The sequence below is a fragment of the Rhinolophus ferrumequinum genome, chromosome 2, assembly GCF_004115265.2.
Source record: "Rhinolophus ferrumequinum isolate MPI-CBG mRhiFer1 chromosome 2, mRhiFer1_v1.p, whole genome shotgun sequence".
NCBI classification, from domain to species: Eukaryota; Metazoa; Chordata; class Mammalia; order Chiroptera; family Rhinolophidae; genus Rhinolophus; species Rhinolophus ferrumequinum.
Window position 1 is genome coordinate 105,874,561 of NC_046285.1, and position 70,173 is coordinate 105,944,733.

The window sequence follows — 70,173 nt, forward strand, 5'->3', positions numbered from 1 at the left end:
ATCTTAGGACTTTTCCAGTAATCATGCTGTGGTTGTTATTATTTGGAGACTGGTATGTGTTGAGGGATAAAGCAAATGTGATATTCAGCTTCTGTCATTTACCTGTCTCATGAGGAATGGAGAGTTTTGCTGTGAAAGAACGGAAGTTAAGGTGCGCTGAACTTGACAGAGAAATACCAGCACAGAATAATCAGCAAAATTAATAAAAATGGAGAATGCAAACATGCTCTAAACGGAGCTCATCATCTCTCACAATGTAAGTACATATTTCAGGGGACTGTTCTCTTTTCGTCCTCTGCACCTCCTGCCTATTAATTTTGTGTAAACACAAAAGTCCCTTTTCTACAAAAGTGAGATGCATTGTTTAATGCAGTGAAACTTTAGGCTATTCTAAGAACAAAAGGTGAAATAGATTCTTTAACATTTACTTACAGTTTCTTAAAATGCCAACCCTCTCCCCAGCTGATCAGTTACGTCTGTCCATAAACTGATGAGATTAGCACAATTTCTTGGTTTTTATTATTAATTTTAAAGGTCAGCAAAACATATATTCACTTTTCTATAATCATATATCATGTTAAAGTTATGAAACATTAGGTCCAAGCTATACATGGAATTAATAAAGTCAGTTCTGCAGCAATCGGGGTTTTCACGCTCTAAGCAACGGTCACCGAGTCCTGTTCGGACACCCGGTCTGGAGGTCTGGAAGGTGTGTGCTGTCAAGTCACTGCCACCCGGTCCCAGCTGATGGGTCAGGTGACCTTCCCGTGGGCTTACTTCTGGAGTACGCGCAGTTCGAAACCTGGAGGGAACTCAGATGAAAGTGCCTTTAATTAACGTGATCTTTAAATTATTTTCAAACACACCTCTGCTTTACGACGACTCATTTCGTTTGCAATTTAAAGCTTAAACAAATGATGCATTAAACAAATGCTAATTTCTAATTTGTTGAGGGAAAAGTCAATATTTATCGTTAAAGAATATGGCTCAAATATAAGATCTGCCTAGTGGGAAACATCAAAGGTATGACTGTAGAATAACGAAAACAAGAATTCATTTTTATGCACTCTGATCCTCAGAGCTCCTTTCTCTCCTGAGGCTGACGACGTGCTTTTCTTTGCCCTGTGTGTGCATGTGATGCCCGTGACACTGAACCTGACACTGCTCACTCAGCAGCACCTGACCCCCTTCCAGAACGCTGTCAGCAGGATGTACCCCCACAGCCACCTCCCACCACCCAGAAGACCCGCGCCTTCTACATTCTGGCATGTGGGAGCCTCTGGGGGCGTGACCGGTGAAGCTCACGGGTCCACCAGCCCTACCCATCACTCGAGGGTCAAAACTAAAAGTTTTAAAAAGCCAAGGACATCTTCCACAGATGACAATAAAAGGCAAAGAGATAAGAAATTGAAGGAAAAAGTAAAGTAGTTCAACAAAGAGACCCAACATCCAACTAGCAGGAACTCCAAAAAGAAGGAAGAGGAAAGGGTGGGATTTACCAAAGAAAGAATACAGGGAGTTCCCAGGCTGACTGAGGACGAGCCTTCTAGTACCTATGGCAGGTGTGTTACATGATGATGAAAGTGGAAATTATTAAGAGAAAGAAAACAGGAAGGCAGGCAGGATAGCACCCTCATCTCCCACTGCCCTCTTCTCCTACCCCTGTGAGTGCACCCGCCTTGAGGCACCCCAATGTGATTTCATTTCACACGTACATACATATATACACATGTATACACACATACATAAATACATATGCACACACAAGTATACATATATGCACACATACATTTACATGTATACACCCATATACACAAATACATATGTACACATATATACACATACATACATATATACATACTTGTACATTGATTTTGTTAAGACAATTATTATATATACATATTTTACATATAGATATATAAATAATAAATATTTTATATATACATATATAAATAATATATATAACATATAAAATAATTGTATTTTAACAAAATTAATAGACTTTATTTTTTAGAGCGTTTGTAGATGTCCAGAAAAATCACACAGAATGTGCAGAATTCCCACGGGACCCCTCACTCCTGCTCTCTTACCCTCCCATACTTTTCCTTAGTACTAACATTATTACCGGTGTGGTACTTGTTACAATTAATGAACCAACAGTGATAAATTATTATTACCTAATAATTTTAAATTAACATTTAAATTAAGTAAACTAATGCTAACATTTAAATTAAGTAAACATCTAAAATGTGAATGGCTTTTTTAAAAGAAAGTTTCCCATTTTTTCCACAATTTTAGATCCATTTTTAAAGACTTTCATTTTCTGTGGAACTAATTTTTCTACAACTAGCTGGCGTCCGTGTGCAATCCCCAAGCATGCAGGAAAGGCAGGGGCTCGTGCGTGAGAAGGGAGCGGAGCATACTTTCACTGGGCAAATATGGACAGGGCCGTGCCTGGAGGCCATGTGGGTGCCAGCTGCCTAACAGCGCGTTGTGCCCAGGTGCAGAGTTCAAGGAGGCATGCCGCCTCTTGTGCCAGAGGATTCTGGTCGCTCTGCCTGTGTATATTTTCCAGGCTTCCCACCAATGTTCCCTGATTCACAGCCAACCTCGACTGCTTTTGTCTAACTGTCTTCTGATCTGTCTGGCTCTTACCTGTGGTCACAGGAACCACAATGGAAGAGCCATTCATCGCAGAGACGAGACGTTTACACAAACCCTGGTGCGTTGTGGATGGCTCCTAGGGCTAACTAAAAATAAAGCAGTACAAACATTCAACCAATACGTATTTTTTTTAATTCGAGATTTTAACTCTTCAATTTGCAAAACAAAATAAAAGCCTCTGCAAGCGACCACAATGATGTTTGTATTATTTATTAAAGCATAATGTAGTATCAAAGATTTTTAAAGTAATGTCAACTGTCTTGAGTAAACATATATACATCCTGTTGCCAACAAACCCTAACTACTTGCATGGTACTTAGGGCATGTTTTAAAGCAGTTTAAAATATTTTCACCTGCAGCCCCAATGGGCCCCTATTTCCAGGATGGCCTCTTCACTGGTACACGGGGGTCTCGTGCCCCTCCGTGCTGGTTCCTGCTCCCTTCCCTGACAGACAAGAGAAGGACGGACAGGACGGGTATATGAGCTGGCAGGGGCTCTCTCTAGCAACTCGAGGGCACAGGGAGAGCGGAGTGACCCCCAATGCGGCTGGGAACAAGCAGTGGCAAACGGCCAGAGGTCAGAGGTAGGAATCGAGAGAGTGAAACAGTAATTGTTGTGAAAACCCTGTATTTTTCTAGGCCAAACTATTCAGCATCAAATCATGAGCCATGTGCCAATGAATGAAAACCACCATAAAAATCCTCATCGCAAGGAAATTCAGAGTATTGAATCAATTTTGTTAAAAGTTGAATTTTTCGGGGCAGCCGGTTAGTTCAGTTGGTTAGCGCGCGGTGCTCTTAACAACAAGGTTGCCGGTTCCATCCCCACATGGGCCGCTGTGAGCTGCGCCCTCCACAACTAGATTGAAACAACTACTTGACTTGGAGCTGATGGGTCCTGGAAAAACACACTTAAAAAAAAAAAAATTGAAATTTGCATCTTTTTAGGGATTCAGCTTAGTTTTTCTTTCTTTGACTATATAGACTCTAATTAACCAAATTATAAAAACTGACTTATTCTTATCCTTTTCAGAGTAGACTTCTATATAGTTATAAAGTGACATGTCTTTTTGTATTTAAGTCTAAAAATCCCCATGAAGTGATCTGTGCTTATAGGAAAAGTGTAAAGAGCTCTTACCATGCAGTCTAGCCTGGCTTTAAAGAATGCCCTCCCTGGCAAAGTATTTGCTGCAATACTGATAATAATGCTCTAAAATTAAACGTAAACTCATCAGTGAAGTGTGATCTAGTGAAAGATTCTTAAAGAATGTATTTTTTCCTGGAAATCTACATGAGATAAAAGTAAATAACAACAAGGCCCACACACAAAGCAAGGAGTTGAGCACAGATGGAAAGAATCTAAATAAAATGAAACCGCAAGAAAAACTGCAATTAAAAAATGATCAGCAAATATAAATATTTCAGAAGACATATCTGCCTATCCTCCACATGCTAAGGTTAAACACTTATTTGCAAAGACAGACTAAGTGAATATTAGAGATAAAAATGTATTCTAAAATGCTAACTGCAAATCCTGAACCTGTGTTGTGTGTGTGTGTGTGTGTGTGTGTGTTGTGTGTGTGTTTGTGTCTCTACATAGAAGAACATATTTTCTTATTTCAACTGACATTTCCTATGAGGAAAGTTTCCTGTGAATATGGCCCCAAATGTTGAAAGCAGAGCGAGGCCAGCAGCAGACTTTATTGTGGATCAGGAGAGCCCAGCCATGGATTGCCTGATCTTGAAATGTACTCCACATGCATTCTCCCCACTTAGAATGGGGAAATCAACATTCTGGCCCTTTGCAATTCAAAAGAGATATGTGGGACCAAGCAGTTTATAAGTGTATGAGGCGGAGCAGCCGGATGGTTCAGTTGGTTAGAGCGCGAGCTCTGAACAACAGGGTTGGCGTTGCTGGTTCAGTTCCCACATGGGATGGTGGGCTGCGCCACCTGCAACTAAGATTGAAAACGGCAACTGGACTTGGAGCTGAGCTGCGCCCTCCATAACTAGATTGAAGGACAACGACTTGGAGCTGATGGGCCCTGGAGAAACACACTGTTCCCCAATATTCCCCAATTAAAAAAAAAAGTTTTTTTAAAAAAAAAACGAACAATAACTATAGAAAAATATGCCATTCCCTTTAAAAAAATTCTAAACCTTTCTAAAACCTCCAATTTCGGAACTCCCGTTTCCTCCCATCTTAACAATAAGTGATGCACTTACCGAGCCTCACTTAAAAGAACTTCAAATCAAAATATAATTAATTTGAAGAAAGCCTGTGTACCAAATCACACAGTGTGTTCTCACAGTGGCAGCTGGGAGAAAGGGAGGTGACCCAAGGGCCGACGAGGGCCTCTGCCTGGATTTGGAGCCCATGTGATGTCAGCATGTAGGTCCCCAGCCTGAGAATTCACTGTGTAATGACATGATGATGTCACAGTCTTTTCAATTCGGTTCAACTCTAAAAGAAGTTATTAAGACCTACTCAACTGCAAAGATTAAGTGAGGAATTATCTGCCAATATGTCCAGAACAGTTTGTGTGCCGGACGTCCACACACTCATCCCCTAACTTCAGATCCAAAAGGAAGTACCAACTGAAAGCATGTTACTATGATTCATGTTTCCAAACGTCATACCTGTGATGTCCTAAATGAATCCGACCACAGAAGAAATCTATTGCAAGAATATTTCCTTTGTTACCAGAGAAAAATACCAATTGACTCACTGTCTTCTGGAATCTGTTGTTTCACAAAATCCAACATTCCTGGTCAAGGGCAAGCCGGAAGCGGTCGCGAGGGGGTGTCCTGTGTGCTCACTCAGTTGGCGCACGCCAGTCCTCTTGGCCTGACCCTAAGGGCCCGTCCTTGTAGGTGATGAAGAGAGTTCCTCCGATTGGGTCGTGGGATCAAAGTAACCTTACTTTTTGCAAGGCAGTCTATAAGTAAAAGAAAGATTATTAACTTAAGCAGGTCTTATAGCCTTTGTCTGTTTCCAGCAACTTGAAGAAAAACGCAGAGCATACGTGCAATGTAGTGTGATTCGAGCTACAGAGTCCTGGAAGCATCCTTTCCAGTCTGATTATGACGGGACTGTAACGAACCAGAATTGTCACTGCCAGGGCACGCTCTTCAAAAACCAGACCAGACTAAGACAAATGCGTAGCATAGGGGTGTCCAGGTCCCCAGTATGTGCAAGCCCAGTTTAATACTTAACATCTGTAAAATGCACTCAGATTTGATGTAACAACATGCTTTGGATGTTGGATATGTTAAAAAATTAAATTCCCCTGAACAACTGATCACCAAAGAAGTTCAAAGTTTAGCACATGGAGTGACACGCTGAGATAGAAACTAAAACCACAAAAATGCACGCTCACGAACTGCTTTTGTACAAGCACAAGAGACGAAGTTCAGACTGCATCTAGTGAGCCGCGGACAGTTCTGCCCTTCACTTTATCCTTGTATTATTCGGAAGCATGCAAGGACTGCGTGTTTTGGTGCAGAATCGTTCAGAGGCCAGCGTGCATTCTCCACGAGCTACTCTTTGTCCCTGTTCCTAGACCCCTGCAACCAGAACGCACTAACTCACCCAGTGTTCCTTCGTCGGGTCACAGAAAGTGGTTCAGACGCATCATTGTTTTATCTGTCCCGGGAAAGTGAGGATGTTTTCAAAGGTTATCATCTGAGTGATATTCTGTGAACTGTAAAGACAGAACAACAGTCAGTAAATTCTAGAAAGTCTCTATGTACTGAAGTCGTTTACTTGAGGGAAAATGATTTGGAGATTCTAAGTCATTATATTATACTTTAGTCCCATGCACAGCCCCTTAAGCAAAACAGGCAAAAGAAGAGTACGGGGGTTACAGCCAACTTCAGGAGCCCTTGAAGGCTTGGAGTGAGGAGGAAACGTCTGGAGAAGAGGCTGAAGGACCAGGGCCGCGAGAGAGCTAGCTCATGGGTTCAAGGGGTGAAAGGTTTTTAGACAATAAGGCTGTAATCATCGTATTGACCTTTATTTCACCACGAGCAGAACAAGAGGACATACTGTCAATTACCCGACACGAGGGTGTTTTTGCACCGGACACCTAGATGACAGTGTGGTGTTGTGACAGCTGCATTAATAATCAAATAAATCACGTCTGTGGGAGCGAGGCCATGTTTCTGTTCTTGGTTTGGAATAATGGCGCTGAATCGCAGCTCGGCGTGATAAAATTGGCGGTGGTCCCAAGTTGAGGCAAAAGACACCGGCTCAGCTGAGTCCCTGGAGCCAGGCATGAGCTGTCCCCCACGTGGAAGCTCTCACGGCGATTTGCTTGCAAACTGGAGGTGCTGGTAAGCCCTGCGAGGCGGAAATCTGACCATGGCTTTCGAATAGGCAGTTAAAATATTTATGCTTTGACACCACTTGAAGGCAGGTGTGTGTATGGGGCAGGGTGGGAAAGCCCACTTATGGGAGCCACCACTGACAGTCACTCGGGAGCCAGTAAAGCCATTTCATTTTTTGTTGTTGCCTTTTAAATTAAAAAGGAAAAAAAAAGTAGCTCTCCAGTTAAAGAACATAAAAGTCTCCATACTATTTGGTGCCACATTTAGATGCTGGTTATTTCAGGAACATTCTGACGAATCCTAGTGAGGTGCAATAAATCACTAGACTAAGAATGTCAGGTCCGTGTGGGCTGCCTATGCTGACATTGTTCTTTTCCTGAATTGTTTGGCTCAAGCAGGGGGCCAGCACAATTCCCAATTCTCCCCGAAGTACGTGCACAGTTCTAAACACAAAGAAATCCAGTTCCACCATCATGACGTTACGGAGTCACTAAGACAATGAGCCCCACATCATCTCAGTGACCAGATGACAGCCAGCTCGGGGTCGCTGGGGGGTTAGCCGGGCTAAGGTTGGTTGAGGCCCTGCAGAACTCCCTTCTTACCGTAAACTGATATGCTGCACATTTATGTACGATTTGTTCCAGTTATTTATTTTTACTGACGCTTCCCAGATGTACGTAAGAAGTGAACATCTGGTAACACACTGTGCAGCTCTCAGCTTCTATAGAACTAGAAAAATCAACGTCCAACCTCCCAAAAACGCTAACCAAACTGCAGTAGAAAGGTCTTTGCTTGGGATAGCAAGAGACTCAGAACAAGAAGCATGGGGGGTTGGATTTTGTTTTGTTTTCCCACTATGGCATTTATTGGAAATTTGCATTGTTCTGTTAGTTCATCCATCGAGAGTCTCTAACAGATTGCTACAGGAAGGATCTGAGAAAGACACGAAAGGCTGGGATGGGTGGGTGGTCACGCTTCGAAAGCAGGATTTCCAAAAGCCCCATGAAGACTTAGAAATTTCAAGTGATAATTCCAACTGGATGTAACAAATTCAGGGTTTTTTTTGTTTTTTTGTTTTTCGTGCTTCAAAGCTGTGCAGGTCAAATTAGTATGTTTCCCCCCACACTTAGGAAAAACATTTTCCCATAGGTTAAAAATAAAAGGTGGTAGGAGTCCTTCCTCTCCACCATCTACCTGAGTTGGGCAAATTCTTTTGATTTAGCAAAACCACAGTCTCAGATTTTGTTTTGCTCTTAGAATACGGCACGAATAATTGTACCACCTCTGTACCTTACGATCCTAGGTACATGGAAAACACAGCTCACACTTGAAGGGACTTAACACTGGCTGTTAGGTGGCTCTACAATTGTTCCCCAGACAAACCTGCATACTGACCTTACAATCTGCTAATAGTTCTCCTGGGCATTTCATCCCAGAGAAGTGAAAACTTACGTACACAGAGATATTTGTACACCGGTGTTCATTGCAGCTGTTATTCATAATAGCCCCCAACTGGAAACCGTCGGCAGCAGGAAAGACAGCTGTTCTCAAAATACACCAAGTGCACCATCTACTTGGAGCGGCAATTAGACAGAGGGCAGCAATTGAAAAACACAGGTCACAGCACCTTTTATTTGTTGTTATACAAACGGATGGGACACGAAATACACGCAACTTTTCCAAACAGTTTTAATGCCTGTCACAGGCCAATGGGAAGGTCACTGAAACCACCTTGAGATGGGAAGCACGAGCTGTACACCTTTGGACACCGTGGCTGGAAAAAGACATGTAAGGTCCGTGAATCTGCTTCCATGCCCAGATTCTCCTGTGGGTCACAGTGAGGTGGCCCGGAGAACACATCCAGAGGCCAGTCCCCTCCACACCATGGGGCTCCCCACTCAGGTCAAGTGGCCGTACTCAGGGATCCAGATCTACCCACAGCTATACAACATTACAAATTCACAAGCTCCAAAATAAACTCTCATAATTTATTAATTTAGAATGATGAGGATAGATTCACAGAGCGTGGTGACCACAACGGCTCAATCTAACGTCCTCCTATGGATACAGCTGTGCACCTGGGATCAGTTAAAAAAAATTAAATGTCTTCCATCAGTGAATAGTGAAGTATGCACAGAACATTCTAGTTAATGACTCTTTTGGCTGAGTAGAACTTTGTATGTTTGCTGCCCAGTTTCTTACATGCAAATTCACAGCAACTGTCTTAAGAGAACCTGAACCCAGTTTGCCTCCATAGTAACCCTATTAAGACCAAAAGCGTCTACAGGAAACTCAGGAGTAAACCCCACTTTTATTTAGAGTTTTCACTTATTATAAAAAGAAATAGTATTATGCATCTGTTATTTAAACAAACAGTGGTAGTACACCGGGGCCACACAACCTCAATTAGGTTCTTTAAAAACACCTGATGCATCCTTATGCTAGGCACAAAAACAACTTCTTTAAAAAAATAAAATTGTGATTTAAAAGGCCTTTATTTCACAGGGAAGAGGAATAAAAGATAAATAGTAGCAGACGTTTAATCATGTTTGGATTCTTTACTTGGTCATTCGCCCTTTATAGTCTGTAAATGCAAAAAGAAATTGTCAGTGATTTTAAAAAAATATCTTAGGAACCCTGGCACTTTGGATGATTCCATGGATACCTGGACCCCTTGTATTTGGAGAATGAAGACAATATTTTGGAAAATCTATCACCCCTAGCCCAAGTTCTTTTGATGAAAGTATTATGTAAAGAGCAGTTAATTATATACATAAATAACATAAAAATAATTATCATAAGTTAAAAAGTCAAACAATCTCCCACAATTAATTGAACTGAGAGGTGAGAGCTGGGAGTGAATGAATGAGCTATGAGAATGACAGAAGTCTGAAGACCCCTTTCGCATGCTGCCTGGGTGATGAATTTCCTTAGTTCGTGAAGGCCTGTATTGCACAAAACAAATTCTAGCCCTAACCTCAAATTCTTGCTATTTGGGATAAAGTGATGTGCTGAGAAAGCTGCATTTTGCGTAACAAGTCGTCCTTAGCCGCAGCGGCAACACAAGAAAACTCCAGCCTCATTTAACCCTACTGACTCAGACTCAGTACTTCTTCAAGATGGTCTCCTAAGTCAGGTAAGATCTGGGACCGAGAGTGGTGAAGGACAAAATAAGGCCAACTTATCAGTTCATTTTGGACAGCGTTACAAACTATCGGGGGGCAGCAATCAGACTTGGTTCCCCATGCCTGTTTGCCGGGCTGAGCGTCAGCAGGGCCGGCTGCCGGTGTTTCAGCCTCGCCCCCAACCTCTGAGATGGCTGCACACGTGTGACAGCACGTGTCCTGGAAACAGGGCCGGTCGTCATGCAGCACGTACACTTAGACGGGCATCAATGCTTGCAACGTCCTGTTTTCACTGCTGCCTGAAGGACATAGTGCTGTCTTTGTATTCCAGAAAAACCTATGATTTTCCAGCGTGGTAAAGAGCCAAGCTTATTAGACACTTTTCTAGAAAATTGGTCTGGAAACACATCAACCTTTGGAATTAATGTTTAAACAGAAAGAAACATGAATTCCTTCCCTTTCTTCGGTTCAGGGGGTTTTGGCTGATTCTCCCTCAGTCATAATAAATACATCTGGATGGCAGGGGATCCCAAGAGAACCCCAAAGGTGCCCGCAGCAGGGACAACACAAAGCTTCCTTGTTGCACAACTTGGTGCCCCGGTGCATTTGGGCGGTTGTGCAGTACTGGACGAGTCCTACAGTGCAAACGACGTTAGCATGTTAAAAAAGTCAAAACAACATGGCCACAACAGAGTCCTGAATACACAATATATGCTTGAAATAAAGTAAAAAAAGAAAAGAAAAATGATCCTGAAAATCAATTCACGCATTAAATGACTGAGAGGCCTTTCCGCCCGAGTCAGTGACGTCGTGGGACCCCTGGCCCGTGCTGAACACGAAGGCCAGGGGACGCCTATATGCGTCACAACCACCTTCACACACGTGGTTTCAGCCCAAAGCTGTGAAACAAATGGACTCAACTCAGATTTCAAAGAAGAGACTAAATGTCACTTTAACTCCTACCTGCTCGTTTGCGAAAAAAGGCAAGGAGAAAGCTGCATTTCATTGCAGCTTGCTGCCACGTGTGAATACCGTGTTTTTGTACAGTAACTGAGTTCTAAAGGACGAACTGAAACGAACCACTTATTGTCCTAATACCATCACTTGCCTCTTCTGATCCTGCTTCTCTTTCTGTTGCGCTTTCCGGAAACCCGCACCCCGAGTCCATGAGCCCCAGTCTGCTGGGGAAGGCTGGGGCGTGGCCACGGCCAGACTCACTGCCTGGCTAAGGCAGAGCCTGCGGCCACTCGCGGGCACAGCAGGCCCCCAGTGCTCCCTCGTCGAGTCAAGCTGACCGACCATCATGGTTGCGGGGGCAGTTGGACATAATTCTGCAAAAGCTAAGTCAACCTTACTGACATTGCAACATATGTTTTTGTTCTTTGTTTGGTATCCAGCAAACAAATCTCAAACATAAACCAGAAAGCCGGTGTGAGGTTCTCTCCGAGTCCCCCGCCACACGGCTCAGTAGCTGTACATCTGCTGCTGCTCGGCCTGCACCGGGGGCTGTGCGGGCTGTGGCTGGGGGGCCTGCGGTTGCGGCGGTGGCAGCACGTCGGCCTGGGGCACTGCCCGCCATGAGAGCGGGTGCTGGTCACTGAGTTGGTTGCCCAGGGGTGTGATGGAGTTGACCAGGGTGGTCAGGTTGATGAAGTGGGCCACAGACTGTGGGTTCGAGGCTTCCGGCTGGGGGTGCAGCTGGATGTCGTTCTGGCGGTTGTGCAACATGGCAGAGCTGCTGACGGTGTCAAAGGTCACGGTCAGGATCGAGTTGTCCAGCTGCAGTTGGCGTTCGGGGGTGGTCAGGTGCCCAACGGCCACTGGCTGGAGATTGGTAAACTGAGTCCCCGCTGCAGTGGTGATGGGCGTCACGGTGATGTTGGTCAAGCCAACCGAGCTCGAGGGAGTGGTCACGTTTGGGTCACCCAGAGTCACCACCACCTGGAAGAGTCACACAACGTAAAACGTTACAGTTTCTGCAAAATGGAGAAGGACAGAAGCTTCCTTTGCCACATCTGTGACGGAGACCAGGTTATCATGCTGGAATAGTCCTATGCCCAAAGGAAGAGAGGCAAAGCATCCTTTGGTGAAAGATTAAACCAAGGGAATTTTGTCCCGGAAGAACAACCTTAGTGAAAAAGAGAAACAAGGTATAGACATAATCAGAGACCATTAGGGAGAACTGAGAAACAAGTGATTTCACCAGCTAGAAAAAAAATAAAGTAATAACGAGAAGGACAGAAAGTATAATCTTCACTGTCCATTCACTAAAGTGCCCTGCTGTCGGTCAATGAAAATCCTAAGAATAACGCCAACAAGGCAATGAACCTATCTGCAGAGCTGACAGCTAATAAATAACAAAGAAAGCAGCATTCTTTCTCACGCACAGGGGTGAAAGGCCAAACAAAGGCAAGGGTGTCCGCCGTGAGAATGACCTTCTCAGAGATCAGGAGAGGTGCCTGGATGATATCAGACATACACTGATGAAAGATTTGCAGCCACAAACCAAAGGGATGCAGGGAGGTTCCATCAAGGAAGGAGCATTGCTGGCCGTGCTCCTCCTTCCCTTTCTCCAACCCTCTCTGGGCAGCTCCTCTGCTTTGTAGGGTCCCCTCTCCCTGCCTGGCACTGCGCCCCCCTTCCACATACTCAGGCCATTTATGATCTCCCGATTCTCAGCTGGGGGAGCCGGCTCTCCTGACACGCCCGAAAGTCAGCTGCTGTTCACAGCGACCAGTGTGGTGTGCAGGTCTACACTGGGAAATGCTGAGGTGGAAGAATGAGTGCCTCAGTGAAAACGGGATGTGGCTGATGGCACCCACAGGTACACATAGACCAGGCTCCGGGGACGGGAGGGAGCGGGCACGTGCAGGGCCCCGTGCCCAGGGCAGCTGCCACCCACAGTGACTAGGCCCCCGATGCCAACACAAGAAACAGGGTGACCTGCTGGATACTCTGCACAGCAGAGTCGGTCTCATCTCCCACGCCGCCCGTGAACGTGGGCTCCTTCTCTGAGTACTCGCTGAAGGTCGCGTCCTCAGACATGGGCGCCCCTGCGTCCTCCTCCGGCTTCTGCTTCCTCTTGTGAGTTCTCCTGGCGGCTTTCACGGGCTTCCCTTCCGCCAAATCTTCCTGCTCCAGACTCAGTTCAGGCTGAAGGAAAAGAAGTTTCAGCAACATGAGGCTCAATGGGTTATGCCCCGTGGTGGCCAGTGTGGTCCCGGCACCGTCCCTGGGCACGCTCCCAGGTCAGCAGTGAGGTTGTCAGGCCACCAGGCTGCCGCAGGAAACAGTGACCACAGCTTGCCTGCCTACTTGCAGTTCTCAGGATTAGGGCATATTCCTGATTTGTTTTTTTAGTTTAGTTTTGTTTTTTTAAGTGAAGAAAATGACATACAAGTCATACTCTTAAGAACTACATTTTGTGCTGAAGTACAAGAATCTCTTAAAACAAATTTTTTGAGCCACGGTTTCGGCCTTGGTGAGGTCAGCCTGAGGCTGAAAACGCTTCCATATCAGGCTCTCATCGCCAGGGAGAATCGATCTTGGATCAAAACAGTTTGATAAGAGCTGGACAGTCATCTCCTTCAGGGACAGCAAATAGGGCCCAGCTGTCACGGCGAACCCAGACGGGTGCCCTGCGCACTTCTCTGTGAGCTGCTGCACCAAGGCCAGTCTTCTGACCCAGAGCTGGGCTCGCTCAGAGTCACTAAGGCCACTGGGCAGGGTGGCCAGCAAGGCTCTCCACTGTGGTCACTGACCACCCTTCCCAGGCCTCTGGGGCCATTCCATGAGATTTGGTCCCACCAGTGACAAAGGAAGCCTGCTAGGGCATGACCATGGTGGGACTCGCTCGTCAGAGGTGGACGTGGGTCACTGGCCTCTGGCATTGCAGGGAGATGGGGCAGGTGGGGTACAGGCGTTCTCACGCTCGCTCAGTACAAGCCTGCACCTGAGTACTGCATTCAAAGCAGTTTCAAGAGAAAGACACATAAATGCAATTGAAAAATAACTGAGTGCATGACGTATTCTCTTTATATAAAACAAAATTTTTATAGAGGTATGAACTGAAAATGCCTTTAAAAAGTAAGTTTATCTAATACATTTAAAGTTGTTTTTATTTGTAACAGTCTAATTATACTAAGCCTTTCTGGAAACGATTTCTGATGGTTAATATTAAGTGTCAACTTGGCAGGGCCCTAGTGTCCAGTTGTGTGGTCAAACACTAGTCTAGATATCGCTGTGAAGGTAGTTTTTAGATGAGATTAACATTTACATCAATATACATTGAGTAAAGCAGATTATCCTCCATAACATGGGTGGGCCTCATCTAATCAGATGAAGGCCTTAGGAAAAAAGACTGAGATCCCTCCGTCGTCTCCCCCCCCCCCCCTAGGAAGAGGGCTGTCTGCCTCCCGTCAGCCTTCACACTCCAGCCGCAGCATCAACTCCTCCCTGGGTCTCCAGTCTGCCACCTGCCAGCAGATTTTGCACACGCCAGCCCCCACATCACCTGAGCTGAATTCTTAAAGTAAATCTGTCTCTACACACACACACACACTCATACTCACACATGCACGCTCACCCACACACATGCACACATACATGCATACTCACACATGCACACACACGTGCACGCACACACCGTATTCACTCTGTTTCCTCTGGAGAACTTTAATAGTCCATCTATTCTCTAAAATAAGATACACCAGTATTCATAAAGCTGAAGTACTAGAAATTTACAGAAACGGAAAGGCGCTTGGGGAGAACACTGACCTTAAAGACGGACAGTGAAAGGATGAGATGAGGCGGAGACTACGGGACTTTCCAAAGGTGCCCATCACCTGCCCGCGCCCTGGGTGACGCCCCGCCCCACGGTGTCTGCGCACCTAGACGTCCTGTGTGACGCCCCGTCTCGCAGTGTCTGCGCATCTAGATGTCCTATGACGCCCCGCCCCGCGGAGTCCGTGCACCTAGAGGTCCTGTGTGACGCCCCGCCCCGCGGTGTCCGTGCACTTAGATGTCCTATGGGACGCCCCTCCCCATGGTGTCTGCGCACCTAGACGTCCTGTGTGACGCCCCGCCCCGCGGTGTCCGTGCACTTAGATGTCCTATGGGACGCCCCGCCCCATAGTGTCCGCGCACCTAGACGTCCTGTGTGACGCCCCGCCCCATGGTGTCCTTGCACGTAGACGTCGTGTGACGCCCCACCCCATGGTGTCTGTGCACCTAGACGTCCTATGACGCCCCGCCCCGCGGTGTCCGTGCACCTGGATGTCCTGTGCGACGCCCCGCCCCCGGTGTCTGCGCACCTAGACGACGTGTGACGCCCCGCCCTGCGCTCACCTGCACGATTCCGATGGAGGAGGCGTCGATTGTGGTGGTCTCTGGGAGGTGGTCTAGGTCGTCAATCCTCACGGCCAGGACCTGCGGGGAGCACGGGGCAGTGAGCTGGGATGACTCGTGACTCCCTCATGGGCGTCCCCGTGTTCCCAACCAGGCTCTGCTCAGGACTGACCTTGAAACCTTGTTTCCAGAATCCTGTCAAGGCCTGTCCTCCCCTCCCCCATGTGCCCTCATCTCGTGTGTCTGCAATGCTCTTGCACATGGAGGGTGCCCCTGCAGCTGTGTGGGCATCACCTTATGCCATCCACCCCCTGCCCGTGGGGAGACACTGTATTTCCTCCCTTCTCTGCCCCACACTAATGCACTTTCAGTGAGTGAAATTTCAGTGAATCTTATTTCAAACCAAGAGTAGATGGGATAAGATACAGCGCAGTAAACCTGTCCCACAAGAAATCATCCAAAATGAGATATTTACACCTTCAACAGCTTGCTTTTTAACTTGACACGACGTGTCCAGGTACTTTTGCCCCTGCCTTTCCTCTGTGAGCCACGAGAGCCACACTGCATGGCCCCGAGTGTGCAGAGGCCATGCTGTGCCCACTCCCCGTGTGCCCACACGGCCCCCCACCAGGTCAGGGATGTCCTGCCTAATTCTCATCCACAAGACCGCTTCGGCCAGTTATCCCTGCTACTGTGATTACGTAAGTGAATTAAATCCTAAGGGAGATGAAGGACCTCACAGGCAGAGGGAATGAATACTCTGAAAAGGGATAATGAGGTGAGTTGCTAAGAAAAAGGGAATTAGCTGTGGGAAAACTATACAAGTCTATGCTCAAGGGTTCTTCATCCAAACAGCTTTGCAAGTACCTTTAAATTTTTGCTCAACTAGTGAAAATAAAAATTTAAAATTAAGGACTATAGTACATGTGGGTGTGGCTTGTTTAAGAAAGACAACAGGGAACTGTAGCTTTGGACTCACGTTCAAAGCCAAGGATTGGGCCCATCTCTGACAGGATGGCAAAGTGGCCGTGCATGTTTCAAGTTAACATAAATACTGATGGTGGCATTGAGGTCCCAGGTGTGACTGTGACGCTGCAAAACTGAGTAACAGCCAGATGCCATGGATGTGTTTTCTACCCATCTCCACCACTCTCACTGTCACCACCATCACCATCGGCAACAGTGACATTACCAGTGTCCTGTCACACAGTCTGGAAGCTGATGCCCCGGAAGAACAAGCACAGACGCATTCACTGGCTTTGCTCTTAGTAGGAGATAAGACCATAAATGAAAAGTAATTTTCTGTGTTTTAATTTTTTATAGTGAACATTCATTCAAAGCAGAAACACCACACCTTGAAGTCATCAAAGTGTCAATTCTGAAAGATCCAAATATGTGAAGTAGTTTACACCCAACAGCTAAAGTTAGTCGGCTTCCAACGACCCGGCCCTGAGCCTGTGCTCAGCATCCGTGGACAGGCTGTGGGGCTCGAGGCTCGGAGACGCGCACTCTGACCCAGCCAGGCCCTGGTGGCAGCCCGTACACCACAGCAGACGCCCTGCCCGCCCCTCCCTCTGCCACGTCCTCTGTCCAGGTCCGGCCTACATGTCATCTGCTCTCCTGTAATTATTTTACCTCTCATCTACTCCCTCCTTCCTTTGGTCCCCCACCGGAAACATTACCTCCAGTAGGGCGGGGGCACACGCTGGCCGGCTGGCTCCCCAGTGCTCATCACGAGTGGGCACGTCCCATGTGTCTGTCTGAACCAATACACAATGAGACGACAGTGAAACCACCCAAAGGGGTGGCCCAGAGAGAACAGACCAAAGGCTTGCGAGACGCAAGGGGCTGAAGAGAGGGCCAGTGACAGAGGGGCTACCCAGCATTTTCTTTACCCGTCGTCTGCCATCGTCCCCTTCCAGCAGCTAGTTCTGCCTGGGATGGGCGTGCCTGAGGAGTGGTGACGGGGAACACACACTGCCCCAGTGTGACAGGCAGGCACAAGAAGGTGACCTCGCAGCCGATCAAGGAGGAAGCAACCATTACCCCTGTAAAAGGCTCGCTGGACAAAGACGTCTGCTGAGCCGCTGTGCATTCGCCAGGCCGCTCTCCTCCTCCTACACCCAGTCTGCGTACACAGATTTGCACACTTGTCACTACACTGAACTACAGACCCAGAGTAACCGGGTGGCGCCAACTCCAGACCGGTCACGTGGCCTGGGTGACTCCACAGCACCTGCTATGGGCCCTGAGCCCTGGGTGACGTGTTTGCTGACTCTTTAGGGCCCTGCTCCCGACTTTGTTTTTCTAGGTGAAAACACTGGCTGGGGGCAGTTGGGGGAACTCCAGCTCCATGTACCAGAGTACGCAGGCCGGGCCGGGCCCCTCGGAAGACGGGAGAGCAGGTGACTCCCCGCATGCTGGAGGGGACCTGAATGGGCTGCCGAGACCAAGGCAAGTTCCAGAAGGGAAAGAGCACTTATCCTCCCCAAATTAAGGCAGATTGTGCTTTGATAATTGCAAAAGTAACTCATGTGCATTATAGGAAATTATTAAAAACAGAAAAATATGAATAAATGACTCACAACTTCACCACCAGGAGAAAACCACTGTGTAATGTTTCCTTCCTTTCTTTTCTCCCGTCTCATTTACATTATAAGGTGAGTATTGCACACACACACAAACACACACAATGTGTATGACCTATACTGTGTACACACAGCGTACACTGCTTTTTCACAGTGAGCATTTCACAACTTTATTTAGAAATCTCTGTGCACTTGTTTATAGAGTCCAGCACCTTGCTGAACTATCACTAATTTAATCCATTCCTCTTGCGGGACATTGAGGGGTCCAACGACTCATTTAGAAAACACTGGACAGACACCACCACGCTGCCTTCCAGGGGGCACCCGTGGCAGAGGGCAAGACTCATGCCAGCCGGCCAGCACGGTCATTCTGAATGTAAAACCCTCCTCCTCACTCCAAGGAGGAAGGATGTCACGTTCTACAGTGAATGTATGCGTTTCTGGGATTCAGTGAGGTTGGGTGCTTTGTTCCCGTTTTTCCTCTTTCAGGAACCGCCTCGCCATGTCCACACTGCAGTCTTCCTGCTCCTCTCACGGAATGGTTACCATCTTTAATAACAAAGTTGCTCTGTTAACGGGATAGTATCTTACACACATTTTCCAGTCTGCCCTTGGCTTTTTATTCCTTCCGATTACAGAAGTTCTAAGTGTCACGTTGCTTATGTAGTCAAATCTATGGGTGTTTCTGTTCACAACTTCTTTCATTTACACTTAGAGTCTTCCCCTCTCAGTGGCCTGAGAGCCATGGGCCTGCATTTCCTTTCGGTTTTCAGTTTGCTTCTTTCTAAAGCACCATGAATTAATGCCCCAGACCTTCCTTGAGAACAAGCTTCAGTCAGGGTCTATTTACCTCCACAGTTTCTCCCTCTGGGTCTTCAATGCCCCCCTGTGGCTGGCTCCCAATATCACCCGGAGGCTCCCCATTCTGTGCATTTTATGAGTTATTCCAAAGGAAAGAACAGGGGAGGGGGACGGGCTCTACTTCCATCTTGCTGTCATTCCAGTGACAAGTAATTTATAACCTCAGCAAAATATGTGAGGCTCTTCTATTCCACTCATTCATTCAGCACCTCCTATGTGCAGGCACAGCGCTTCAGAGAAAACGCAGACCTACGCCCTGAATTCGGGGTCGGCAAAAGGAGCGGGGTCTGTGAGCCTGCGCAGTGGGGTCTCGAGCACCAGAAGCCACGCCGCCAGGCACAGGGGCCAGGCCAGCGCGGGGTGAGGACGGGGAGGACGCTTACCTCTGGGTGCTTACGCCGCATGTGTCTGCTCATGGAGGCCCTGGTGGACACCTTGGTCCCACACAGCTGGCAGCTCTGTGCTTCCACCTTGTCGTGGGTAAGCTGCACGTGCTTCTGCAGCATGTACTCAGTGACGTATTTCTTGTCACACACGGAGCACGTCCACTGCTTGCCCACTTCACACACACACACACACACACACACGGAGGAAAAGACAAGCACAGGTCATGAGCGGGTCGTGCCAGTCCACAGAACAGGGGAGACAGGAAGTTTTGCTCTTGGCACATGCTGCCAGCTTCAGCCACCAGGCCAGGCCAGGGGAACACACAGTACAGGCCACAACAAGTAGGAGAGTGGCCCACTTCGTCTCTGAGAGTGGAGTCATGTCACTGCTCCGGTATTGGAAAATTCAAGAATGGATATTTGAAAGCTGTGATAGGCTGATTTTGGGGGGGGCAAGGGGCCACCATGAAGGCAGGACAGAACCAAACATTCTGAAACAGTCTGTATCATTGGGTCATACACTATCATTCGCATCCCTGCACTGGGGCAGCGGCATGTGGCTGGAATGTTCCATCAGGCTGCCCCCTGCTTACCTGTGTGGATGAGCTTGTGGGTCTCCATTGTGTTTCTTTCACTGAAAGTCTTTCCACACAATTCACACATGAAGTCTTTAATCCCTGCAGAAAAAGACGTGCTTCATTATACATGTTTCACAGTGCTTTAATATAACTACACACAGAGGGTGTCTTGCCCCTGACATGGTTCAGAATTTGGAGAGGCTGCGGGAAAAGGTAGATTGCCAGGAAACACCGAGTAAACATTCACTCGCACACTTATCAGAAAACTGTGGCTTGGAAACCTTGCCCGCTGTAGGTGGCTTAGCAAGCTCCTTCTGCAGAAAGGGTGGCAGGTCAGTTTCAGCCCAGGGCCCAAGGCCCAGAGTCCAAGGGGACTGCCAGACATTCTGAATTCTCAAAATCTGATTCAGTGAGTTTTACTCTGCATTAGCTCATGAAAATGGAAGGCAGAAGCCATACTTATAAAATGGATGGTTAATGTTACGGTTTCCATCAGCTTCATTGCCGTCCCAAGTGTCCCCCCAGCCACTCAGCCTGGGGCGATCATTCTGCCTGCAGCCTGGAGAGCAAGCATCAGACCATGGTCACTAGACCATGTCACTCCCCAAACTGACAAGAAGATGGACCCTGAGAATGCCTCTTAAACAAAGGTTTCCCCAAAAGGAACAGACGAGTCTGAAGGTCCCCCCAACTCAGTCCTGTGGGTATGTACCAGTCCCCTGTATGCACAGGTCCCTGGGCTCAGCATGGCTGGAGGGACAGACAGGGACAAGGCCACCCACCAATGGCTGGTACAGCAGCAGGCGGTGTGCGAGAGTGTTGCACAACCTAGAGGGTCATGACCCAGTTCCAGGGGAGCAAGAAAGCGTCCCAGAAAAGGTGAAGGGGATAACAGGTGAGCTTCTCCAAGAAGAGGACAGCATACATGTCCAAGCCCAGGGACACGGAGGCTGGCACCCCAGGGGAAGCTGGACAGTTCTGGGGCAGGGAGGGAGGTGGGCACATAGGTAAGCTGGCCCAGGCAGTGCAGGGCTCAAGGTCATTTTAGGGAGGACCGGAACCAATGCAGCAGGGACTCCCACCAGAAATATCATACGCAGACGTACTGCATCCAGGGGTAAGCTTCGTCCATTCTAACGTCCACCATAATTCTCTTACATACACACACACCCCACCTATATAAGTGTTTTATAAAAATGAGGCCGTATTTGTTGTAGAAGCTGCTTTTTCTCCTACTGTATCATGAATTTCTATGTAAAGTAACGTGCATATCTCATCCCTTTAAATAAATGCATTGTTCTTTTTTGTGGATGCACCACAAGTCAGCCCTATTGATGGACACTTGAGACATCCCAGACCACATGATGACCAGCTAGTCTCTGGGTCCCTGTCTGATGGCCTCACCCAGACGTCCCAGTGTCCAGCAGTGATCCTGCCTCCTGGGCGTGTGCCCAGTGAGGCGAGTACCACGGGGAGGGGAAGCTCGGAGGGCAGCTGCTTGGCCACGCCTCCCGGGAGGCCCTCAGAACCCCGGCTTACTGGGAGCTGAAGAAAGTGCAGGGCGGCCAGGCGCTGCTTTCTGTGTTTCACCCCAGGCCCCGCGCACTCCCCGCAAGGTGAGAGCTCAGCGGTCCCCGAACTCACCCGTGTGCCGCTTGTAGTGCTTGAGCATATTGACCTTCTGAGCGAACTTGCGGTGGCACTCCTTGCACTCGTACTCCTTGATGCCCTTGTGCAGCTTCATGTGGTGGCGCAGCGCGTGCTTGGTCTTCATGCCTGCGGGACACAAGTAGGTGGGCACCCGCCGTGCGCCACTCGCCATGAACCCCCCACAGTGCGCGCCTCCAGACCCTCCCGCAGGCACAGGTCTCCGTGACAGCGGAACAGAGGAAGGGGAAGGACCAGGCGGGAGGCTTGTTCGAAAGGACGCCCCCCAGTGGCGACGCAGGCAGTGGCCCCCGCGCCCTCACCCTCCCCCCTCCCCCTCGGAGTCCCTTGGCATTTATTGTGGATGTCTAGACAGCTCAGCTCATCAAGGGGCCCGCCCCACCCTGACGCTCAGCGCTCATACCACCGGAGCTGTAAATGTCCGAATTTTACCACTGTGACCCAATCGAGTCATCTTGGAAGAGCAGTACAAGCCTGCTGAGGTTTCCTGTTGACCTCAGTAACATAAATGTAATTACAATTAGGAATAAGACCACTGGACAGGAGACGGCCTATGGCCAAGCACAGACTTTCAACCTACCTGTAGTTTAACTTAAAGTCAATCTTCGCTGAAGGAGGTGACAGAACGCTGACCTCACTCCCAGCCCAGTGGGGATGGGCTGACCCAGTTCAGGGTGTGAATTAGGGACCCAGGGTCTTAGCCTAGGGTCACCCACTAGGTGGCATGCTGCACAGGAAGGGCCTGAATGGGGGCTGCAGGGTCTGTGGGCAGGGTGCACCCTGGAGCAGGGGGGCAGCAGCTCCCAAGCACTAGGCGGCTGCCAAGAGGCAGTGAACAGGTCACCGCTAATTCATCACCAGAAACTGGCCTGGGGCGCCGCGGCAGGCGGCGGAGTAGCTCACTACTACATCCCTCCCTCGTAACAGCAGTGGAGGACCACGCCCTCAGGGGACTGAACTTCCGCCAGCTCCTGCCCGGCCCTGAACCCAGGCCTGGGTGAGCCACGGGGCTGTGTCCCTGATCGGCCAGCAGAGGGAGCAGAAGTCCCTGAAATGCCGCTTGCCTGTCTCCTCCAGGAAGAAAGGGGTTCCTAGGTCCGGGGGGGAGAGGGGGGGGACACGCGTAGTGGCTTGGCACTGATTGTCGGATAGTGCTTTTACCCTTAAAAAATCACACACGCTCACAGTGAAAAAAACTACAGGCGATACGAGTTTGGCCCAGAGGACAGTGCTCCACTCCAGCTGCCCTGTCCTTCCAGGTCACACTCCTAGGTACATCAAGGCCACGCAGCCTGGGACCCGCCTGGATCCACTCGGACACTCCACAATCTGGTCTTTCGGCCCTACCGTTTGATATCGCGCCAATGTCAGCCCTGCCAGCACACACCTGACCATTGCTCTGCTTTTAACAGTTCATACTACTCATGGCTTGTATTTGTTCTTCACAGACCCCCCTGAGCTTCTACCACGGGCCTGGCATTGTTCCAGGTGCCAGAGGCTAAGCATGAGCCAAACAAGGTCCCCAGCTTCATGGGGGGGACAGACAAGCAAAGGCAGACTGTCATGTGAGAAGGGATGATGAGAAGCAGGATAAAGTGGTACAGGGATTTTAGGGGCCGGGATGCTGGCTCACAGTGGGTTGGGGAGACATCAAGGGTCCCCTCAGATGAATTATCTGAAAAAGTGACCTGGAAGAAGTATGGGAGGGGCTGAGAGCTCCTTGGGGGAACAGCATTCTTGGCCGAAGGAACAGCCAGTGCAGAGACTCTGGGGACACTGTTAATTAACCCCTCAGTATTTCAAGCTGTCCCATCACAAACAGTGCTGCAGTGCACACACCTTTACACAGCAGATTCTACACCGCAGATAAACAGGATATACAGGCTATATTTCTAGCTGCAGCTAACTCGGCCCAACTATACAATTTACATTCCCACCCAATGCCCGTGAGCACACCCGCCGCCTCCTCTCCCAGCACTGGCTGCTACCCCAGGCTGTCTGGCACAGTGGCATCTCGGCTTTGACCTTGGATGAGACGGTCACTTCGGTGTCAGCACCCAGTGGGTAAATGAACGGAAGGGAGCTGATCCTTACTGCCCTGCAACCCCAGTGCCTGGCTCCCACATGTACCTAAAATAAACTTATTCTAAATCATAAAGGAAACAGTAGAGGCACAGACGATAAAGTCCACCCCTAGTGTGTCCTCTCCATCCCAGCCAGGGCTGGTGACAGTCTTTCCATGTTTCTCTTTCCATTAAAAAAACAAAATCTGCAAATAGTTTTGAACTATACATGAGTGCCATACTGGACATCTGAAGGCTCCCTCTTGGGTTCTGATTCAGTCTACATCACACTCATGACTTACTTTGGGGAAAACAGATACTCTTTAAATACTTAGAATTCCCAAACCTGGAAGGGGGCCCTTTTTATACCTCTAAAGCCTGGTGATCTTCACACAGGCCACACAGAGTCACCAAGATTTGTCTCACGTGTTTCATGGTATGTGAAGGGGTTTTCTTTTTGTTTGTTTGTTTGTTTTTTTTGTTCTTTTATGTGAAGTGTTTTTGAACAAGATGTGTTCCTGTGTCTCCTCAGCTACTACTGCTCTACGTGGAAGCCCACCCTCGATGCCGGCTGACGGGATGATCATTACTTCTAACAGCCTCTTACTGGAAAGTCCTGGTCAGCTCTATCATTTCTAAGAAAAAAATGTAAAGGAATTATATGCAGTAGCATTTCCTGCAACATTATCTGTAATGATAAAAGACAGCGCCACAGTACTCCTTAATATAGAAATAGAGGGTCTGGTTACAGTATCCCCAGGATGGAAGCCTATCAAGAGTTGGAGAAAACTCAGGACAATATTTACCTGTCCTGATACGCAAAGATCTCTAAGATGGACTTGTACGTAAATAAAAGGCAAGGTATGGAAAGAACAGGTAAGCACAAGCATTGGCTTGTAGGTGCTGGTGATTATGATATGACAGCAAAATGACAGTACCAATATTTTATGATTACATGAAACAAATGTGGTAGCCCAAGTATTAATACCAGTATTTACTGGTATTCAGTACTCATGAAATAAATCATTAAACTATTAAATACATTTCAAATATAGAAATGTACCCTGCTTTCCTGAAAATAAGGACGATCAGCTCTAATGCGTCTTTTGGAGCAAAAATTAATATAAGACCCGGTATTATATTATATATTATATTATATTATATTATATTATATTATATTATATTATATTATATTATATTATATAAGACCTGGTCTTACATTACAGTAAAATAAGACCGGGTCTTATATTAATTTTTGCTCCAAAAGACATGTTAGAGCTGATTGTCTGGCTAGGTCTTATTTTTGGGGAAACACGGTATATATTATAGAACGTGGCTCTGACCTCAGCACCTGCCCTGGGCACCCCTCCCTACCCTGCCAGGACACTGAGCAGTACTTGGGAGCCCCTGGGGGATCAACTTTGGTTTCTCCCTGCCTTTTTGGGGGGGATGCTGAACCACGCCTGTCCACCTCTGACCCTTCCCACCTTTACACTGCTGTACAGTCTCCTCCAGACACAAGGGGCCAGCAAGTGGAAGAGCTCGAGCAAAGTGGGGACAGTGGTTGGAACCATGCCAGCATGGCCATCACTAAGACAGGCACAGAAACTGCTAGAAATGTTTCTACAAAATGATTAACAATGGGTCTTTTGAGTATAACTGAGGTCTGAGGAGGGAATAACAACTTTATCTCGCACACCCACCTGTGTATGGTTGGGTGACTGTTACTTTTTCAAGAAAACAATCTGCATGCTGCCCTCGTGCAGAGTTATTTTGAGAGACAGACAAGAAACTGTCATCTCTGGGGAGAGGGACTGAGGATGGGAGAGAGGGAACTTTTCACACTCTGCTTTTCTCTGAAAAGAAAATAAAAAAGAAAAACCCTTTACATGTAATCTTGTTTTATGGGTGCTAGTAGGGGTTATCCAGTGAGTGGAACTGAGGCATTTGTGTTGTCTACATACTTTTCTGTTTAATTTTACAAACCACATAAAGGAAGATGGTTTTACTGGTGAATTCTGCCAAACATTTAAAGAATTAATATTAATACTTCTCACATTCTTCCAAAAAATTGAAGAGGCTAATACTCCCAAACTCATTTTATGAGGCCAGCAATACCCTCATACCAAAGCCAGGCAAAGACACTATAAGAAAATTACAGATCAATACCCCTCATAAACACAGATGTAAAAATTCTCAACAAAATACTAGCAAACTGAATTCACCACAATCAAGTAAGATTAATCCTGGGATGCAAGGATGGTTCAATAGCCACAAATCAATAAATGTGATACACAGTAATAGAATGAAAGATAAAAATCACGTGATCATCTCAATACATGCAGAAAAAGCATCTCAAAAAATACAACATACTTTCATGATAAAAATGTTCAACAAATTGGGTACAGAATGAATGTACCTCAACATAATAAAGGATAGGCCCACAGCTAACATCATACTCAACAGTGAAAAGTTAAGCTTTTCCTCTAAGATACGGAACAGGACAAGGATACCCTCTCTCACCACTTCTTTTCAACACAGTCAGAAGTCCTAGCTAGAGTAAATAGGCAAGAAAAAGAAACAAAAGGCATCCAGATCAGAAAGAAGTAAAATTCTCTCTGTGCACAGATGACATGATCTTATATATAGAAAACCCTAACGATGCCACTAAAAAATTGTTAGAACTAATAAATGAATTCAGTAAAGTTGCAGGATACAAAGTCAACATACAGAAATCAGTTGCATTTCTATATGCTAACAATGAATTATATGAAAGAGAAATTAAGAAAATAATCTCATTTGCAACAGCATGGAAAACAATAACATACTTAGGAATCAATTCAGCCAAGGAGTGAAAGATCTGTACAACAAAAACTATAAGACACTGATGAAAGAAACTGAAGAGGACACAAATAAATGGAAAGATATCCCATGTTCATGGATTGGAAGAATCCTGTGAAAATATCCATGCTACCCAAAGCCATCTACAGATTGAATGCAATCCCTATCAAATTCCAATGACATTTTTCACAAAAATAGAAACACTATCCTAAAATTTTTTGGGAACTACAGAAGACCCCAAATAGCCAAAGCAATGCTGAGAAAGAAAAACAAAGCGGGAGGCATCACTGTACCTGATGTATTATATATTATTAATACAAAGCTATAGTCATCCAAACAATATGGTACTGGCATAAAAACAGGTACATAGATCAGTGGGACAGAATAAAGAGCACAGAAATAACCCCTCCCACATATAATCAACCACTTTTTGACAAGGGTGCCACTTTTTGACAAGGGAACACACACTGGGGAAAGGACAGTCTCTACAATAAATGGTGCTGGGAAAACTGGACAGATACATGCAAAAAAAATGAAACTATCTTATACCACTCACAAAAATTAACTTGAAATGGATGAAATATTTAAATCTAAGACCTGAAACTGTAAAACTCCTAGAAGAAAACATAGGAACAAAGATCCTTGACATTGGTTGAGGCAATGATTTCTTGGATAAGTCACTAAAAAGCACAGGCAACAAAAACTGAAATGAACATGTGAGATTACATTAAAGAGCTTCTGTACAGCAAAGGAAATAATAAATTGAAAAGACAACATATGGAATGAGAGAAAATATTCACAAACCATATATATTTACAAACCATACATCTAATAAAGGACTAATATCCGAAATATATAAAGAACTCACACAACTCAATAGCAAAAAAGAAAATAATCCAATTAAAAAATGGGCAAAGGACCCGAATTCTTCCAAAGACTTACAAATGGCCAACAGGTACATGAAAATGCGCTCAATGGCACTCATGATCAGGGAAATGAAAATCAAAACTACAATGAGGTATCACGTCATGCCAGTTAGGATGGCATTTATTAAAAAGACGAGATGATAAATGCTGGCGAGGATGTGGAGAAAAGGGAACCCTTGTGTACCGTTGGAGGGAATGTAAATTGGTGCAGCCACTATGGAAAACGGTATGGAGGTTCCTCAAGAAATTAAAAATTCAACACCTTATGATCCAGCAATCCCCCTTCTGGGTGTTTATCCCAAGAAAATGAAAACAGGATCTTGAAGAGATATCTGTGCTCCCATGTTCACTGCTGCTTTATTCACAATAAGCAAGATATGAAAATAACATAAGTGTACACCAACAGATGAATGGATAAAGATGTGATACATAGATATGTGTGTGTGTGTGTGTGTGTGTGTGTGTACACACACACACATATACGTCTACACACAGTGGAATACTATTTGGCCATGAGAAAGAAGGAAATCTTACCTTTTGTGACAACCTGGATGGACACTGAAGGCATTATGCTAAGTGAGATAAGTCAGACAGAGAAAGACAAATACTATATGATTTCACTTACATGTGGAATCTAAAAAAACTGAACTTGTTAAAAACAGAGACTACCAGTCAAAATGGCTATCATCAATAAATCAACAAACAACAAGTGCTGGCGCAGATGTGGATAAAAGGGAACGCTTGTGCACTGTTGGTGGGATTGCAGATTGGTGCAGCCACTATGGAAAACAGTATGGAGGTATCTCAAAAATCTGAAAATGGAACTACCCTATGATCCAGTAATTCCACTCCTAGGTATCTATCCGGAGAAATCCAAAACTCCAATTCAAAAATCTTTATGCAATCCTATGTTTATTGCAGCACTGTACACAATAGCCAAGACATGGAAACAACCGAAATGCCCATCGGTAGATGACTGGATTAAGAAACTGTGGTACATTTATACAATGGAGTATTACGCAGCCATAAAGAAGAAAGAAATCTTACCATTTGCAACAACATGGATGGACCTAGAGAACATTATGTTAAGTGAAATAAGTCAGACAGAGAAAGATAAGTACCAAATGATCTCACTTATATGCGGAATCTAAAGAAAAGAATAAGTGAATGAACTAATCAGAAACAGTTTTGGAGACAAAGAGGAAAAACTGAGGGTTGCTAGATGGGCGGGGGGGGTGGGGGTAAAGGGGAAGGTGAGGGGATTAGAAAACAATCAGTAACCACAAGATGGCCACGGGGTTTTGAAAATTAATCTGGGGAACGTAATCAATAATGTCGTAAAGATTTTGTAGGGTATCCGATGGACATGTGTCCCATTTCGGAGACCATCTCAGGGAAGATGTAGATGCCTGATCACTGCACTGTACACCTGAAGCTGAACAATAATGAATGCCAACTATAATATTATATATATATATATATATATATATATATATATATGTATGTATATATAGGTATGTATACATTTACAAGAGGCAGAGTACAGCATTGGGAGTGGAGATAGTGGAAATGGGATGGCTCGGTGCCATGTCAGAGAGATAGTGGATGGGGGGCGGGGGGTCCACAGTGGGAGGGATAGAAATGATAAACGTCTAAGAAAAAAAAAAAAACCTCATAGACAAGACAGACAATAGTTTAGTGGTTACCAGAGGGTAAGGGGGGTGGGGGTGGGAGATGAGGGTAAGGGGGATCAAATACATGGTGATGGAAGGAGAACTGACTCCGGGTGGTGAACACACAATGGGATTTATAGATGATGTGATACAGAATTGTACACCTGAAATCTATGTAATTTTACTAACAATTGTCACCCCAATGAATTTAAAAAAAATAAATAAAATGAAAAAACCCAAAAACAAACAAACAAACAAACAAACAAACAAAACCCAGAGACTAGAATGGTGGTTACCAGGTGCTGTGGGGGGTGAGATCGGGGAGATGTTATGGAAGGGTTCAAACTTACACCTCACATAAATCAGGCCTGGAGATTGAATGCACAACACAGTGACAGTCAACAATGTTATATTATAAAGTGTGAAGTTGCTAAGAGATGAAATCTTTCCTGTTCTCAAAAAGAAGTAAGTATGAGACATGATGGGGCTTTGAGTTAACCTTGCTGTACTAATCACATTGCTATAGATCAATGTGTCAAACCAACGTGTTGTACACTTTAAACTTGTACAATATTATGTATCAATTATGTCTCAGTAAAAAAACAAATAAAGGAAAAAGTAAAACCTCTGTGGAATATAAAATTTGGTGTGATTTGTCCTGTGTCTGAACGACGGTGGTCCTGCCGCTCGCCACTGACGACAGCTCTGGTGGCCGCTTGCAACAGCCAAAGAAAGATCCCCTGTCCAAGTCTTCTGGACAGCTTTTTGTTGTTCTTTTTAAAAAACAGAAATGGGTTAACATTTTACCATGTACTGGGATTATCTTTTTTCAAGTTTCACTTACTATATGACATTTTATTTACTGTGAGATATTTTATTAATGGGTTTATTACTGACCTAATTTCTCCTGATTAGAATAAAGGCCAGAGCGCTCCCTGGTCACAGTAAGTCACCGTCTTAGTACATAGTTGGTTCTGATCGACAGTAGTTACTAAGAACAGAGGATTCTGCACCTACGCTCAGGCCACATGGTGATTTCTCAGAATTATTTTGTGCTTTAAACAATTCTATGTTGTATGGTTTCCCTACTTTTAAAACAATTTGTTTGTGCCTTGGATTCCTCATGTCTTTGAGCCTTTTGGACTACTTGGTTTTTCTTGCAGATCCCTCATTTGCATGCTTACCTCCCATCTTTTCGTTTTTAAGTAAATGACTTGGGCCTGGGCACCTCCGACAGCATTGGTGACCCCTCAGGTTTGGCGTGCCAGTTCTTGCACACCCTTCCTGTTGGAGCTCTGCGTGGTTGGTGACACGCCTGTGGTCGGGACCTGCTGCACGTACCTTTCCCACACTCGGCACACAGGTACTCCCGGATGTTGTCGTGCACGCGCATGTGTTCTTTCAGCATGTCCTTCCTGGCAAAAGACTTCCCACACTGCTCACAGGCGTGGCTCTTCACACCTGAAAAATGAACATATGGAAATTATAAGCCTGTAAAGTCTGCAGCCCTGGTTACAGCATAAAGGCAGTAACAGGAAAGGGAGGTGGCCTCCCTACAGCTAGAAGCACGTGACCACTGAGCCACCCCTTCCCTCCACCCACTCCAGACATTCCCTTGGGCTCTTTGGCAAGAAGGTCCCAAGGACGCCCAGGGAGTGATGGAGCAGGGAGGGTCCATGCTGGGAGGGGAAGCAGTGGCTGATGGGAGAAGCCAGAGAAAGGAGAATGCACTGGGAGCGGGCGATGAATGCCGCTCGGTGCTGGAAGCCCATGGACAAGGCCCGGTGGCCCAGGTCAGCTCGGGGCCCTGCATCCCGACAGGAACACCTACCTGTGTGGATGAGTTTATGTCGCTCCAAGTTCCCGATGCTGTTGAAGATACGCCCGCAGATCTCGCATGGGTGAATGTACCTGAAACCGGACACAAGCCTCAGGGCAGTCCAGCCTTGCGGACTGTCCCAGCAGGCACACCTTCCCTAAGCATCTTTGTCAGCAAAGGTGAGGTCAGAAAGGTGCAACGTAGATGATAAAAGACACACAGATTTTCGGCTCTATATAGACTGAATTGTGTCCTTCCCACCAAATTCATGTGTTGAAGCCCTAACCACCTGGTTCCCCCACTGTGACTGTATTTGGAGTTGGGTTTTTAACAGGTGATTAAATTAAAGTGAGGTCTTTAAGGTGGGCCTGAACCCACCATGACTGGTGTCCTTATAAAAAGCGGAAATCGACAGAGACGTGTCAAGGGGGATGACGTGAAGACACAGGGAGAAGACAGCTGTGCACAAGCCCCGGAGACAGGCTGGGAGCAGGTTCTCCCACACGCCTCAGAGGGAACCAATTCTGCGACACCTTGGTTTTGGACTTTTAGCCTCCAGAACTGAGAATACTTTTCTGTTGTTTGAGCCACTCAGTCTGCCGGAGCTGGCTACTCCAGGCTCTACCCAGGGCCTTCCACTAACTCCCTCCGGCTCAGAGCACTGATTCAGGCTGCAGCCAGACAGGAGGCTGGCAATCACGGCACCTGATCACTGGGGAGAAAGGGCTCCTGGTGGCTCTGTAGGCCTGTGATGTGACCTGCGGGTGCCGAGTCCTGGCAGGAAAGTGTGCAAGCCGGGGGAAGACGGACGGAGTACGGGATGGCCGAGGCAGCGCGCTGTCCCAGGGCCCAGCAGCGCTGCCTGCTCTGCACCTCCCTCCGGCACCACCCCAGGAGCAGCCTGGGGGCCTCACTTCTGCACGTTGGGGTCCGGCAGGTTCTCGCGGTGGATGACCATGTGGGCGTGGTAGGTGGCCTTCAGGGCGAAGCGGCGGTGGCAGATGCTGCAGCCGTAGCCCTTCTCCTTGTGCACCTCCATGATGTGCTTCAGGTACTCCTTCCCGCGGCCGAAGGTGAGCTGCGGATGACACGTGGCCCACAGTGCGCATGGCCGGCCTCTGCGGCCCAGCCACTTCCCGCCCACGCGCTGGGAACCCCTGCCCCCACGAGGAAGGGACTCCCAGGGGTGGGGTCAGCGCCGGGCAAAACTGGGCAGCGGGGGCAGGTGACAAGTGCACCTCCTAGGCCTCCCCTCCAGACCAGCCAGTACCCTGAACTCGCGTCCTCTCCACCCACCCGAGCTCCCTGCCTCTCACCTACACCCCGCGGCCCTGACAGATGCACAGCCAGGTGCTGGAGTTCACGGAGATCATGCAGACCTGCACTCGACAGAGCGTGAACCGCACTTTCCCGAGCAGTGGAGCCCAAGCAGGACTACTGCTCATAGCTCGGGTTCCCTCCTGAACAAAACCACCCCCTCAAGCATGGCCCTTCCCTCCATGCATGGGCAGGCCGTGGGGAAAGGCCACGGGCCTGAGGGGAGGGCAGGAGAGGAGGAGCCCCCGCCTGGGGCCAACCTTCAGAGAGGGATCTCCACCTGGTCAGCCACACAGCCCTGCGCTGACCAGTCAGGAGACTGGACCATGTGACAGCAGTGAGACCCACATATAGCATCCCTTAGAAACGAGTGACATGGAGTGGCCTTCCAAGACACCTGTGATGTGGGTGCCTGGCCCCGGCGAAGGGGGCCATGCGCCCTGCACTTTGCAGCCAGTGGCCTGAGCTTAGGGTTTCCAGGTAGGAATTCCCACCCGTTCTCAGGAATTATTTTCACTTTCCCGTTCTCGAATCCCGAGAAAACTTGGTCGGGAAATCGAGAAGATCGGCTCCTTGAACCCAGGTGGTTGGTAGTATCAGCCGTCACTTTGTGGAAACGATTCATCGTGGAGAACAGAAAACAGTTTGTATCTCGGGATTCGGGAACGGGAAAGTGGAAAAACTTCCTGAGAACAGGCGGGAATTCCCGCCTGGACACCCTACTTGAGCTTCCTTGAAGGATGTTCCCAGAGCAGTCATTACCTGACACCTTTTGCAGCTGTACTTGTGAGGCTCCGAGTCTGCGCTCTCGTCAGAATTGTCATCGTTTTCTTCTGAGGAGATCCCAATCTTGCCAATGAACTCTTCCCTTTGGTGGTCATCCATCAGCGCGATGTCCTGGAAGAGTCACAACATCCGACTGCTCACACACTCGGTGCAGCTTTCGTCGGTTATTTATTCCACAGTAACAAAGTTATTTATTCCACATGGAGAAGGCAGGGTCCCTTTGACACGTAGGAAGTCCTACTGAGTTGCCCCTTGTGGGACAGGCCCTGGGCCACATGCAGCCCCGCTCCCCTGGGTAACCTGTGCACACCCCACTTCCCTGACGGTAAGCCCGCCAGGCCCATGTTTGCATTCAGATGATTCTGGAACGCCCAAGGCTGACGCCCTCTGAGGGGTGAGGGCGGGGGATAGCAAAGTCCCTGCCCCATGTCCCTGGGCTCGAGCCTGGTGCTGCTTGGACTCAGGAACACCTAACGTCCCGGACCTGGACGGTGGCATCTATCAACGGGATGGGGTGGGGTTAGTGGACACTAAGGCCTCTTTCCATGAGACATACATGGCTGGGATTGTCCCAAAGTTCCATTTACTTGTCTGAAAAAGACTGCAAGAACACTCCACAGTCACTGTACAGGCTAGGGACGCTCCAGGGAACACTGCAGGGTTGCGGGGCTAGAAGCTGAGGAAGCAGCGTTTCAGCCAATCAGCAGCAGCGAGCGGACCGGAGGCGGGCTCACTCTGCCTGGCGGTTGGCTCTTTCTGACGGCCACGGGCGCTGCCGTCTGCTCTCCTTGCCCATTGTCAGGCAGAGGCTGCCAGGACACATAGCAGTGCCAGCCAAGTTTAATAAGCAAAATTTAGTGTGGGGGGGATGGTAAACAGGGTTCCTTTGGAAAATTCGCTATCCTCTTTCTCTCTGCTCCCTCCGGCCAAAGCACACAGGTTTTCATGAGGCCTGCTGTTCCATTTCTTCTACCCTCGCACACCCCTATTTTCCATCAGCAAAGAAAGGGCAACACCCTTTAGAAAGAGCACAGCCACGTTGCACTCAGACCTGCCAGGCCCTTCACCTCTGTAGGATCTAATTTAACCCTCATGGAAACCCACTTTGTGGCAGGTCTCAGGTCCCGTTTTACAGGGACGTGGGCTCAGAAGGGTGGGAGGACAGCACCCACAGGTCCCAGCTGGGACGTAGCAGGGTCACAGTGAGGTCTCAGTTCCTGTCCCAGTGCTCTGTACCCCCATGGGCTCTTCCTTCCACCCCAGCCCACCACCTGCACTGGGGAGCCTCCCACACTCTCATACCTTGCCCCCCACTTTCTCTCATACTTGCCTAGTGAAATCCCTACCTGCACCCAGGGCTGGGACCTGCCCCCCACAGTCACTGAGCCGCAGGTGTCTCTAGGCAGTGTGCGTCCAGCTTCATTTGGGCCTCAGCACCACCTACCATTTCTTAGTTTTCCCTGGATGCAGCCCTTCTCCATTAATGATGACCCCAAGTCCTTGCTGCACCCCAGCTCCCACCAACTCTTGGCTTTCCTCCAAGGCAGGGAGGGAGGCAAATGCCACCATCCCATCATTTTCTTCCTCCAGGAAGCACCCAGCATGTAGAAATTTTAATGGCATCCCTGCAGCTGAGATGCATGAGACGCAGCAAGCAGCCATGAGGACTCATCTGAAGACAGGAACCGGGCCAAGCTGACAAGTGTGTCAGGACGTTGGCCCCAGGGCTGCCATGCCACCCACAACCAGTGGGCCACGCCCAGCCTGTGAGCCACGCCCTCACGTGAGCCACACCCCTGTGTGAGCCCTGCCCCCGTGTGAGCCACACCCCTGTGTGAGCCCCGCCCCCGTGTGCGCCGCGCGGCCTGACACCTTGAAGTGGACATGGATGTGGTCCCGCAGCACGTCCACGCGGAAGAACCTGCGGCCGCAGACCTCACAGGTATACTTCTTGTCACCGTGGGTCAGCAGGTGCTTGTTCATGTTGCTCCTGCAGGAGAACACCTGCGGGCAGAGAGGGGACATGTGGCAGCCGTCACCAACACTGGGCTGCACTTGGTAAACAGTAACCCCGAAACTGAGATTTCTGTTTCCTCTTGAAAACGTTAAAAAATCTGGCAATGCTTGTCCATAGACCCCAGAGATCGTCCGCGAAGAACATCACCGTTCTCCACGGCATCCTGATGTGGCCCAGTCGGCAGTGCCAGGATGGGCTCCAGCACAGTGCTAACTCAGGTCTGCAGCACCGCATGGGGCGCAGGGGCTTTGCTTCTGGACAGCGGGGGTCCAGCGGCTCTGCTAAGGACTCACCTGCCTGCCAGACCACCTTGGACACACCTAGGATAGATCTGCTCAGAAGGACGACATCGCACTCACTCGGGAGTGCCAACATCCATGAAACATGGCACAGTGGGCGCCCGTGGCCAGGGGTCATGGGCGCTGTCACCAAGAAATGCCACAGGGAGACCGACACCAATGGGCAGGATAAAGTCCCCGGACCAGTGCGCTCGCTCTGGTCTCTGCCATAAGGACACGTCTCAGAAACGCTAACGAGGAGAGCGTGACAGCGTGAGCACGGGGAGGGCGCCGGGGAAAAATCATGGCAAAAGGGAAAAAGGCTCTAACAGAAACATTCATTCCCTGGAGACCCAACTTGACAGCAAAAGAGATCAAAATGGCAAGGGCACGAATGAGTGGACACCACAGCTTAAGACAAGCCGAGCATCCATTTTCACACTAACATCTTTCCCCTGGATGCTCGGGGGGGGGGGGGGGTCTCCGAGTTTCGACATGAAGAAATGATGACCTTTGTATGTGAGGTTCCAGAACCGAGCGTGGGGCGTTACCTTGCCACACACGGGGCATCCCGAGGGCTCCTTCTTGTAGCGGACCAAGTTCTCACCGCTCGTCTCCAGGTCTTCTCTCTTCACCCGCCTGACCCCTGAAATCAACACCCGCCAAGCGAGAGAGTGACTCGTCATGGAGCATGTGTGTATCGGTCAGTCCTACTTCGGCCACGTGTCCTTTTCAGTGGATGGGAGACTTGCCCCCAGTGGGGGACAAATGAGTGGGTGGGTGGCATGCATCTTGTGTATCAGCTCTAACCGCTGTCCTATACAGGCTCCCAGGAGAGAAGGGACATCCCGCAGGGTGGGGTGACACTGTTCTTACACCTGAAACGTCTGGGCAGCACGTGCTTCCCACTTTCCAGTGTGCAACAGTTACAGTGACAAGGTGTTGTACCCAAACTAAAGGCCCTTCGTAGAGATGGCCCTTTATTAAAAAGAGGCTAATATTCACCCTTCAAATTAGGATCAGGATGCAAAGTCACAGGATAAAATCTTTATGGTTTTAAGGCATTAATTGTTCGTAATTGGGATGGAAACAGACTCTTAGAAGTTTGGCTGAAACAGGTTATCTTTGAACCAAATTAAGAGAGAAATTAACTTCCCATGGTCTCTTTCTACACAACTGGCCCATTCTGGAACATTCCTGCATAACCTGGTGTGAATCCAGTCCGACTTAAGAACGCCTGGCAAGCTGGCAGGAGACAAACACATCGTTCTCCAAGGGCCCCTCAGCACCTCAGGTTGCGGGGGGAGCTTACACTACAGTTCAGCATAAATGAAAAACCACAAAATGGCCACAGCAGCATTAATTTATTCCGGCAGAAAATGATCTATGTGCCAGTTGTAAAATAAAGTTGTAAAATGGAAACTAGGTACAGGTATCTATCTGTCAATCAGGAAACACCCGCATTCTGGGGGTGCCAGTGGTGGCCGGCACCTCGGGCCCCGCTCGGGACTTCACAAGCTGGGTCTGTTCAACCATCCACCAGCCTAGGGGGTTGGGCATGATGGTCACCCCCACCACACAGGTGAGAAACTGAGGCACAGTAGTATGCCCAAGGCCACCCCGTCCCTATGCCTGGCTCGTGAGGCCCTAAGTGCCCATCCAACGGATCACAGAGGAAAAACTGCTGGATCTCATGAGGCCACATGTAGAACAGCAGGTAGAACAGCAGAGAACACAGGAGGAGAGACTCCGGTCTGGTTTAAGACAGGCGTGACGTGCATGACACGCATACTTGTGTGGCACAGTCAGGCTTTACACACGAATTTCTTTTTCCAACAAGCACATACAGTAGGTCCTCAAATGATGTCATTTCGTTATAATGCTGAGATGCCGAAGGAACCTAACTTTCGTTTAAATCAACTAGTCTATGGTAAAACTGGTTTCATTATACATGGTTTTGCATACAGTAGTACAAACTATTAGCGATGTAAATTGGGGACTTAACTGTACCTCATTTGCAATTCTTCAGAAAATGATTCTTTTCGAGCTTTTATAAAAAGGTACTTTGCTCACTAAAGTCTGGTCAGCAAGAGAGCAGTGACTTTCAGGGTAAAAATCAGGATTACCAACACTAAAATGTTACTTTTCAAGAGGGTGTGTGAGAGCAGGCTCTTTAAGGGTTTCCCCGGGGGTTCAGGACGCACCTGCAGCCCAGGTGCTTCTCTGCTTAGTGCCCGTGCCTTCCCATTGGGGCGCTGCCTGCACAGCTCAGGGTCTGGCCCGCAGGGGACCCACACCTCACACCTGGTTGCCAGTTCTGCCACATTCCGTCATCTCACCCGTAACTGGCCCCACTGAAATCCATCTTGCTCTTGCACTTGACCTCTCATGAACCCACCACATGGACAGGCAGCCCCCTGTACGCCAAGCCTGCTACAAAAGATGCGGCCTCGGGAAACAGAGGGTAGGGGGAGTGAGGGAAAATCATCATGGCCCCCCACCCACAGCATTCGCCCAGAACTTTCTGCTCCACACACGGCTGGAAGCAGGCCCCATACACAATTTCGTACTGTTTGTTTCCTACTTTCTGTCATATTGAAAGCATTTTCTCATAATATTAAAAAAAACTGTTTGAAAAGATGCTTTTTAAGACCACATGACATTCAGTGCTATGGAGCCTGGTTTCCCTAACCTTTTCCCAGTTGGAACAGTTGGGACACTTAGGATGTTTCCAACTGTTCCCACGAACACACTAGTAATCTCTTGTCTATCCATGCACTGAATTCCCACGTGATGGTGACCACAGAGCTTGTGACAACATAGGCCCCACCCCACGGCACCTCCCCACGCCCCGCCCCAGCTCAGCCCCAAGGCAGGTACCTTACCTTCCAGGTGCCTCCTCTGGTGGTCCAGCATGACATCCTTGCGGTAGAACATTTTGTTGCAGACTTCACACGCAAACTTTTTGTCCCCGTGCTTCTTCTTGTGCTTGGAAAGGTTACTGTTGGTGGAGAAGAATCTGAAACACATCTCACATTGGAACGTCTTGTCATCTGTCCGGAAAGCAAGCAAACACAGCAACTTTTAGGTAAGTGGTGTAGAAGTCAGGCTGCACGTCGTGGCCGTGGGCCTGGCAGTGAGGCGTGGGCGGAGGGCAGAGATGATGGGACCGCACAGCGGGTGCAGCACGCCCGCCCTGCTGTGGCTTCTGCCCAAGCACCAGGCTGGAGCGGCTGGTTCTCAGCGTGAAAAACAAACATTTAGCTCATGTCCTGTCAGGCCAAGCCACTCCCAGCCCGCCTCCAGCACATTCCCGTCTCCCATGGCAGTTAATGGTTCCTCCCCGGGAATCACCACGCTCCACCAGGGCTTGTGACAGCGCCTGGCCCGGCTCTCTGTCCCACTGCACCCTCTCCCTCTAGGTGCCCAGGACGTCCCTCGGCTGCCCTGAGGCCTGTTCTGGGTGAGCACGAGCAGCGGAGTCACTGGCCTGCAGGCACTAGTACCTCTTCAGCTGTGTCTTTGCCCGACCCACCCGGCCACTCCCCTTGGTTCAGGGGGTCTCGGCATCACACCCAGCGCTCTCCTCTCTCACCTTGTTCCCTGCTCTGCCCCTCAGCCCCCATCACCTTCCCACCACTGCTTCTTCCCCCTTTCCCCTCCATGTCCACTTTGTTCCTGCCAGGACACGTCACTTTCCATGGGTCTGTCACCTACACAATCCCCAGAAGGCAATCACACTGCCCGTGGCCCTCCTGCAGGGTTAACCCCAGAACTCTCAGACCATGGATGCCCAGCAGGACCCCTTCCTCGCCCCATGACCCTGTGCAGGTAGGCATGACCGTGTGGGTCAGCGTGAGGGCCTCAGGACACCGTGTCATCCACATTTCTGGGCCCTGGGCTCCAGCCCAGTGACTCGACTCCAAGTCAGCAGTTTGCCAACCACGCGAATCCCTGAGGCCGCATGCAGACCTGCCGTTTTCTACAATGACGCTGATGGGCTTCCCACTCGGCTGCACAATGGAGTTCCTCGGGTGCGTCTGAGGACCCCCTCCTGTCCAGGGTATCAACCTGGCACTGGTGACATGTGGGCCAGGCCATTCTCTGGGGGGGCCGTCCTGGACCCTGCGGATGTTCTGTAGCATCCTGGCCCCCACCCACACAGCCAGTTAGTTGTGACAACCAAACTGTCCCAGTCCTCCTCAGCAGTTCTCAGGTGACCCCGCCGTGCAGCCCAGGTGCAGCACGTGTGCGTCCACACGGTCCCCTGTACACGTGTGCACATGTGTGCAGTACGTGTGCTTATTATGCAAACATGGTCGTGCTTATTTTCGTGGCTACGTAATAGTCCATCCAGTTCATTCATCACAATTTATTTCTGTATTTTTGATATTGTAGATAACCTAGTGATCCTTAGTAATACACCTTTTTTCTTTCTTTCTGCTCACTTCCCTTAGCATGGCTTCTTAGGAATGGGGCCACCAGAGCCAAGGGTGTCTGCCATCTTGCTTTGTGAAGGGCCATGCCCTTACAGGGCTGTTCCATCAGATCACAACAACCCCCGCCCCCCTGGGCCTGCTAAACTAGCCAGGCGAGCTTCCCTCCTGGAGGGCAGGCGCCCCGCTGGCCCCCGGGCCTCGCAGCAGTGGCAGGTGCAGCACGACCTTGGGCTGCAGCTTTCTCTCCTGAGCCCCTCCCCACATACGTGCGATCACGTCTAACCATTCCCAGCTCAGAGGTGGCCTCTGCCAGGTGAGAGAGGAGCTGGAGCAGAGCTGTCCAGGACAAGCTTGTCACACAGGGCGGCTTTTCCCACCATGGCATCCACATGTCACCAGTTCAGGAATGCAGACAGGCACCCGGTCCCAGCGACAACCTCCCCACAATAATCCTGCAGCCCTCGAGGTCTACATGCCTGTTTTACTAAAATGTAGTAACTGAGGACACATGCCCGTTACTTGGGTTCTGGTGAAGGGTGTGCGCACAGGGTCACCCGGAGCCACGCCGCATGGGAGCCTGACGGTCTGCTTTGCTTGAGGGCCGGGACGTGAGCCTTTGCTATTCTCTAGCACAGTCTGATAGTCAAGGGCAGTACAGGAACCTCTGAGAGGAGTTACACCAACGCCTCGTCACCCCAGGACAGATCCCGCTGAGGGAAAGCTTGAGGAAAGCCCATCACACTACACATTTCAAAGCTCCTCCCTCGGGACAGACAAACTCTTGGTTTCATGGTCCATAGAAGACACATGTTCTCTTAACGTGAATACTATAAAAAGTATAATAGTATGCAAATAGGGTAGTATGCAGATTAGCTCCATTTCCAGGTTTGTCCTCTGTTTTCCATCCAAAATTTCTAACCTTTGAAATGAGAGCACCTAGAGAAAGTACATCTCAATCTGTTAATTCTATATAATGAAGTTAAAGGTGTGGTTTGCCAGAACTTTCAGCTGACATGTAGCAATTGTGGCTTTACCTTCTTTTACTTTCTGTCTCATTCATGTCCAGAGAAACAGTTAAAGACAGAGGACAACTTCTCTTCCTTGACCCTGAGTCGGCCTCACTGAACACCCATCAGGACAGGGCCACTCGCAGCCACTCGCTCTCACACCAGGTCCCCTACGCTCATGCACATCCACAAGGGGTCACATGGGGCGTCGCCCGACTCTGGTCAACCACCCGGCTAAGGCTCGGTGACTGCTACTGCAGCAGTGGAGGCTGCTGGGTGGCTGTGCCGGATTTGGGGGAACACTGGGGTGCAAGGCTCACAACGCCCATAATGCAGGTCGTCTGAGAGCTCCCAAGGCTACTTCCTGCCATGGATACAGACGCCACAGAGCAGCTGGAGCTCAGGTGAAACAAGATTCACCTGCCATGCAGAAAAGCCCCACCATGGGCAGAAGACACAAGCCATGGTTTCAGACAGGAGCCCTCAAAGCAGAACGAACAAACAAATGAACCAGACAAAGGGACGATGCGGAAGCTGCAGGGACGGCTGTGGCCTCGGTGGGAGGGGCCGTGAAGATTTGGCTAATTCAGGTTGAGGTTTCCCAGAGACCCACCAAGACCCAGCACAGAGATGCCAGTGACGCACACAGAGGGGTCAACAGGAAAGGGTTCAGTGTCAGAGTCTAACCTGGTAGGTCGCTAAGCCGACTGCCGTCGGGCCCCCCCTCTCCCGGGTGTGCTAGGGCTCCTAGAGAGAGGGAGAACGCAAGTCACCCACCGGGCACAAGGACAGAGCAGAGGGACCGGACGGGGGCTTTCTCAGCCTCCTTGCTGGACGTGGGGATTTCTATATTACACGTGCGTGCCAGCTGTGAACTCGGCCAGAGACGGTGTCCAGGACACTCGCCCAGGCCCACGGGTGCCTCGGCACAGACTTGTCTGAGAGCGTTGACTTACGACCACATGTGAGTAAAAGGAGATTCCATTTCCCTTGGAGGCTGGAGGGCAGGAGCAGGCTGAGAACAAAACGTTCTGTGCAAGGAGGCACGGCACCCCATCCTGGATGCCAGCAGCCCATGCATCCGGCAAAGCTCGTGTCACGGGAAACCCTTCCAACACGCGAGGCAGAGCCCTCACTCCTCCAGGCGCTACCCACCCACTCTCATTCCTCACTGGCCCAGTAACAAATCCAACACGGGCTCACCACGCTTAGCGAGCATGAAGGTGGGGTTTCAAATGTGGGGCCCATGTAGCTTCGGCTGAAGAATAACAGGAAGTGAGAAAAGGAGTCCCTTTAGACACGGGGCGCTTCCATCTGTTCTGCAGAGTAGCTAATGACTGCTTGGAAGCAGAACGAATGGAGGGAAGTGTTAGAAGTCAGGTGATCTGCGAGCTCCATCTTTCCTCCCTTCTAAAGCCCCACGGTCTCCATGGACGTCGGGCGGTGTCTGCTCACCTGTCCTGCAGTTGTGAAACTCCAGTGCACTCTCGATGCGGAAGGTCTTCTCACAGGTGCCACACCGGTATCTGTACTCGCCGTCCACCTGGGCAGAGGACAGCACGTCAGAGGAGGACACGGGAGCCCACGCACCTGGAACGGCCTCCCTGATGGACCGTCCTGGCAACTTGCAGGTGCGTGTGCTTTACGTTTTTCTCTACTACTCCTACTCAGTTTAGGCACGTGAAGAATTTTCCCTCTTCCCGCCCAACTGCCCAAGAAGGCAGCCCGCCTTCAGCTGCCAGCACTCCCGCGCCTGCTCCGGCTGCCCTGCCGCCTGGCCGGGACCCCAGGCCGCTCCGGCTCTCTCCTCTGTCCCAACTCTTTCTTCTCTTCCCAGCACGACTGTTCAGGCCGCCACCTGCTTCTGCTCACAGCCAGGAAGAGAAGCCGCGGTTCCACCCACCTCGTTCCGGCTGTGCTTGTAAGAAACATGCTGCTTTAGACTCTCCTTGCGGCTGAACAGCTTCGCACACTCCTCACACTTGAACAGCTTGTCACCTAAAGGAACCGACCAATAAAAAGCTGCCTTGTGACTGTGGGCGTGACCTGAAACGCGCCCGCCCCGCTGGACCGCGGCCTGCGACTCACCGTGCGAGCGCACGTGCCTGCTGAGGTTGCTGCTGTTCTGGAAGACCTTGCTGCACGTGCTGCACTGGTACACCCGCCGGTGCTCCCCCAGCTGCCTGACCAGCTTCCGCCGGACGCCGTGCCGGCCCGACAGAATCAGACTCCTCTTGAGGGTGACGCTGCCGCTCTGATGATGGGGGAACCTGCCGCGTTAGGCGAGCAAACTGGTAAGATGGGTGGGGAGCTGGGTCTTGGGGGGGCAAGTTCAAGGTTAGTCATCTTGGAAAGAGCCCCTTCCAAACTGTCCCAGCTTGATGAGAGAAAGGAAGGCAGAGCTTGGGCATCGCCCAGCTTCAGGGGCATCCAGGCAGGAGAGGCACCTTGAGCGAACAATGGCACAGGTAGCTTACTGTGTACCAGCCACACCTCCACTGCATTTAACTCTGGACACCAGGAGGGTTGGAGCACAATCGGGCCTCAACTAGAGAAAGCGTGTCTGTGCACTGTTTTCTCACGTGGTCCAGCCTCGAATCTGTTTTATATTTTTCCTGAACCCAGTTTCCAAAATTTATTCTCCCTGGCAAATGTTTGTGACTGTAAGCCATGGAAATCCTCTGGGCAGTAAGAAAGAGTGTAAATAAATAAATAGATAACACCATTTCTGACATGACTGTGGTCTCAGTTTTCAGCATTTCCACAGGTTTCCGGACTACAGAGGACCAGGCACATTCTGACGACTGTAAGAGATATTCCAAAAAGGGCTGGGGGAAAAATCGCTATCAGTTAATTCAACTTCAGGGCAAAAGTTACCCTAGAATAACAATAAAATAAAATATTTTCTTTGTTCACAAAAAGGAAAACACAAAGCAAGGTGTTAAATTTGTAGAAATTCAAATACAAAACTGCTTTGTCATCGCAGCATTATTCACAACAGCCAAAGGGTGGAAGGAACACAAGTGTCCACTGCAGGAGAGACGGATAAACTACATGTGGTCTCTACAGATGACAGACAACTATTCCGCCTTAAAACAGGACATTCTGACACCTGCTACAACATGGATGAGCCTTGAGGACATTATTCCAAGTGACATAAGCCAGTCAGGAGTAGATAAACGCTGTATGATTCCACTTATATGAAGTGCCGAGAGACACATATCTCATAGGTCACCATAACGACAGAAAATAGATGGTGGGGGCTGAGGGCTGCGGGAAGGGGAGTAATTGTTAAATAGATACAGCGCTTCAGCTTGGGAAAGATGAGAAAGTTCTGGGTTGGGATGGTGGTGAAGGTTGTACAACAATATGAATGCATTTAACTCCAAAGGGGTTAAGATGGGAAAGTTCACGTTACGTACACATTACCACAATAAAAAAGTTTTTTATAACAGTTTTCACAGTGGACACACCATTAAGCTCCTGGTCCCATACCGTTTCTGCTGTTTCCCAAGCCCGTTCCTTTCCCACCACGAGAAACAAAGCCACCCCCACTGCCCCCGGCCTCCATCAGGCCTTCCCGCTGGGAGGTGCCACCTCCCCCTCCCATGGATTCACTGCCCCCAGCGCCTTCTGTCCCGAATGCCGTGGCACGACGTACTTTGGCACTGAACTGGCGTCGCTGGTGGTGGTGGCCAGCTTCCCCAAAACCAGCTCCATGATGCGCTCATCTGGTGTCGCAGTCACAGGCTCGTCCGGTGGCACCTCAGTGATGATCTCTGCCACTTGCTCTGTGTGGAAGGGATGGGACAGGCCATGTCACCACCAGGGCAGGGCCAGACACAACCCAATCACGAAGCCAGGCCGAAGAGGACCATAGCCAGGCCACAGCTGTAGACTCGGATTGCAAGATTTACACAGGGGTGAAAAAAAGGAAGAAAAACTAGCAATATTTTATTACAGAATTCACATATTTACCTGTATATATGGAAAAATACAATGATATTCTCAACTCAAAACTGGAGTTATAAACTGTGATTCCTTCTAAAACAACAGTCAGAACACTATTTCAATCCCTTTTCATAACAACCCAAAACAAAACATTTTGATAGAAAGTGGGATCTTACAACTTACTGTGATTTAGAAATCTTAATTTTATGAGACAAGCCACCTTGAGCATGTTCAAAAGCAGGTAACTGCTCCATGCAAGAGTTAATCACCAAGTAACCACAGTGATAGGGACCCAGGCTGGCACCTCTGGACAAATGAAATATGGGAAGATCACACATAAAAATTTAGCACTGGTTCCGCCACTTCGCCTACTGTGAGTCTTCCTAATGCAATGAACCGTCTGTGAAATAATCTCTGAGTAAGCTTTCTGCGCCTCCGCATCCTCTCCACCTGTTGGAGGCGGGGAGTCTGCCCAGGGAAGCTAAGCCACGCCTGTCAGTGCCACAGAGCAGACCGCGAGCTGGCTGCACCGCGGGGCAGAGAAGGGCACAGCTGAGAGTATTACGTGAGGACTGTTCCTCTGATTCACTTTTTTAATTTTCAGAAGGAATAAGGATTTTTTCTCTCTCACAAAAGGGATCATGGGATATACCAGCGGCAAAAAGAAAACTGCCCAGTGGTCAGTAACAAAGGCAGTGAGGGACCTGTGCCACACACCACAGAAAGTGGCTCAAAGGTCTCCCCAAACTCAACTGAGGATATGGTGCAACCAGAGAACGTGCTTCAGTCATGGCTGGAAACAAGCCACATGCACATCTGCAGGTAATGGGGAGCCAGCGGTGGAGCGTTCACACAGCGACCAGCCCGCTCGGCCGCCACGGAGAAGGAGCGGGGGCAACCCAACGTGGACAAGTCACCGCAGTGCCACGTGCGAGACAGCAGACACAGAAAGAGCGTCATTCACGTGAACTCCCAAGATGGGCAAGACCCATCCGTGTGAGACCAAGGGGAGGGTTGGGAGATGAGCTCTTCTCTGTCCTGACTGGACCCACCTGTCCAACTTCACGACTGCACACTCTGTAGAGTGGGTTGTATTACATGTAAATTGTATTTTCCAAAAGAGCTGATTTACAGAAGAAGACAAAGGGCTCACATTCTGTCTCTACAGGGGCTGTGCTGAGTTTTCACACCCTGGCCCACAGTGGCAGGGGACAAGTCATGTGATCCCTCTTGGTCTCCCAGCATCAGCCCTCACCCACCTGCCAGTTCCTCCCCCAGAACCATTCCTCACCTGCTGGCTCCTCCCGCAGGACCACCCCTCACCTGAGGCTCCTCCCCCAGAACCAGCCCTCACATGAGGCCCCTCCCCCAGGACCACCCCTCACCTGAGGCTCCTCCCCAGGACCACCCCTCACCTGAGGCCCCTCCCCCAGGACCACCCCTCACCTGAGGCTCCTCCCCCAGGACCACCCCTCACCTGAGGCCCCTCCCCCAGGACCACCCCTCACCTGAGGCTCCTCCCCCAGGACCAGCCCTCACCTGCTGGCTCCTTGCCTTCGATGATGACCAGCGGCTGCTCAGGTTTGGATACTTTGGGTTTTCTCCCCCTTCGAGGCTTTTTCTTCTGCTCTTTGGAGGTGCCGACGCCCTTGGGAACTGCGGGAGGCTCGCCCCGAGGCCCATCTGGTTCCTTCTCGGGGGCCCCTTGGTGTTGGCTGGCTGCGGGGAGGCCTTTGGTCTGTTCCAAGTGACCCAACAGATGCTCTGCAGGAGGGAGCCCACGCACGGGGTGAGGAAGCCGGTGAGGAAGCCGGCAGTGGCCGCTCCCACACCCACGTTCACTTCTTTGTTTTCAATTTTATTTGCTAAGATTGGGCCCTTTGCATAAGTAAATAAACTTTATTTCCACTGCTTTTGAAAAAGCATTCCCACGGCACCAAACACTACGACTACTTTAAAAAGTCAATTAGGTGATAAAAGCAAGGCAGGTTAACCATTCACACTGTTTTGTAAAAATTGAAAGCCTGTGTACACACTTAAATGCAAAGAAAACTGGAAGGATTTCTCAAAATAGTAATGTGGTTCTCTCTAGATGGTGACCTTCCAGGCAATTTTGATTTTCTTCTTTAAGTTTATTTGTATTTTCTAATTTTTCTACAACAAATACATAACATAATTACCTAAAAACGTAGCCTCTAATATGAGAAATACTCAATTCGTGATGAACAAAACTGTCTTTAAAATATTGCACGAAAGCAAAAAAAAAAAAAACACCAAAAACCAACTTCGGTTTATTTCCAACTGAAGAAAGCCTCAGAGACCTTCTGAGATGAAAGACAGGAAGCGGGCAGAGGTGGTACAAAGATCAGGAGTGGCCAAGCCTCCAGATGAAGGCTCAGACCAGCTGGATGGCAGGGCAGCAGCAGGAAGGAGGCGGGACCCCCATGAGAGGACGGGACTAACGCTGTCACATGCCAGGGGCACCTGTGTGCACCCTGGGGCCAGGGCTGACACTTCCCACTGCAAATCTCCACTGGGTCAGCCCAGGCACTCACGAGGTGGCTGCGGTCTTCATCTGTTCCCTATTTAGGGACGTGGTGCTGGGTGAGTGCCGCAAGGAGCTAGTGAGGGAAAGACAAGTACAAAGCCAACAGTGTCTGTGACACATGTCACAGGAAGGGTAGGCGGTTCGCACACAGCAGAACAAGCTAACAGGGAGCTGACCTGGCTAAAAACACTTGGGAAGACTATTAAAATGGAGACACCTCCCCTGCAAACTGTAACACACCCGAGCTTAAGAGAAAGAGGACAAAACCCCGCAGTGCCCAATACAGAGAGGAGCCCAAGCCGGAGCGTAGAACACAAGCGGAGGGGAACACCGGAAGGAAGTCCTGGGTGTCACACACGTGCAGGTCTGGGGGACGCGGCCTGGGTCTGCACCGGCTGCAGGAGCAGAGCTGCTCACGGAAGCCACAGAACATTCCAACGGCCACGTGCTTCATCCCAAAGGGATGGAGTAGAAGTGACAGCCCAAAGCACAGTGAGCTCAACACAGGATTTCCCGAAACCTAAGTTGGCCACCCACCCCAGCCCCGCTTACCATTCTGGAGCTGCAGTTCCAGGAAGGTGGCAGAGCACACCTTACACACCCACGGGCTGGGGTCCGATTCCACCGGGGTGCTGCTTTCTGGGGTGCCTGCAGCTTCAAAAGAGAGGAGAACAAGGTGACCCTCAGCTCACCTGCCCGAGGGCCCAACCCAGTGCCGAGTGCACCTGTCCACACAGGTGACAGTGACAGTGAACGCACATGAACACACTTTCAATGTCCCAAGCTCCGTTCTCAGAGTTCTATGCACATGGACCCATTCAGGCCCTGTGAATACCCCCATTTCACAGACAAGGAAACTGAGCACAGACAGGCAGAGCCACAGCAGCCCAGATGCAGGGTCTGTGTCCAGTTATAGAAACGTGTCTGGTCCAAGAAGCCAGTCCAGTGGGGCCAGACGCATCCTTCATCCGACTTCAAGAAAAACCTGTATCCTACAGACGAAATCGAATTCCTCGGTCTCTCATCGGCTCACACAGATGATAGGACCCTAAACCGCCGGTCAGTGTGTTGTGAACCCGCCCGTGGGCGCATGACTCCATCCCACCACTGTCCACCAGGACTCTGTGCGGTGACAGAAACGCTCTAATTGCTGTCCATGGTGACCCCGCACGTGCTAGTGCCGGAGGAAATTAATTCTTAATTCCACTTCATTTGAATTTAGCTTTAAATAGCCCCCAGGGGCAGCCTCTCTTCACAGCACTGCCCCAGGAGTCTGAGGAAGCAGAAAATGACCAGGGTTCATGGAGTATGCAGGGAGACCCTGCCTGTGAGGTGGGCAACTGCAGCCTTTAAAAAAGTACTGCTGCTCTTATGGGACCTACACGCTGGGGACTGTCTAAGTGAGCGTGTGACATCCAGGCCAGCCCCGTTCTGGCCCGGGACCACGAGCCCACACCACCCTCCCGCTCCTGGCACTGTTCAGCCTGCGTAGAGGCACATGGCCCATTGCAATACTCCAGGGACCACTCACACAGCGATCTCCTGGGTCCTCAAAGAAATCACCCAGAATCGCAACCGGGGAAAAGCACACGTCTTGCTGGATCAAAAACTAGAGATATGGTGGCAAAGAATGGAAGAAAAGATGCCACCCGGAGCTACGACTGTTTGCATGTGCTTTCTGAGTCCTCGTAAGATAACAAGAAGGAAGCAATGGAAATGCAATATGAAATTTTTGTCAGGAGCAAGTGCCACGGGACGCAGGGTACCGTGATGAGCTGTCCCCTCCCAACCGGCCCCGCTCTCTGCACACGCTCTCTGGGACTGGATGCTTGAAGAGTATCAGATCTGGACGAACGGAGGTCAGAGCCAAATGGCTGTTTCTCACTGACTTTCTAAAGAGGGGAAAACACAGTTGCACAGGAGTTTCAGAACAGGAGGATGAGGTGTGGCTTGGTCGGAAGCCGATGCTTGTGAATCAGGGCAATTTCTTCTACTGTGAATGAGCTGCTAACTCCGGCAATAAGGTCCCCACCTCACGAATGCGAATTCAAACTGCCCTGACACAAGAAGCCCTTCTCTTCACCTGGCGCTCCGATGCCAGTCAGGACTGACTGGAGGAACTAGCTGTGACTACTGTCCCATCATCAAGGGCAGTATTCAGTGTTCCATTTTCTGAAAATTATTTTTAAAAGGTAAGCATCTTTGAGGATAAAAACCTAGCCGATAACCAGAAGGCAATACTTGACTCCAATCGTATATCCAACAAGAAGGAAGTGTCTACACAAAATGTAATGCCACACAGCCATTAAACGAAGCCACAGAGACAGTTCTAACAGGGCACACACTACGGCAGGGTGGTGAGTAAAACGTGTGCAGGTACATAAAAGCAATGAAATGGCCCCGACAGGCAAACTTGAACCATGTAAAAATATACAGCTTTTTAAAAGACAGAAAAGAAATGGCAGAACGAACATACAGAGGCACAAAGGAGCCTGCTGGCTTCTGGGGCACCGAGTGCAAAGCCACACGAGAGAACTTTTGGGGATATGAGTGCACTCTATGCCTTGGTCGTGGGGGAGCTGACACAGCTGCATACACCTAAGCTGTCTGAGCTGTACCCTTAAAATCGGTAAGTCTTATTGCATGTAAGCTATGTCAACAGCCGATTTTAAAAAAATACTAGAAAAAGCTGGTCAAAAATGCCAAGAGTCGTTGAGTTAAAATGGTGATGTTCTATGTGATTTAAAATAGTTTCCCAAATGTTATGAAATGTGTTTATATTTCATCTTTTTCATTAGAAAAGTAATTCTGAAAATCTGATGCAGACAGTCGATCCCCACAGTAAGACCCGTTATGCCTTGTGGGCATCCTTCATCTGTCAACAGGCCCAGGTTTGTATAGACAGAAAATCAACCTTAATGTGAGCTCAAGAAAAAATGTGATTAGAAAAGTCAATCCACTTCCAAAACAAAAAAAATGGTAACGATTAATTTTTGAAAGAGTGGGTCACTGCTCCCCAGGTCAAAACCACCTTTTGTCTGTATTTTGTCTGCAAATCAGCTGATTTCTACAACAAAGATGCATGTTTGAAGCAAATCTGAGAGACAGAGTTAAATTAATGAGTCTTGGCAGTTCTGATGCTCAACAAAAAAGATTTTGACTGATTTCTGAGAAGACTGCTCTTGTCCATCAGCCCCCAGTATAACTCTTGTAGAACATACTGGGAAGGCCCCATTCACAGTGCTCGGCCCCAGCCCCACCCGGCAGAGGCGGTGACAGCCTCCGTCCTTCCACCATCAGTGGGCAGAGGCCATCACTGCGGACAGCTGAAGCTATCTCCCTGCCTGTAGGATCTGGAGAATCAGATTCACGCAGATGGCCAGTGCTCCGTGTTTCGAGGCCTCTCTTCACAGATCACATTGTCTACCCTGGTCTCTAAGAAGCAGGCAGTGCTGGGCTCCCGGCTCATGGCTTCAGCTGGGTGAGGCGGTCGGCACACACGGAGACTGCGCTGGGCCTGGGCACTCAGCAGGGCTGCAGCAGGTTCCAGAAGCTCGGCGCTGCCAGGAGGGGACTTCTGGGGACTCGGGAAGGAGGGGCTTCAGGAAGGGACAGGGCAGGGGGCTAAGTGGGGAAGGCAGTGGGCCTGGGCCAGCTGCTATGTCACTATTTTACCAAGCGGCCCTGGTAGATGGAGGCAGACGTTACTGCAGACCCCCGGGGAAGGCTGCCTGAGATACCAGCACTGCCTAAGTGGTCGTTCACCAGGTAGCACCTCAGGGAGCAAAGAAATAAGGAACCCAACTAACCAACCAGTTAACAGTTGTCAACAACTTCCACCACACTTCCTAGAAATGCTTGCTTGCCACTTGTCCTATAACAGAAAACCACAAAAAGTATTTCTAAAACTTGAGAGTATCTAAGTTGCTTGTTTTCCCAATTCAGAAACTTGTCTGGGGTGACCAGGTCTTCCTACCTAGGCGGCTGTCCCAGTGTAATCATTAACAGTCTCCCGTTCTCAGAAGTCTGGAGGAGGAGTCACTGTCACCCAAGTACTACTCCTGAATGACAGCGGTTAGGATGAAACCAGGAGGTGGCTGTAATGGACGACACAGTATCAGGCTGATTTCATTAAAATCTATGCTCTCAAACTCAGCTCAAGATCAAAATGCTCTCCAGCAGGTAAAAAGCAAACAGAATAACTGTAACTCCGATAAGGGGTGCCAGCCTTTGCTTTGACTTTGACCTTGAGCGACATAAGGGTTGTGCCATCATCCAGGACACAACTTACAAGGTCAGCCTCTAAAAACCCAAATCCCATCGTGCAGTCTGGGCTGCTCCCAGGCCACAAACGGCGTCAGCTGCCCGGGCTGTAAGGAATCGGGGACATGAGAAAACCAGGTCAGGAAGAGCTCGGTGATGTTGGACAGCACCCGGTGAGCCCGGCTGGTCATGCTGCAAAGTGATGCCTGACCCAGGGAGGTGACGCTGCAGGTGCCTCCCGTGGGCGCCTGGCCAGATGCAAATCCTAGAGGGTGGGGCTAAGAGCAGCCTGGTGAAAAGCCATCGGTCTCTCCAAATTCTTTCTGTCCACTTCACTTTCAAAACAAGAGGGCTCCATGAAGCCCAGTCTTCCCTTGGGAATATCTCTGTGAAGGGGGAAATCCCCTCACTGCCAAGCTTCTTTGATCGTCCAGCTGCTACCAGACCTGGAGTGTAGGCCATCCCAGGGGGTTACCGACTCCAGCAGCCCCCTCCCAGCCTGCAGTGGGTTACAGAGTGGCCCCTGACGCTCAGGTCTGCCTGGAAGCTTCGGATAGAGTCTCTGTGGATGTCATCAAGGTAAGATGAAGTCAGGCTGGATTCGGGTGAGCCCCAAATCCAATGACTGGTGTCCTTGTAAGGACAGAAGAGACACGGGGAGAAGGCACGTGACGACACAGGCAGGGATCAGAGTGACGCAGCCACAAGCCAAGGGACACCAAGGGCTGCCAGCAACACCAGAAGCCAGAGAGAGGCCTGAGAAGGATTCTCCCTCGGAGGCTCCAGAGGGCACCAGCCCTGCCGACACCTTGGTCTCAGACTTCTGGCCTCCAGACTGTGAGACAACCCATTTCTGTCATTTGGGCAGCCTCATGGAGTCCTCCCCTCGCATGTTGCTGGGTATGTCAGCCAGGACAGCTCACAAACCTCAGCCATGTGGGCACACAGGACAGACAGCACCTTCCAAAACTGCGAAGGCTCTCACCCCCGAGCTGTTTTGTATCACACTGTATTCCTAATGAGAAGGAAACCATTTGCTTGTCAGAATCCCGTCACTTGGGGGCGTCAGAGCAAATAATCTTCCTGGCAACAATGAACATGTCTGTCCCCACAGTATCAGATGGAGCATAGCAAAGTGCTGCTCTGAGAGGTTCCGAATGTCCAGTGTCTCTCAGGGTTCTGCGAGAGACCCCGCGCCACCAGGACCCACAGGCAGCAAAGATTTCAATCCAATGGGCCCCTTCACAAAGTGACGCCCGGACCCTGGATAGCAGGCCACACGTTTTGATTTGCTTTTCCTAATAAGAACATCAGGTTTGGGCCAATCACATGACTTCCACCAGGTCTTTCTGTGCACACGCGCACGCACACATGCATGCACACACAAATGCACGCACACATACACACCCCCCCCACATGCAGGAAGAGGCTGCAGGGTGGACAGCGCAGCCCCTCAGCCGGATTCCTCCACGACCCGCACCGTGACTGGGGCAGGCTCCTTGCCCTCTCTGTGCTCTGTTTCCTCTGCCCCAAACCAGGGATGATACCCAACCTCCGAGGACTGGGCAGGTGAGTTACTGTGTGGAAGCCCCAGGGCAGAGCGGAGTAAGTGGCTTGTGCCCCAGTGTGGGGTTTAGCCGGTAGAGCTGAGAGGCACAACTTCCCACCCGTGAGTATCTGGCGCTTCTAATTGTCTGTCAGCCTGGATATCTAACAAGCAGAACAACAGACCCAGCCATGTGGGATACGACCACCCCTCCCCAGGCACAGCTGCTCCCTAACGCCAGTTCCTGCATGCGGCCCTCTGGTGAGGCACAGCACGTACCGTGGGCCCCAGAGCACGCCTGCCTCAGCATGGGCTTGTCCATCTTCTTGGCGTAAAAGGCCGCGTACCACACACGCAGCTCGGTGCCGGGGGGGATGTCCCGTGACGTGGTGAAGTACACGTCGTCGCCGAGCTGGTAGGCCGTCAGGTTCTGGTGCTCCAGCTGCACCGCCGGCCGCACCAGCATCATCCAGTTGCAGTCGTCCTCGTTGGAAGTGTCGAAGCACACGGGGTGCCCGTCCTTTTGGAACACCTGGGGGGAACATGCCCACCGAGAGGCGGGCGAGGAGCTGATCACCCACCTACCAGTCTGCGTGTCAGCAGGGTGGGGCAGAAGCCGGGGAGAGGAGCTGAACCGTCGGTCTAGCGGGGCACGCCGGAGGCCACCCCAGGCTCCATACGGACCTGTTCAGGGCTTTAGAGGTCGGGGGGTCTTAGGCCAGGCTGGTCACAGGCAAAAGGGAAGCAGTAGACACAGCAAAAGGTCCAGGGGTCCTCGGACCCAAGTTCTAAGCATGGCTCAGGTGGTAACTGAGCTCTACACCTGGTCCAGGTATCATGGGGTCATCTGAGTTCTATGCATGCCCAGCTGGGAACTTGGACACCTGAGTCTGACACCTGGTCCAGGTGTCACTGAGTCCCCTGAATTCTACACACGACCCAGTTGGGAACTGGGACATCTGAGTCTATACCTGGTCCAGGTGTCACTGGGACACCTGAGCTCTACACCTGATCCAGGTGTCAAGGGAACACCTCAGTTCTACGCATGGCCCAGTTGGGAATTGGGACATTTGAGTTCTACAACTGGTCCAGGTGTCACTGGGACACCTGAATTTTACTCCTGTTCCAGATGTCATTGGGACACCTGGTCCAGGTGTCATTGGGATAGCTCAAGTCTACTCCTGTTTCAGATATCACGGGGACACCTGAGTTCTACACCTGGCCCAGGTGTCACTGGGTCACCTGAGGTGTACTCCTGGTCCAGGTGTCATTGGGATGCCTGAGTTCTACACATGGCCCAGTTGAGAATTGGGACACCTGAGTTCTACACCTGAGCCAGGTGTCACTGGGACACCTGAGTTGGAGGCATGGCCCAGGTGGGCATCAGGTCACCTCAGTTCTTCTCCTGGCTCTGTTCCAAGTGTGTTCAGTGACATTAGCAAAGTTTCCTGGTCTCTGTAAGGTGTGCCCTCATCTGTAACACAGCACTGGTGCTTATGGATTCAGTGCAGGCAGGGAGCAGGCGGAGAAACTTAAATACTTTGAAGTTCAAAGCAGCCACGCAAGTGGAGAGGGTTCTATTTTCTGATGCAATCGTTACTTCCTCACTGGAGGAAGAAATCTTTCCCCTCTCCTGAGCTTTTCCTGTAGGAGCTCCCTACTGCTAATGAGCTGGAGGCCCCCTCTGAGGATGGAGCCTTCAGAAACTAGGGGAGAAGGCAGAGGGGGCCACCAGGTGCCTAATGACCACAAGCAGGGGTGGGGTGTGCCCCCAGTGGGCCTCCACCCTCCCTCAGGTGCTCAGTGCTGAGCCCGTTCTGAAAACAACTCATGCCAGATGGAGACCTTCAGAAATGAGTCACTGAAAAAAACCCAGGCGGGCACAGAGGACTTGTTCAAAGGGGCCTTGGCACAGAGACTGTGCCCAGCCTGGGTCCCAACAGCCTTTTGGGGATGCAGCCTCTTTACACCACTCATTCCCAACAAATAGCCTTCCTGCCTTTCCTTTCTCTCTTTTCTTATAAACAAATCAAGTGCCATTCCTTTTCCCCCTCTTGCTGAAATCTGCCTTGTAAGCTCACTTTTCCAAGGGCTACCCAAAGTCTGAGGTTATAGATTTCTCCTCTGCCCTGAAATGTGGCTCTCTGTGAAGGGTCCCTAAGGAAAGCTCACCTTGCGCCTACGTGGGGCCGACCAGCACTGTTCCTTTTGCTTATTTCACAGGTGCTCTGGGAGGCCTGCTCTGGCCCTGGTACTATGCTGGGCACGGAGACAGAGCCGTAAACAACATCTGCGTCCCCTGGCCTCGTGGGGCTCCCACGGCTTACTCTCAGTATTCTGAACCTGCCCTGCAACTCACATCCATTTTTGTCTTCCTTGGTGTCACATAAAAGCTGTCCGTTCCCAGTCTGATGTGCTTTCTAGAGCTGCCAAACTTCATACCGGCGTCTCATTGGTACCTAAACAAAACACCCTCCTTCCAAAAGAGCTTTGAAGAGTAGCATGAGTTCTGCACAGGGGGCAGTAACTATACTGACACACGGCTGCAAAAACGACAGAACTGCCCACCTCCTCCAGCTTGTCAACCTCGGTCACAGCGGAAGTGAGGAAGCATTCTGGGTCTCCTCGTATGCACCTTTTAAATACGCTCTCTTTAGAGTTGTGCAAAGTTGAGACTCACAAAATACTAACTTAACTTTGATGCTCTCGTGATATAAAAAAACTATAAAAAAAAAAAAAAAGGAAAATTGTCTTGGAAATTAGGCAGCAGTCCAACATTTAGAGCTGTTTCCGGGACATCTGTGAACCTTCGACACTCACAGAGGAGGAGACAAAGCACGGCTTCCTCAGTGCCGTCCACACAGCCTGTACCTTCAGTGGAAATGCAGATTCCTTCTCCCACTTCGCGACTCTCCTCGACTCAAAGGGACCAAACTGTGTTCGCTTGACAAGCTGAGTCACGGCAAACACGCCTTCGGCTCCGTCTTCCAGTTGTCTGATCTCCAAGTTAGAAGGAAGGGACGACCTAGAAATGGAACAAAACAGGAGACTCTCAGGCCCTGAGCGCCGTCAGCGTGGGGCAGCCACTCATACCAGGGGACAGAAGGTTAAGATACGCGAAAAGCTCACTCTCACCGACCAGCCAGGGCACACGATGGAGGACGCGTTTACTATCCCCACCCGAGAAGAGCCGACACAGAGCCGACCCCAGGTGCGGGATGCAATGGGCCAACCAACAGAGACGAAGCAAATGGCTGCTCTCGCCCACTGAGGTGCAGTCCAGGGAGGGCGGGAGAACGACAGAGAACTCCGCGACAATGTGCCCCATGGAAATTCCACGAGAAAGACAGAAAGAGCCACACAATTCCAAAGGCCAGAAACGCGCTTGCAGCGAGGCTGGACTGGCCGGTTCATGGAGGATGTGGCCCTTTTTAAGTAAACTAGGAGAAGGTCACGACAGGGCGCTGGAGGAGGGGGCACGTGGGCTGGGACCCCAGCATGAGGCAAGACATCGGCAGCCATTTATACCCAATCACGGATGGTCCCAATGCAGGACGGAGGGCTCCCAGTGGAGTTTTGTGGGCAATGGGAAGCTAGTGAAGGTTTGGGGGAGAGCTGATCAGATCTGTACTTTAGGTAAAAAGGTTAATCTGTGTTTTGAGACGGTAAGTCAAAGAGAAAAAATAAACAGAGGCTGGGAAACCAGTTGGGAGGGGGTTAGAAACAGGTTGATAAGATAATTTTAGTGCCTCCACGTGCCAGACTTTTAGGGATACTGTTATTCTCTCCTCTTCACAGACGAGGCAACTGAGGTGTGGAGAGGAGAACGCCTCCTCTGAGTTCAAACAGCTACTATGTATCAGACCCGCGCTGACATTCCTCCGGCCGGCCAGGTGGCACGGCTCCACAGCGACACCTGGAATGGCAGAGCCACTGAGCCTCCTCACTAGATCTACGGGTGCTTTCCCAGAAGCTTCCATGGCTTTGCCTTGTTACCTACACTCACTGCTGCCCCTGCCCCAGCCCACCTGGCCCATAGTGGGCATGTGTCAGATGGCAGGTGAGATTCGGGCCACAGGGAAAACCGTGCTGGCAGACATACAACTTGGTCGTCGTTCCTCAACCCATAAACCCACCCAGCCCGTCGGCCCCTCCACGGAGGCTGTGCTGGGTCTCAGCGTGGCTCCTAAAATCATGAGCAGATATAAGACATTCCCTCTGAAACACATCTGGGCTCCTCCTGGCAACCGGCCACTTGGTTCCCCGGGGCATGGAAATCACGGAGGCCACCTGGCAGCAGAGGACAGTCCTCCTCCCTCCTGCTCTCTTCTTCCTTTTTGTAGAGGCCGCCAGGCTCTTCCCGTGCTTGACATGCAGACAACCCTGTAAAACCCGCTCGGGCGGCCACTCACCGTGCCCTGCTCAACACAAAGGAGTCTTTGACCATGACCACCGGGCCCAGCTCGGGACATTCAGAGTCGTGGTACTGGCTGCAGTCTTCACACCCTGCAAACAGACATCAGACCGTTAGAGGGGACCATGCAGGGAGGGAGGCACCCAAGGACGTCGCACGGCTCCACGCCTGGGAAACACAGACTCCCCATCCGAGGGGAGAGGCCAACGGGGCTCCCCACAGATACGAAACAGAGCAAACACAGGACGTGCCCCCTCCCCAAGGTAAAGACCCAGCTCTACGACAATTTCAAAGCATGCAGAGTCACTTCTATGGTGACAAATGAGATCGTCCCAAGGAATGACAGTAAATGAAAATTCACCAATTCCAGCCGTTCACCATGAACCTAACGTATCAGACATCTCTGAATCCCTGCAGCGTGCCCATTGCCGGGCGTCCCGAGCACGGCGAGCCTTTTAAAACCACACCGCTGCAGCACGTTGCTCATGTAATAAACAGTGTTCTTAAAAGCAAGTAAAACCATCATCATTTAGAAAGCTACAGCCCTTCTGTATTATAAACACAAAATGTGGACATGGCGTTGTGCGGGCAGCAAGTGCCACGCCGTCTGCACTGGCGACAGGCAGGGGCCACTTACAGATAAACATGATCTCCTCGCTCCCGTCTTCCGCCATCTCCGAGACCTGTCAGGACACAGAGAGCGGCATTAACGAGGTGCTCTTTGCCAAAGCTGTTTTTAAAGACAATTCCTACTAAAGGTCCCCTGCCCCACCCCCACCCCCAGCCTGTGATTTAGGACATCAAGCAGTGAGGTCCCCTTCACTGTGGGATGGGGCTGGGGGGCCTCGAGACATTTGCTCACTTAAAATCATGTTTTTTAATAACAGCAATTGATGTGAATGGCCTCTAGATTAGGAAGTCTTCATGAAGTCAGACTTTCCTCTTTTTATATTAGCCATCGGTTTCCATTAGTAAAATAAATATATCCCTATTTTTTAAAAGCCACGTTTCACATTGTCACTTCTTTTTTCTTTGTCCTCCCTCGTTAGACTGTGAATTCCTCCAGGGTACCCACGTCTCATGCAACCTCCATTTTTCTTCAACTGCTAACCGGTGCCCAACACCCGGTGCGCACTGGGTTCTCGTGGGACTAAACCAAACGTGACATCATGGAGGAGAGCTCTCCTGCTCTCCACAAAACCTTTGTCAGATCTGGTCTCTTCTCTCTCCTAATCGTCCTTTGAGGTGCAGCTCAAGAAGCACCTCTACAGCGAGCAGCTGAGCTTAGGCTCCCCTAGCATACCTGTGGGGTGACCTAGACATGTTAATTCTGGGGCCTCGGATTCCTGACCTGTAAAACGGAAACAAAAATGCCCACCTCATGCAGTTGGGCGGGGAGCACAGGGTGTGCTACGCCCAGTATGTGCCAGTAACTAATCCTTCCTCCTCTCTCCTACCCCCTCCACCCCCAATTAAGGGCCCCCAGCATCTCCCTGCTGCACCCACTTCTTGTCCGAGCCCCCGGATGTGTGCTGCTAGGAGAGGACGCAGGCCGGCCCTTCCTGAAGGCTCATTCCACACCGCACTCCTATCCCCAGGAGCTGGAAGAAGGAAACACAGACAGTGCACAGTCCAAATGAAAACTCGGACTTGCCGAGCTCACGTTTTCATCAGCAGAGAGAACAGCGTGGAAGACTTCACTGTGGCGGAATGCATCAGCCACAAAGAAACAAAGCAGAGAGATGGGGCCGCCAATTCGCCCTTAGAATGCCAAGGATAAATAACCAGGGCATATTCTTTCCCTGCAGCCTCTACGACCTCCCTTGGCCACGCCCCACCTTCCCCCACCTGGAAGGTACCAGGGCCTCTGATGGCTCTTCCTGCTCTTCCCTTACTGGCCCACTCATTTTCCACCCTGTATAGGGTGCTTCTGCAGCATGGACCCAATGGGTTGCTCCCTGGGACCAACCCCATCTCGTCGGCCTCCTCTGCCCACCTCCCTCTCGGGCTCCAGTGGCCTTGTTTTATTCCCAGCTCCTTCCTGCCTCCAGGCCTCCCACCTGCTGTTCCCTGTGCCTGGAACTTCTCCCCGGCTCTGTGCTGGCTGACATCTACTCATTCTTCTCGTCCTAGATTAACTGTCACTTCTTTGGGGAGGGTGTTCTGATCCACCTGTCCAAATTAGGGCCCTTGTGACACTTCCTGGCAGCACCCTGTAATTTTCCTTACTGCAGCTTTCACCACTGTGATCATCTGTGAGTGTTGTTTATCTGGTGCCTCTTTCCGCACCGGTCCTGGAGAGCTATAAGGCGGAGCCATCAGCATACGCTCAGCGTCTGTGGGGCCAGGCACAGGGTACAGCGATGTGATAACAGCCTCAGCCACCTCCTACGTATATAATCCAATTCTTACGCACTTTGTACATAACACTCCATATACAGCAAAGCCCTGATATCTTTGGGCTGGACTCGCCTTGTAACTCCAGATAATAAAGTGTAGATTGAAAAGTTCCAATCCTTCGTTTGTACAATTTATGCCAAGTCAAAAAGTTTGGTTAGATTAGAAGTGAGACAGGAAAGAAAAATTTTACATGTTTCTTCATCACCAAGTAAAAAGGGATTAAGTGCTTATATCACTTTCTCAATATTTACCGAGCACCTGCGAGGTACCACCCACGGCCCAGGAGTTGGACACAGCCCCACTGAGTCCCACCCCATGCAGGCCAGGCGAGGCCTGAGGTCCTTCTCCTGTGTGGCCATGCGGGAGGCAGGGGAGGCGGCTGCATTGGCCTGGCCTTGCTTTCACAGGGCTCCTACCTTCCCTCCCTTGGATACTAAGCCTGTTTAAGGGTTTCCAGCTATACAAACTTGAAAGAAAGTTTAAACAGAAAATTTGTGCTAGTTAAGAAATCTTGCAAACCGATAATGCTGTTACAGGAAAAGGGTGGCCTTTCAGGAAAGTTCTGGCGCTCCTGAGAACATTTTATAGCTCAAACAAGACAAATGTCCCTGTCTTGCCCAGGTATTCCCGGGACACTGACCGTGACCAGGCTGTACTGAAGGATTGCTCTACTGGGGGTGGCAGGACAGAACCTTCCACAAACACTGCAGGACAAGGGCAGTCAGGGCCTGCTGGGAGGACACTGGGAAGGCTGCTGGTGGCACTCAGATTTGGTCCAGCAAACGTGTCCTCATCTTCCGCTTCTGGGGAGAAGCCTGGGAAGACTTCGGCCCGGCCCCGAGGGAAAGCCTATGCATTCAACAAAGCGGGAAGATCTAGAATAACGCGTACCGGCTTCCCTGTGGTTACCAGGCAGGTGGGCCCCACCAGATGCAATCGCTCACACATCTGGGGCGGGGCGCAGCTGCAGGACAGCACCAAGCCCGTGCCATCCCCCTAGCGATGGCCCAGTGCTGGTGGGGCGGGAGGGGGCACAGCAGGCGCAGTGCCCCAGCCTGGCCCTCAGGCAGGTGGGAAGGAGCCGAGTTCTTTCGCACGCTGCAAACGTTCATCACCCAGAAGTAAGGTACAGGAGACGCCACCCTCAGCGGGGGAAGCCCCGAAACCTCATCGGTATTTCGAGTTCTGCACAAATTTTCTATAAACAGTGTTTTCACAGAACACCAGGCACTTGGAGTTTTACGTCTGCTGCTCGCCGAGCACTGAGCTGACAGAAGAGAGAATCAGGTGAGCTGCCCTTTACCCCAACTCACAGACCAACTCACTCAGTCCCCAGGAAACCGGGTCTGTGCAAAGGGTCGTGGGCACTCAAGTGAAGGACCCGCAGGCCCCCTGGGCCACAGACCGGGTACAGAACGTTTTCAAACAGGCTATTTAATATGAAACTGACAACTCAAGTCCCTCCCATTGGTGGGGCCACACTGCGATTGTCCTTTTGTGACCGGCTTAGTCCACTGGGCTGCGTCCTCTGGGTTCATCCACATCGCAGCCCGTGTCAGCAGGTCCCTCCTCTTTAAGGCGGAATAATATTCCACTGTGTGGATGGATGATATTTTGCTTATCCATTCATCCTTCGATAGACACTAGATTGCTTCCACCTCTTGGCTATTGTGAATAATGCTGCGATGAACGTGGCTGTGCAAATTCCTCTTTAAAACTCTGTTTTCAATTATTGTGGGCCTACGCTTAGGGTGAAATTGCTGGATCATACGGTATTTCTATGTTTAATTTTTTGAGGAACCACCACAGTTTTTCAGGCAGCTGAACCATTTAATGTTCTCACCAAAGGACAACAAGGGTTCCAATTTCTCCACATCCTCACCAACACTTGTTATTTTCTGGGTTTTGTTTTGCTTTTTTTAATTGTAGCCACCTTAATGGATGTGAGGTGGTAAAACATTAGTTTTTAATATGATCTGCAAAGGCTGGGCTCTTGACTGTTATCTAAAAAAAAATAATCAGCTTTGAAACACTGGGAAATGAAAACGTCACAATTTTAAAACACAGGTTGCTAAAAGTAACTCAAAGAAAAAGGCGTTTTCAGGGAGGTTGTTGACGTAAGTGTGAAATGAAGACTAGCTCTCCTTCGTTAACCTGGCTGGGACTTCCGTGGCGGTCCCCTGGCCACTTATGTGAAAGAGGGGCACAGATAAAGGAGCGGGGCAGTGAACGCTGTCGTCCCGGGAGTCTATTACTGGCCTGGATGACTTCCCAGAGGCTTCACTGAGACCTCACTCACGTGTCCCCTTTAATCACTCCCCGTTCCCCCCAGCATCCCGAACTCCATCACTGTAATTTTTTGTCATTTCAAGCCTGTCATACAAAAGGACTCACACAGTATGTGACGTTTGGAGACTGGCTTTTTTCCACTCAGCATAATGCCCTTGAGATCCACCCAGGCTGTTGCGTGTAGCAGTTGTTCGTTCCTTTTTATTGCTGTATAATAGTCCACGGCACGGGAGTTCTGTTGTTGGTGGAGCAATCCACTCACTGGAGGACACTTGGGTTTCCCCCCGTTCTTGTCTACTACAAATAAAGCTGCTATGAATAATTAATTGCGTATGGGTTTTTCTGTGGACGTGAGTTGTCATTCCTCTGGAATAAATGCCCAATGTGCAGCCCTTGGGTCATGTGTTCAGTGGATGCTGGGGAAAACAGCAGGCGGCAGGAAAAGAGGAAGGCCACATCTGAGATGGGCTGACTCCCTAAAGAAGCCATAGGCGTGAGTCCACCCGCCCGCGACACACACACGGTAAGTGGACGTTTAGTTTCTTAAGAAACCGCCATGCTAACAATGTGTAACAGAGCCAGTTTCTCCCCGTCCTCCCCAGCACCTGGTTCACTATTTTTGGTTTTAGCCATGCTCACGTATGGGTGGCCGTCTCTCGCTGTGGTTGTAACTTGCATTTCCCTGGTGGCTAATGACATTGAACATCTCTTCAGGTGCTGTTTTGCCCTTTGTAAATCCTCTTCAGTACAATGTCTCTTCATGTCATTTGCCTATTTCCTAGTTAGACTGTCTGGTTTTTTGACTGTTGTGTTTTAAAAGTTCCTTTTACATCTGGATCCTTTGTCAAATATGTGATTCACAAATATTTTCTCCCTGCTTACAGCTAGCTCGTCTCCTCATCCTCTAAACAGGGTAACTTTGGAAACCAAAGGTTTTTCATTTTGATGAAGTGAACTCGATTTTTCCTTGCTTTTGGTGTCATGTCTAAGCCCTAGATCCCTACGATTTTCTCCTATATTTCTTGGAAAAGACTTATAGTTTTATGTTTTACATTTAAGTCTAGCATCCAATTCAAGTTAATTTTTATGCAAGCTGTGAGGCTGAGGTCCACGTTCACTTTTTTGCCTATAGGTGTCCAACTGTGTCAGCAATATTGAACTGCTCTTGTACCTTTGTCCAAAACCAGCGGCCATGTTTGTGTGGGTCTATTTGTGGGTCCTCCTTTCGGTGCCACTGAGCTCCGTGTCTACGCCCTGCCAACACCACACTTGGTGGAGCTCAATCAGTCCAGCCTTGACGGCCATTGCTTTATAGTAAGTCTTAAAATTGGGTAGTGTTTCCACCTGCGTGATTCTTCTTTTTCAAAATGCTTGGAGCCACTCTCGTTCCTGTGCCTTTCCATATAAATTTTACAACAATCTTGTCTATAACTACAAAAAAATCTCGCTGGGATTCACATATGTAACATTTTCTTTAACAGAATATATCCCAACTACTGTAATTCCAAAATGTAAGTAACATGACAAGCATTCCTAACTTTTTTATACTAAGTCCTGGAAAGCCAGTGTGTATTTTATACTTCTGGACTATCTGATTTCGGGTCAGTCACGTGTCAAATGCTCAGTAGCCAGCCCTGGTCTAGAGGCTCAGGACATTTTTTTTTTTTTTTTTTTAACAAGAGGGACATTTTCCCTCTGGATGCATGCCCTTGTGACAGTATGAAAAGCATGAAGGGAAAAATCACGAAAGGAAAAACACAAACAAAAGAGAGCGATTTTCACTCATGTGCTGCAGATTTGTCCCGAGGTGCTCCGTGGGGGGGACCAGGGGGTAGCAGGGAGGGAGGGAGGAATTTTGTGACCAATACATTTGTGAAACTGCTATTCTCCCATTCTAGACTCTTGATACACAATGGCACATGAAAGGCCCTGAGAAGTCCTGCAAAAAATACCTGTTGAAATGCGTTGAGCCCAGCAGTTCTTGAACTTTGTGGGACCAAGAACTCTCTGGCACATAGCGATTCAAGTGCTAGAGCCATGGTCCAGAGCACAGAGTCAGGTCATCGGTACAAGGGAAGGGGCTGGCCCTGTAGTGCGGGGACGGGCGCCAGGGACCAGGCTCTGCCATTTACTGGACGTGAAACCCCGAGTTAGTTGTTTCCCCTCCACGGCCTCAGTTTCCTCATTTGTACCAGGAGAGGATTTGAATGTCTCCTCTGAGCCCTCTTGCAGCCTGCACACGTATAATTTTAAATTCTCGTTCATCGTGATGACCTCATAAAATGGTGGTTCTCAAAGGTTACCCCACAACCCTCTATCCCCATTACTGTGCTTTGTATGTATTTTCCAAAAGCCAGCTCTCATGTTATAAAGAAATGACATATACAGCAATCACTCCTCGTTGCTTATTAACCGACAAAGTTCAAAGTCAGGAATTTGGCACTGACAATTCTGTAAACTGGCTGCGACTTCCCTTTCTTTCTAATCTCATTTCGTATTAAATATGACGCCTTGCCCGGTTTTCATTTCTGGACTTTCCCTGATCCGACGTCACCCCACTATCCACCAGCAGCACCACCTCCTGTCTCATCTGGGTTCTTCCCTCCCTCCGTCTGCCTGTCTGTCTATGGCCGCAATCGCCATCCTTAAAGCTGCAGGCTGTCACTGTTTATGCCCACGTCCTTTCTCCTCTGCCACAGTGAGCCCACCAAGAGGGCAGAATCTGAGTCTGACAGGCTGCTGACAGCCAGGACCAGCCCGGGGCTCAGCGACTGTATCGAGAACATTGCACTGCCTAGAGACGAATTTCCAAGAGCCACTCATCTGACCTGTTGGTTCCCAGCCCAGGATCTGCAGGCTGACCGTGTCTCACAAGAGACACACGTGGGAAGCCCAGAGTCCCTCTGCGCATGTCTTAAAACAGGACGGAAAAGGAACAGCGGGCCCCTGCTGCTACCACGGACAGCCTCGCCAGCAGCTGCCTGACTTGCACACGTTCCCAGCTCCCCACACATGGGAGACGGGGCAGGAGGGACCCTGGAGTGGTCAAAACCACAGACTCAAGCCACCTGTCAGGGCAAGGCCCTTCACTGTGACAGAGCGGTGGGGACTCCCACTCCCACTGCTTTCTTTTCTTCCTATCTAAGGTCACTTTTGCTCTATTAAAGTGAATGGCCAGAATGCATAGCTTTAGAAATCAAGGTCAACCACTCTCAAGCCCTTAGGTTTTTCTGCTACATCTGCTTTCACATCTCAGAATAATGCTCCTATGAGATCCCGATTCCTCAGCTTTGGGTGTCGTATTTTAGTTCTTATTATAGTAGAAGAAAAGTTAGCTTTCTTACATGCTCTTCCCTTCCCTTTATTCTCCATATAATTTTGGTTAAATCAGTGTATACAAAATTATGACTCTGAAAATACTGAGTACTCAATAAACTCATCAATAGTAAACCCTCAAGTTTTATTACTAATCCATTTCTTTTCCACTGCAACCTTTCTAAGAGCAATTGATTTAATTTTTTATATTTGCTTAGTTCTTATTGTTTGTATGTGAATTTTGTTTGCTGCTGCTATGTGTAGACCTTATGTTCCTTTTATGTGTACGTTATACTGTTGTGCTGTATGATTTTGCTGTGCTGTTTCTGTTTCTGTGGAGGTTTTGCTGTGTGTTGTGTTGTTTGTATGTTTATATATTTTAACTTTCATTTATTTAAGTGTGTTTTTCCAGGACCCACCCGCTCCAAGTCAAGTAGTTGTTTCAATCTAGTTGTGGAGGGCGCAGCTCACAGGGACCCATGTGGGGATCGAACCGGCAACCCTGGTGTCATAAGCACCATGCTCTAACCAACTGAGCCAATCGACCGCCCCTGTAGATGTTGTTGTGTACTGTTTTGTGCAGGTCTCGTGTTGTTTGTGTGTAACTTTGTTGTGCTGTTTCTGCTGTGTCTGTGTGTAGGGTATGGAATCTGGTGGTGGTGGTGGCAGCGTTGTGGGGAGGGTTCCCATGGTGACATTTTCACACATCTTGCAATAGCTCTCCCTATGGTTTGTTTTTGTCAAGGTCCAGCTCATGGTGACCCAGGGGTTCCACAGTTCGTGGAGCCCGCCCTGCCTGTCACAGCTGCCCCTCAGGTCTGACACAGGCCACCAGCTGGGCCCTCCTTCACCGTCACCCGGATTTGTTAGTTCTCTTCGTGTGGATGGAGCTCCCGTTTTCTGAGGCCCCTTGCTTCCATTTCCTTAGTTTAGACCTTTGATTCGGGGAGCACATTTTCCGGTATATTCTTCAGAATGATGCCTGGGAGGTAAAACTTCTGAGAGGACTGGCCATGTCTGCAAATGTCCGTTCCCATCTCACAGGGCAGCTGGCTTGCCTGGCACGTGGGCGTTCTCACACAGAACACTGGATGCAGGACTCCATCGTCCTCCAGCTCCCAGGGTCACCGCGCAGGAGTCTGACATCTTTCTAGCCAGATGGCAACCTTTTGCGCATGACTCCCAAGCCCAGATCTTTTACTATTTCTGTTTTAGCGGCAGTGACCTCAAGTTCCGTGGTCGGCTGCGAGGCTAAGCGCTGGTTTGCCCGTTCACCCCGGGCCTGAAGATTTTCTTGTGTTATTTATTTCATAATTTCCTCTGTTTTCTCTTTCTGAATCTCTTAGTTTCATCAAAGACAACGTCTATGTTTCTGATTTGCACATCCAGTTCTTTAAAAGGGATTTCTGAGCCAGAGAGGAGAGCGAGGCCTGAACTCTGCCACCTAAAAAATGGAAACTGAGCTAGTGTTGACTTTACCATGTTGATTAGAGCTCTACCTGGCAGTTGTCCTTCTACTTAACAGAAAGGGGGGAATGTGAGACCTAATTCTTACTTCCTGATGGGCCTTGTGTGACAGACGAGATATTTTAAAAGTAGGCACCGGAAGCTTTGATGGTAAAAAAAATCCTCATGCACCCTCAGCATAAGGCTGGGGGACACTGTAGACACACTGGGAAGTGTCGGAGAACCACGTCCAGACGAGGCAGACGTGTCGGGGGAAAGGGACCCCGCGGGACACGAGGGCATGCTGACGACAGGCTCAATTAACCGAACTGAAGCAGCCTGTTTAGAACAAGGATTTCTGTAAACGTCTTGGCTGATAAGGTGCTAAAATTACATGTATGTTTCTGGTCACAATAAAAGGCAAGCTTACTTACTCTAACTAATTAGCACATGTATTTTTTAAACCTACGGAAAGCCAAAAGCCTTGAGGTAAAGTTACAAAACACTTGGAAGAGTCCTTCTCAAAGACGGACTCTTTATCCAGCAGGTATGGTCCCTTCTCCCCAGAGGGTGAGTGAAATGACAGTCCCCTTGCACGAATCATGATTGAAGGACGCTCGACTTATAATGAGTTTGCTTCCAGCAGCACCAAAGGCAGAAGCCCATTTCATAAGGGTTTTCTGATGACACATGTAATCTGTCCATGCTCCCGACACCACACAGAGCACCGGCAAGTCAAACGGAGCCAGTAACACGTGGCACCTCTCAGGTATGGAAAGGTGCCATCTCTGAGGCTCTGGAAGAATTGAGGGAAGACCCAGAGCAGGGCTTCCTCAGATCTTATTAGGACACAAGGCTTTTCAAGGGCCCACCGTGACCCTGAGCTGCCCCCCCCGCTGGTCCAAGGGCTCCTGTCCACCACAAATCATCCAGGACCAGCTTCCCGGCCTCCACATGCCCTCCACAGGCCCTCCCTCTTGTTCCTCTTGTAGAAACTCTCTCTGGTCATCGAACTCCTGCCCAATCTTTAAGACCTCATCCAAATGGCCCTCCCCCTGAAGCATTCATTCCACATAGGGCCACACGCACATTTCCCGGGGTGGCCCAACAAGACCTACATACAAACAACAAGAACTAAGCAAATATAAAAAATAAGTCAACTGTCCTTCCACAGCCCCCTTATTACACACCCCTCTCTCCAGCAGCGAGCCACACTCCCCGGCTTGTTCACACCACTCATTCCTCACCCCCCAGCCCGCTCTACTGCCCCATTTCTCTTTCCTTTTATTGCAAAACTCCTGGGAAGGACTCCAGTGGCTTCCTCCCCTCCCATTCTCTCTTGAATGGAAGATCTGCCCCTGTCACTCCCCCAGAGCAGTGCACCTGGCCACCCAGCCCTCCGTCAGCTCCCATCCCTGGGCAGCGCTCCACCGTAGGCCCTCACCCCCCCTCTGGAAACCCTTCCTTCCAGTCTCCCAGTTTCTTCTTCCCATCAAAGCCACCACTGGGGGTGACACCAGCTGGCCCCTTGGTCTTCTCTCCCTCTGGACCCAGGACTGACCCCAAGTCACCTCCCAAGCCCATGGCACCGGTCCAGCCCTTGGTCCTATCCAGGCCCCAAACCCCACCCGATGCCCGGTTCCAGGCACTACCGACCGCTTTGCTAATATTCCTGCAAAAGCAGTTTACAAAATGCTGTTCCTTGCACTTGAGCCGACAGCTTGAACTGGGACCCCTGGTTTAAACATCTGCAAGGGACGTAATTTCCAGCACATTATAAATATTGACTTCTTAAAGTAAAACTGTTACATCACTCCTCTAAACATGTCCGCTGGAGTCTCAGCATGATGGTGTGATGTCCACCGCAATCCATTTGAAAGCACACGGACAAGCTCCTCTTCAATTGTCGGAAGCTCACGATGCGTCTCTGTGTGATCTCCTATTTCCATCACTGCAGACGTTAGATCCAATGTGATCTAGTCATGCTTGAAACGACTCTATTGATCACACCACAAATATGCACTGGAATCAAATCAGTCTTTGCGATGGCCATAAGGGTGTGCTAATTTCTTCTAGACTGAGTAAGCATTGCAATCAATGGAACCCCACTGATCAAAACAGAAACCCGGGAGGGCTCTGGTCAACAGTCACCTGACATACAAGCTGTGTTCCATGGGGCAGGTGGGGCTTTCCCCTCCAGCTGGTTCACATATCATGACACACGTTCAACCCTGTTCATATGCCTCATGTTTACAAATCTGAGTGCAGGAAATCGTGTTCTACAGACAAGTGGCCGGGAACGGGAGGCTTTGTTACAGCAGTGTCCCCCACAGCCACTTCCCAACAACCACAAGTGCCGACAGGTTCCCATCTTTTCTGTCAGCATGAGGGACCTTCCATCGACTGAAAGCCTGAGGTCGTACCCCACAGTGGTCTCACCCCCGACACCCACACATCTATGGGGACCCTGAGGTTTCCACACCCCAGGGCCACGGCCCACATCAAGATTGGGGATCGGGGTCGCTGCACCCTGGGCAGCGAGAGGATGAACCCTTCCTCGGGATGACAGCATGTAGGTGAGGACCTGGACCCGGGGCCCTGGGCAGGGTTTCTCCCACCCCCGAGGGGCAGTTTGAAGATGCCACTTGTCTGCAGGGCCCTTGATTCCCTCCCTCCCACCCCATCACACCCCAGCCGCCGGGCAAATCTGTCATCTGTACCTCAGCAAATGGCACTTCCTGTCACCCACCACGCATTCCCCAACCAAACTAGCAACAAGGCCTGCCTCACGCTAGAAATACTTTGTCCTCACTCCTCATTCCCCGTTCCGTCCCCACCGTTTTTAGGACTCTTGCAGGGCCTGGATTCCCCACACAGCAGTCACAGGGTCGCTTCTGAAAAGACCCAGCTTGTGTCCCACTCAGGCCCAAAGCCCCCAGTGGCGTCAACCGGGCACTAGGATAAACCGGGCACTGTGAACAGCGGGCAACATGTGCTGCCTCCTGTGCTCTCGCCTCGGCCACGCTGGCCTGTCTCATCCTTGGGCACACAAAGCTTGTTCCCACCCCAGGGCCTTTGCACCTGCCAATTGTCTGCCCGTCATACCCTCACCCCAGATCTCCACGGAGTGCCTCACAGCACTGGTCTCTGTTCACGTGCCTCCTGCTCAGACAGACCTTTCTAATCCCAGCTGCCTGCATGGGCACCCCTACACACACGTCCGCCTCCCCCTGCTGTCCTCCCTCCTCTCTCCCACCCTCTCTTCCTTCCTTCTCCTCCATGCTTTTACC

General features: G+C 49.8%; 1 protein-coding gene across 2 annotated transcripts; it reads right to left on the minus strand.

Moving 5' to 3' along the window:
• Positions 1 to 8,616: 8,616 nt before the first annotated feature.
• Positions 8,617 to 58,113, minus strand: PRDM15 (PR/SET domain 15). Of its 2 annotated transcripts, XM_033088376.1 has the most exons (24): positions 58,071 to 58,107; positions 57,432 to 57,525; positions 55,891 to 56,044; positions 53,299 to 53,551; positions 47,763 to 47,864; positions 46,202 to 46,426; positions 44,373 to 44,502; positions 42,800 to 42,981; positions 42,615 to 42,709; positions 42,167 to 42,254; positions 41,399 to 41,458; positions 38,151 to 38,318; positions 35,817 to 35,911; positions 34,843 to 34,974; positions 32,947 to 33,081; positions 31,782 to 31,945; positions 30,880 to 30,959; positions 30,390 to 30,509; positions 21,522 to 21,653; positions 19,893 to 19,976; positions 19,297 to 19,472; positions 15,465 to 15,545; positions 13,062 to 13,271; positions 8,617 to 12,059 (listed from the first exon to the last, which is right to left on the minus strand). In XM_033088376.1, exons 1-24 carry the CDS (start codon positions 58,105 to 58,107, stop codon positions 11,583 to 11,585), a joined length of 3,474 nt encoding a protein of 1,157 aa, XP_032944267.1. In that variant the 3' UTR covers positions 8,617 to 11,582. The 2 variants fall into 2 exon arrangements, with proteins under 2 accessions (XP_032944267.1, XP_032944276.1); XM_033088385.1 differs by lacking the exon at positions 41,399 to 41,458 and having other exon boundaries at positions 11,583 to 12,059; positions 58,071 to 58,113.
• Positions 58,114 to 70,173: the final 12,060 nt, after the last annotated feature.

Excerpts from the sequence above, each read along its gene's own strand:
- PRDM15 (XM_033088376.1), bottom strand. The coding sequence starts at position 58,107 with ATGGCGGAAGACGGGAGCGAGGAGATCATGTTTATCT. Across the intron at positions 46,427-47,762 it reads GGAACTGCAGCTCCAGAATG|AGCATCTGTTGGGTCACTTG; the intron begins GTAAGCGGGGCT and ends TCCCTCCTGCAG. Across the intron at positions 13,272-15,464 it reads CCTCCATCGGAATCGTGCAG|CCTGAACTGAGTCTGGAGCA; the intron begins GTGAGCGCAGGG and ends CTTTTCCTTCAG.